A 60,948-nucleotide genomic window follows, 5' to 3' on the forward strand; every position below is an offset into this window, starting at 1 on the left:
TTTAAATTTTACATTTTCAAAGTTGAAAAGGCACCGGTTTCATGGAATGACTCTACCGTCTTCAAGACATGTTTTGGACAAAATAGTTTACTGACTTGTTTCGTCTGGTTGTCCAAGGTTGGATTATGGCCGTTTTTTGCGGAATATTTTCATCTGTGCGTAATAATGAACCCGGAAATGTGAGTCGCGCTGTGTACGTTGAAGCCGTGTGTAGAGAACGGATGGATGGATATTCGTTGTTTGTCGGACAAACGTGTTTTTCTCACCCGTTGTGGTAATCACATCTGAAAGTGGTTTATACCGGCGGATTCCTGAGAATCTAAGCTTTCCTTCGGCGTATATGTCACCCGCCGAGTGGGTTACTTTTTTGGATTTGGAAGGGAAAATGACCAGATTATTAATATTGTTAAGGTTTTGCACTAGGTTCTTAACGATCGGGTGGAGCACCTTGTCAGCAACCGTAATATACAGAGGGCGAGAAAACCAGATGCCGGTGGCAAACAATCATTTAATTACAAGATAAATTTCTTCACATACAGTACAGGTTAAGCTCCTACGTTACACTCCTCGGGCCTGCAGCCAGCAGGGACAACAGTCTAACACGACCTCAGGGTCTCGTTAAAAACCGCTAAAAGCTAAAAGCTAAAATCCTGGTTAAAATCCACCCTTTACGGTCGTTCCAGGGGTGGTAGGGTACGGAGCACACGGTTCAGCAGTCCCGGGGTTCAGCCCTCTTCTTCCTCTGCCTGGCCCGTGTCTGGGGGAAACCACCTACAAGACACAGATCCACTGCCAGTACGGAAGTCTTTCTCTCAAAGCCACAATCACGATAACGTGCACACACCAAAACGCTACTACAGAGTCCCCAAGGGATACTCACCCGCCAGGCAGAGCTCTTAATTGCCCTGCCGCTGCGAGTATGTCACGTTGTAGCGCTATGGTTTCCTCTCCGGCTTTCTCTCTGGCGTCACCCACTGCCTCCGTCTTCAAACTCGTGCTCCGGCCACTTGTCCACCCCTTCCAGCTGTCCTTCCAAACTCACATTAACTCACTCGTTCCGGGTCTCCATCAGGACACCTCTCATTCCAGTCGCCCTCTCGTTCCAGGCGCCCTCTCGTTCCAGGCGCCCTCTCGTTCCAGGCGCCCTCTCCTCCCAGACGCTCTCCGCCGGACGCTCCTGTTGTCCTCCGCAGGCTCCTATATAGTTCTCTCCATCAGCCTTGAAGCCGCTATCCTTGCCGCCCATTGGCTCCTGTAGGGAGGAAGGGAGAACCTGGCAGGTGCAGTCTATTGCCTTGTCAGAGGCGTTCACGGGCAGTGGGACACTCAAAAATCATAGAAAAACTCAAAACACAAATAATCAAAACATGCAATACAACCAAAACACCAACAATTCAAACTACAAAAACATGCAACACATGCAAAAATAAATATCTAAACAACCAATGAAACCCGTCCCCACTGCCGTGTAACATATAGTGTTTGTATAATCGCGTTTGCAGTTTCAGACATTTAGCAAATTGCTTATGCAGATCTCAAAGTGTACCGCGGGCGGGACACTGAAGCGCAACGGGTTAAACTGAGTGTCGGGCCGAGTCTGACTAACGTTTTGAAAGGCTAACGTTATTCTAACGTAAGTCTGAAGCTAGCTAGATTGGGATAATGTGGGAAAACCTCTAGGCTGGTAGTTGATTTTAAAGTAAGTAAAAACACAAGAATGGGGACAGGTAGTTTAAGATTCGACCTAAAACAATATTGAGGTTTTATTCATGATGAAATATGAACAAGGATGCACTGTCAACTTCATATTTGAAGTATTTTATTTAAATAAATGTTCAAAAGTAACTGAAACACCATGTTTGCCTCATGATAAATACATGTTACATTAATCCAGTTTGCCTGTGTGACCAGTAATAACTACAAACTGCTCCTAATCAAGTCATGATAATTTTGTAATAGTGGGCAAGTAGAAATGACTGAATAAATTAAAGAGAGTAGTCTTCTATGTCACTGTTTCTAAAACAGGGCGTTTTTCTGGACTAATTTTAAAAAAAAAAAAGGTGAAAATTAAGAGTATACCCACTTCTCCAGGGACCACTACACCACTGCTCCATACAGTCTGTCTCAACAGAACAGCTAGTATGCTCAGCAACCTCAGAGCAACCCCTATGACCAGAATCAATCTCAGTTCAACCCGTATGCTCAGAGCCAAGGCCACAGCAACCCTTACTACATGTGAGACGGTGGAAGATAGCTGCATTAATGCAGAATCACAAAGATTGACCCTGCAGTGACACCGAGATCAAAATTTTTTTGTAGTTTAGAGTTTTTATTCTAAATACTGCACAGCATTCATATCCCTTTTGAGTAAACATTGTATAAATAGAAGCACAACAGTTGCCTAGTTTCTGTGCAAAAACCTGAAGAAATATCTAATAAGCAGCAATGAATATTATTGTGCCATATGTACTTTCATCTCTTTGACTTCTATAGTATTTCCTCTTGTTTACTAAATTATATGAAATTTGGGAAATGATTTTTAAGTTTTGTTGCACTTCATTCACTCAGTTACTCGTGACAAGCTGAATCCACAAAATAAGGAGCTGCTCAAGATCATCCTCCTGCTCATTTACTGTCCCGCTCGTTATTTAATTACTTAATTAAAAGTTGTTATTTTACATGTGAAATGTTTCCAGTTTGTAACAAGTCAACTCAGTTTCTGTGAATGAGTGTCGTCTAATAAAGTTTTAAATGTCTCAGTCCTCCAAATGGTAATTTGTGTAAAATATTTACTGCCTTAAAATAGCTTTATGTTCAGTTTTGTAAAACAGAGAGTATATTTTGTTTATTTCTCACCTCTTCCATGATCGATTGATTCTTAGCTGTTATTCAATGAGTTAAACAACAATATTTTAACAGTTATGTATTATATTACTTTTCCTTTCTCACACAAATCATATGGTATTAAAGTCATTTTAATGTTATACAAAACTGTAAATAAATCTATGAAATAAAAGACTCTCTGTGATTTAAGGGATGATTTTCTTCCACACAAGGAAATTAATAATTGAGAGGGCATTTCCAGTGGCAGATCCTTGTGCTTTAAATGTTTTGAAGGTTTCACTGATTGGTATGTTACAGTGATGATCAAGTTTATATTTTGTTGCATTTTCCTTTTTGCACGGGATGCATAAAAGCAAACACAATGATTCTATTGATAAACAACTCATCTATGTTAACATATTGCTAAAATGATATGTGCTGTTGTCTTTGTGAACCGCTTCTTTTCAGTCTTTCTCCTATACAATCTGTGCAGATGTTGTTTTTGAGGCTACCACTAGAGGGCACTAAACCTTTGCTGATCACAAAAGCAGTTGTGCAAGTGATCAAGACATAGAAGACAAATGTTTTGTGTGTCAGAATCTACAATATTTATGTGACAAAGCTTTCCCTTTCCAGATCTGCACCGATCAGCTAAAACATTATAACCTGCTTAATATTGTGTTGGTCCCCCTTTTGCTGCCAAAATAGGCCGGACCCATCAAGGCATGGAATCTACTAGACCCCTGAAGGTGTGCTGTGGTATCTGCTGCACCAATAAGTTTGCAGCAAATCCTTTAAGTCCTGGAAGTTGTGAGGTGGGGCCAGCATATCCCACAGATGCTGGATTGAATTGAGATGTGAGGATTTTGGAGGCCAAGTCAACACCTCAAACTCGTTGTCGTGCTCCTCAAACTATTCCTGAACCATTTTTGATTTGTGGCACGGCGCATTATCCTGCTGAAAAAAATCCACAGCCATCAGGGAATACCGTTTCCATGAAAGGGTGTGCATGGTCTGCAGCAATGCTGAGGTAGGTGGTACATGTCAAAATAACATCCACATGCATTGCAGGACCCAAGGTTTCCCAGAAGAGCATTGCCCAAAGCATCACACTGCCTCTGCCGGCTTGCCTTCTTCCCATAATGCATCCTGGTGTCATGTGTTCCCCAGCTAAGCGACACACACAGTGCATCCATGTGATGTAAAAGAAAATGTGATTCATCAAAATTCACCACCTTCGTCCATTGCTTTCAATGGTGCACAAAGGTCAGCATGGGTACCCTGTTTGGTCTATGCAGCCCCATATACAACAAACTGTGATGCACTGTGTATTCTGACACCTTTCTATCAGAACCAGCATTAATGTCTTCAGCAGTTTTGATCGATACTGACCACTGCAGACCAGGAAAACCCCACAAGAGCTAGCCTAGCCACGCTACACCCATGCTTTTGACGGCACGAGGGTCTAGGGAAGCTCGACAGGGAGGGAGGCGGGCTAAAAGGTTGTCTATCAAATCCCTCTGCAGCAATTGGGTAGGTGTACAACCAATCAGCGCAACGAATAGGCTGACGTAGTTCCGAGAGCACCGGCGGATTGTGACTAAGTCCCGTTAGCTTCCCAAACAGCGGAGCTGCGGAGCCAACTGGTATATTAAGGATTTGCTATATCCCGTCGGCATAAGTCCCAATACGTCTTTCTTCTAAATGAAACACTTCAGTGCTGTTCTTTGTTTATCTTTCAAGTTGAATTGGCCACAGCCCTTAAAGATTAGCTTCAAATCTTTAAGGGCTGTGGCCTTTTTTTTTTTTTTTTTTTATTGTAAATGTCATATATGAACATACAAACTCTCGTAGAGGACAGTGCAAACACGCTAGGGGGCGTCAAAGTCATTATGTCCAGGCAAATGACAACAACATAAAGTGGAGCATGTTTTAAAGTCACAACATTAGAAAAGCAACAGCTTAGAAATACTTTGGCTGGTGATTCTAGCAGTTTTCCAATTTTTTAAAGTTATTAAAGAGCAATAATACATTTTAAATTCATTCAAAAAACAGGGAAATGAGGGAGTATTACCCCTCCACTTACAACAGTGAATATGATATTTAGCTAACAATAATACAATATTTAGGACCATAGAAGATGAAGATGCCAAATTGTCCATGTACAAAAGTATATGTGATACTTCCAAAGGGGGAATACTCAATTTAAGGTTAATCCAGTTTCTGACATCTTTCCAAAAGTCTTGAGAATAACGACATTCATAAAACAAGTGACAAACAGTTTCTTCCTCTTGTTTACAGAAAGTACATGGGTCTACCTCAAATTTAAACCTTCTTTTAAGCAAATGGCCCACAGGATATATATTGTTAATAATTTTGAAGTGAGTCTCTTTCACTTTTGGAGATACTGGCCACTTCAGAAATGAAGAATGAGCCTTAATTTGGATAGATTGATTATCGGAAATATCCAACGACTTAAAAGAAGGTCTATCATAGTCGTGGTAAATCAAATGTCTTAAAGCTTCGTTGAAGTGCCTATTATTGGATTTGTAATCAATTAAATTACAGTTATTTATTTTTAAATTGGGTAGTGAAATAGTAACTTGGGAATACAATATGGTATTTTTAATAAGTTGAATTAAGGGCTGTGGGATTGCTTTACACACCTTCTGAAAAACTCTGTGGTCACAACTGAAGTTGTATTTTGTCAGAAAGGCTGGGAAATTTAATAAATCACCATTGACATCTAGTAAATCATTCACAAAAATAATGTTTTTGTTATACCAATCTTGCAAAAATAAAGATTTTCTACATGTTACAATGGTTCGGTTATTCCATAAAGTTGAATTATGAGGAGAAAAATTGTGGTTAAAGATCAGTTTCCAAAATTGAATTATTTGTTTATGGAACTTTGATAGACTGATTGGAATTTTGGTTATTTCAAAGTCGCATTTCAAGAAAAATTCAATTCCACCTATTTTTTTGAACAATGAATTTGGGATGTGGAACCACATAGAGTCTTTATGCATCATGAAGGATTTTAACCATTTCATTTTTATAGTGCCAACCATGGCTTCGAAGTCTAACGCTTTAATTCCTCCTTCATCAAAGCTCTTTACGAGTTGTGACTTTTTCAAATAATGTGTTTTGTTTTTCCACAGAAACTGAAAGATTATAGAGTTAGCTTTCTTAATACTTTGTGGTGAAATAAACATTGAGTGACAAGGATAAATAACCTTCGAAACACCTTCGGCTTTAGTTAATAGGTTTCTGCCGAATATAGTCAAATCTCTTGTTAACCAATGACTAAGCCCTTTCCTCATGTCCGCTAACCGATCAGTAACATTAATATCTTCTCTTCTTATAGCATTTTTGGAAATCACAATACCCAAATATTTGACTTCATCAACGACCTTTATTGATGAAATATTGTTATGTTGACAAGTATGTATAGGAAGAATTTCACATTTTTTTATATTAAGCATTAAGCCTGAAGCTTTAGAGAATGAAGAAATCAAGTGGAGAGCATTTCCAATCATAACGCTGTCTTTAAGAAATAATACTGTATCGTCAGCGAATTGACTTATTTTATATTCCCTATCAAAAACATGAATTCCTTTTATTGTTGGGTTGTTCATAATTGAGATAGATAGAAAATGTGTTGCTAAAATGAAGAGTTTAGGGGATATTGGGCAGCCTTGGCGGATACCACGTTGCACTTTAAACCTATTGGTGAGTCCTCCGGGGTTAAGAGAAACTGCGCTATATATGTCATTGTAGAACATTTTAATAATGCCGCAGAAATGATCACCGAATCCCATAATTTGCAAAACTTTATTCAAAAAGGGATGCTCCAGCGTATCAAACGCCTTGTAGAAATCTAAAAATAGTATTAAAGTGTCATGGTCCACAAATTCACTATAATCTAATAAGTCGAAAATAAGTCTAATGTGATTGTGGATGCTTCTCCCTTTAATGAATGCAGACTGACATTCGTTCATAATTTTATCAAGACCTTTGTTTAAACGCTCAGCAAATACAAGAGCTAAGATTTTATAGTCATTGCATAATAGAGTTATAGGACGCCAATTATCTAAATGTTGAATCTCCTTGTTTGGTTTTGGAATTAGTGTAATTATTCCTTGTTTCATACTGTTGGAGAGGCTACCGTTAGAAATACATTCTATAAAGACTTTGTGTAACAATATTTTTAGATCTTGCCAGAAAAACCTATAAAATTCTGTAGTAAGGCCATCAATGCCCGGTGATTTACCCAAAGACATTTTTGAAATGGCTTTGTCCATCTCCTCAATACTCAAAGGCTCATCTAAGGATTGTTTGAAAGTTGTATCAATTTTCTGAATATAATTTTGTAAACCATCTATATATGTTTGGCTTTCAGGATCCGAATAATTAGATTTATATAAATTAGAGTAAAAACTATAAATTTCATTATTTATTAGATCAAGATCTTCAGTAACAAGTCCATTAATATTAAGTTTGCTAATTTTCTTTTTTAATTGTCTATGTTTTTCCAAATTAAAGAAATAAGATGTATTTTTTTCCCCCTCCTCTAACCAGTGAGCACGTGATCGAACAAATGCACCTTTAGCTTTTTCTATGTATAAAGTGTCTAGTTCAGATTGCAATTTGTTCAGTTCATTTCTCTCATCATTCGAAAGCTGAGGATTCCCTAAAGTATTGTTTATTTTGTTTATAATGTCAAGCTGCCTTTGTTTTTTAAGTTTTGTTAAGTATTTGCCAGTTTGAATGGCAAGTTCTTTTACCTTGAATTTTAACCATTCCCATTTACTTACTGTCAACATATCTAAAGCATGGATTTCCCCTATCAATTGTTTGACTTTTATACAAAAATAGGAGTTATTTAAAAGGGTATTGTTAAATTTCCAAACTCGAGTTAATCCATATTTATGGTTAGAGAAAAGCAATGATAGTGAAATAGTACAATGGTCGGTCAACGGCGATGCTGAAATAGTGCATTCATTAATGAGATTGATTAGAGGCATTGATGTTAGCCAGAAGTCAATCCTTGAGCCTTGACCATTTCCAGATGCATTAAACCAAGAAAATTGTGAAGTTCCAGGATTTTTTACCCTCCAGTAGTCAACCAAATTTCCCTCATTCATTAGAGTAGAAAATAAATCGTCAAATTTGTGGCACTGAGCTCTAGGTGGGTTCCTGTCCAACCACAAATCAGGTGCTAGATTAAAGTCGCCCCCAACAATAATTCTATCAGTAGAGTAAGATTTTCTGAGATCGTTGATTTGTTTGCATAAATCTGTGATTAACTCTTTGTTTCTGGTTCTTTCGTTGTACCCATAAACACACATCAAGACGTATATGTTATTGTCAATTTCAACTATTACCGTCACCCAATGACCATTTATATCACTAACATGTTTGATAACTTTTCCAGGGAATCTATTGAACAGTATCATTACACCAGCAGAATGTGAAGTACCATGACTAACATAAATAGAGTCACCCCATTGTAACTTCCAAAAATTCACATCTTCCTCATTGGAGTGGGTCTCCTGCAGAAATATACAGTTTGCTTTTTGCTCCTTACTAAATAAAAAGATAGCCTTGCGTTTGACAATATTTTTAAGCCCCCTAGCGTTTAATGAAAGAAAAGATAACATACCTGATAACAAAGATAAAGCGCAAGAACCATCAGATGCGCAGGAATGAAACAGTCAGTGTCCCTTCTGTCCATATTTAGGTGCATTTCACTTTCCGGGATTTAAATGTCAATTAGAGATGAATATCGTCAACTCACTCTGGCGGCGGGTCCACACGTCTACCGTCAATCATTGCATATCCTTCCAGTAGATAAGCTTTTAGATTCCTCTTCTTGGCCTCTTGAACCAGCGGGTACAGTTTGGCGCGAGCTTCTCTATCTTCCTTGATGTAATCCTTCTTGAAGTAAATGTGCAGGTCCTGGCAGACACGAGCTTCACGGGACTTGCTCCAAACTTCTTCTTTAACCGTTCTGAGCCCAAACTGGATGATAATAGATCGTGGACGTCCATTGAAGGTTGCAGGTGTGCTCTTCTTGCCCAGACGGTGTACCGTGTCCACAGAATCTCGAAGTTTCTCCGCCGACATGGGCACCACTCTGGTCAGAATCCCAATAACAAGCTCTCTGGTATCTTCGCCGTCTTTCTCGGCCAAACCATTCAACCTCAAGTTCCAACGTCGTTTGTATCTGGCTTGTTCAAGGACAGCTTCTGTCAGGGATTTATTTTCAGCTTGAAGTGACTCCATTTTCTTTTGTAACTCGCCGATACCTCGCTCGTTTACCTTGATGGCTTCGGTGTTAGCTTCAATCTTTGTTTCAAACTTTCTCAGGAGTTCAGTTTGAGCATCTAGCTTGTCGATTTGTCTGTCCATTTTTCCAGTGAGCTCAAAAACCGCTTTTAAAATGGAATCCATTGTCTCATCCGGGGACTTTTTCTTCATTTTTTTAGGGTTTGGTGCTTTGATAGGCGTGTGATTCAGGTTGATTGTCTTTTCTTTCTGTTCTTCAACTTCAATCTCCTCCAAAAAGACATCATCCCCAGCTACCGCGCCAGAGGAAGAGTCGTAAGTGTGGTCTTCCATAGCTAACTGCTAGTTAGCTTCCAATTCACCTCTGTAACACGACAGTCAGAGTATTCTTTTGTATAAAATGCAAAATGTGGTCAATAACAAGGACGATGATCTTGCTAATGGTTATGAAATGCACAAAAAGTCAGTTCAAAGGACAGAATAAAAGTTTGTGCGCCGCTGCCTGCAAAAGCGTAGTGTTCACTCCGCCATCTTGGATCCTCCAGTCAGGGCTGTGGCCAAAGCCGAGTTGAAAGATAACTGTTTATTGTGCGCCGGTTGTTTCTGTCAGAATCGTCGCGCCTCTGTCGTCACTTCGTTATGCCCGCCTTCTGACTCTCCACTTCATGGTGATTGGTCCAGCCAGTTTTAGGAGAATCCAGCCTCGAGCCTTATGGAGGGTAACTAGACCCACCCTGGCAGAGAATTAAATTCGTTGCCGTGGGTTGTCTAGCGCGGCTAGGCTACACAAGAGCTGCAGTTCTGGAGATACTCTGTCCCAGTCATCTAGCCATCAACACATCACATTTGAGGCCAAAATGTTCACTTGCTGCCTAATACATCCAACCCATTAACGAGTGATGAAGAGATAATCAGTGTTTTTCACTTCACCTGTCAGTGGTCATAATGTTATGTCTGGAAGGTGTATGTTCTCATAGAATATAGAAATAGACCAATGTGCCCTTTTGAATGAAGACTTCAAATTAGGAATGTTCAATTTTTTTTGTTGATATCCGATATGCGAATGTTTCCACACTTATTTTTGGCCCATTGCAGATGCTGACATATGCACATATTATTTCCGACTAATTGCAGAAAACAAAGAGTCTCTCCTGTCCAAAAGTGAGGTTGTCATATTTCTCTTATCATGACAACTCTCTGGCAGATGCAGATATATAATACAGTGCAACGCTTTTCAAATGTGCACATACACTGGTCATATTCAGAAAACTAAGTCAGCTTCCATATAAAGCAACCCATATTTATTTTTTATGAAACATTTCAAATAAAACAGTGAACAGGCAGATAATGCAAAAAAATATTCGTATCAGCCTAAAACAAACATTGACAGACAGAATCTGTTATGATCCCTGCTCTAGGCCCTGTTCTTCTCCCTCCTTTTTCCTGTTTCTGTCTCTCCCTCTTCCTCCTATATCTCTCCCTCACTCGTCTCATCTCTCTGGCTTCCTCTGTCTGCATCTGTCGGTCTCTGTGTCTTTCTGCCTGTCTCATTTGTCTTCCTGGTTCACCTGCCTGCACTCTGCTGATTGCTGCAATGAGTGTCAGCTCGCTCAGGACACCTGCCCACTACCTAACCTCCAGCTATTTAAGCTCAGTTCTTTCAATCACTCTTTGCCAGACCATGGACTTTGTTCCCTCATGGATTCTGGTTTCCCCCATCAAGCCCTGCTTACCTCTGACTGCTACTCAGTTTTCCCCCCTTCTGGATTTCCATCAGTTCTTGTATAATCCCTCCAGACCACAATACCCACTCGTGGACTCAGCTTCATCATGCCTGCTTCCCTGTCCCTTTAGCTTAGCTTCCCTGGTTTTTGTAAGTACATCTGTTTTGTTGCTTGGTTCAGTTTATCCCTATTTGGTTTTTGTAATTTAGCTGTAGGTTTAGTAGTGTAGCTTATTTTAGTATTAGATTTTGTTTAGTTTCCCCCCCGGTTGGCTTTCTCTTCTCTGTAAATAAAAACCTGGCTAGAGGTAGAGAGAAGTTAAAAATGCTGAAAAGTCATTGAAATTTTCATATGTGAGTGTTAGTTACAGCTGAGCCACTATAGTTGCATTGAGTGCAGAATTTTTTTTACAGAATCCAGTTAATGCAAATGGTTTATTACGAATAAAGTAATTTTGAGAAAGTATCACAACTTTTAGCTTATATTTGTTTATTTTTCCTGACAGATCAGCACATCAGTAGCAAGAAAAGCACTCAGAGCACAGTACTTCGCCAAGTCTCAGTCACTATCATTTGACAGCTTAAATCTTGCAAAAATTCATATCGGTAGTCATGGCAACATAGAATGTGGCCATTTTATATAGATATACCCACAAACAAAATGACTTTACGCTGAGCACAGGCTTGTGTCATACATGTGCACGTTACAGATACCGAATCGCTTGACCTAAATATGTATAACTCGGTAACACCCCCACCATTTAATCAATTGTTTCTTGTATCATTTCCGACGGATAAGTCCTGGTAAGTCCACAGTGGTCAATTTGTAGTAGGATCACAATCATGTGATCGTCAGCAGGCAGCTGATGTAGTGTTCACTTGTAGTCATGGTTATAAAGACGCCGTATCTGTATTTTGCAATGGTACAGGAATCTTTAACAAATCCGTGGATCCAGACCATAAGCTGCATCCTTATCAAAATCTAATCAGTTGGTCCTTGTGTCATTTCTGATCTCACCTGAAAATTTCATTCAAATTTGGTAGTCCGTTTTTGAGTAATGGTGCTAACAGACAGACAAACCAACATTCACATAAGTGTCACATAGCTCCGCCTCCTTGTTGACTCTCATAAATTGTAATTTAAAAAAAAACAAAAAACAAAACATGTCTTTCAATCAAAAAAATAAAGCCTTTGTGGATGATACTGATGACAATTTCAACATCATTGTGCACCCTCAGACAAAAATGTTATGATTTACAAAATAGTGAGGTTTTTAAGTCACAGAAGTTTCCTCAAAGTCTTTTTATAATCTTTTTTGAGTCTTTTTTGTTTGTGGATTATCGTTAATCTCAAGGATAATTACACTTCTACGTCACACAGTTGAAATCAGGTCCATTTGTCAAAAAGGAGCTAATATTTATTTGCAGCATGTGATGTCAGATGAACAGTGACCACACATACAGCAGATGCATCAATTAGAATAGCACAATTTCAAGCCTGAGAGATTTGACTTTAAGGAACAGATAATGTGAATTGTGGAAAATTAACATCTGGATTGCTGGTATACCCTCTGTGTAAATATTACTTAGCTGTAACTGTGGCATCACTACAATTTTCCTTCACTCCATTGAGGATAAATGTGACAATAAAGACTTGAGCCTGTCACTCATGCAGTCACTAGACGTTCATAGAGCTTTAGCTTTATATGTGCTGGAAGAACACCGATCGTCTCTTGTTCCTGTCACAAAGCAATCTTGCTTTGGACCATAAACCATGTGACCTGAACTTCTGTAACAAGGTTATGCATTATAAAATCCAATAAAGACGATAATGTGGCAATAATTTGACATAAAGTGCTACACGCTGCATCTTTACTTTTTATTGCTCACTTAAAATGCGTGCATAGACCAGATTAGAAAAATATCAGTAAATACGCATGTATGGCTGTTGTACATGTTAAAATGTACTCTAAAAAATACCATCAGGAATGGTTATTTCAAGAATATTATCTCAGATTTACCAGGTGTCATGCAAACACATTTCCGAAACATAATCTATTAAAGTAGATATCACATTTTATATCAAATATAAGACAAACTGATAAAAATGAATTATATTTCAATAAAACTCAGCTGCAGTTTTTGTTAGTTTGTGAAGTAAATTGGTGCAAATTTATTTTATTTTTTTGAAATTATCTTTTTATTTAGAAAGGCACGTTTCCATCAAATACATCTTACAGACTTAGATGTTCAAGAACAGATAGAAGAAAAAAATTTGGAAATATACCGTTCACAGGAATATTCCATATAGCCTTTCTAGTTTTTTGTTTTTCCTCGGACTAACACTTATTTTGTTGAGAATCAATTAGAAAACAGAACCAAATTTGTGCAAATTTAACTCATTTTGAATGCAGACATTTTCAGATGCTTCAGAGTTTCTATTCACTCTGCCTTCAGACGGTGTTAATGTCCTGTCAGTGTTCCACAAATATGCGTAATTACTTTTTCTTGCTGATGTAGACGACACGGCAACAGGTAAAAGTTAATCTTAGATGAAGTTTATGTAGAGGAGCCAGCCATAAAAAGCCGTATCACTCCATGTCACATTACTGGTCTGCTGGTTGCTCTGGGTTTCACATCTCAGTCTCAGAAGCACGACCTTCCTAAGGCACAGCTTTAGCATGAGCGTGCACACTTAGTCGAACCGACGCCTGAGCAGTGAAAAACACAACAGCACTGGAGAGGAAAACCGAGCTTTAAATTATGGGCCTTACAGGTCTTCACCTTCTGCCTCTTCTTCTGCTGTCCCATGGATTTCAACTTGTCCAAGGTAAGTGTTTTACTCTTGATTTCACAATGAAACATTTTCTACTAACTAGCTCGTTAAAGCAAATGCAACTCGTTTAAAAGGAATAACAGTTAAGTACAACTGGATATGAGGATTTTTGCTACTTGCACTAAAAATTCGAGGCTTCAGTTTGAGCAAAAATACTCAGATGTCATCAATGCGCTTTGACGCTACCTTTAAGCAAGCTTTTAAATAAATAAAACATGTACAATATTGTCATTTTTAGCTGTTTGGCTTTTAAAAACATGTCAAATTGATGTGTGATGTGAGCTATTTGTCTACAAGATATAGCAGCATTTTGAAGCCAATCCTGAGTTCATAATTTTGTTGTTCTATGTTTCTTCCTTAATTTTCAAATCTTATGTAGTTGTAAGTTTCCATTAAAAAGAATTTTTGAAAATGTGGAGATGACTGTATTTCGGCCCTTGCTTCAAGTTTTCAACTAAATAGTGAAAAGAATGAAAGCTATGAGTGCAAACAATTCAAAGTAATCTAAGGGTTAATGTTGTTTAAATGCATTAACTGATGCCCATGTCGCTTAAATGAAAAGAATTTGCATTTTATGGTTTCCTTCACAAATGAGTTACTATGTTTATGACTGGTATAAATGCTCTTATTTCCTCAGTGTGCAGCATTTGCACCTGAAAGCATGTGATTTGGCCTTTAAAGCAAAGTTAATTCTTCACCGGGAATGAACCAACAACTTCCCGACCTTGGATTATATGAGACTGTCGTGTCAAAATTGATTACTGATGTCTGAATTAGCAGAGTGATTGCGCCTTCTGTGGACTTAGCTTACTTTGTATTGTGTCGCCTAAAGGGTTAAATCATATAAATTGTGTAAATGGCATCTCAAAACCAAATGTCTGCAGGTCAAGCCCATCATGCCTGTGAAAATGAGCAATTTTTAAACCAGTTTTTCTGTTTTTGTGTGTGTTCTTTGCAGGCAGCTGTGACAGCAATGAGTTTCAGTGCACTAATGGACAATGTATTGACAAAGACTGGAGGTGTGATGGAACAAAAGAATGCACGGATGACTCAGATGAGCTCAACTGTCGTAAGTACAACAACCAAGGAAAACATAAGAATTCAGTATTTCCATTGTTTTTAATATTATATTCGCCACACAGACATATGGACATGTAATAACCTCTCAGCTGGGAAAGTAAAATTAGGTATGTGTTAACTGTTCAGTTGTTTTGTTCCCTTGTGGCAGCACTCCCATCGTGCACCGCGCAGGAGTTTAAATGTGTGACAAGCGGTGAATGCATCTCACAGGGATTCGTCTGCGATGGGGAGGAGGACTGTATCGACGGCTCAGATGAACAAAGAGCCTGTGGTATACCGAGTGAATGTTTATGTGCTGCTAGGAAAGAGAGATTACAACAATGTCACTATTTTTTTGTATGCCAAGAAAAGCTATATCAGTCATATGCTTCCAAAACATCACAAAAGGACAGAGAGATCATGCTCATGTGCAGAAATGAGGATTAATAAAACCTTATGGTGGCTACATTATCTAAGTGTAAAGTTCAGATCTTCCAGTATTCAGGATGTTCAGGAGGTTAAATGTGTTTAAATAAACTTTACACCACAACACAAAAGCCTCTTTTGCTCACAAAAACATACTGGAGACATGAAAATAACTGTCAGAAACGTTGCGAGATATTTCCTTACTAGTATTTCACTAGAAAAGATGTTTTTTCTGCTCTTATTTTTTATGTTTTTTCCATGTGACAAAGAATTCTGGATTGACCTATCATAGTAATAATGAACTCGCAATGAAACATTAACAAGAGTTGACAAATCATTTTACACCCCCAATTACAAGTCCAGTTCTCTTGCAACCACATATCTTGGGGGGGGAAAAAACACCTCTGTGCTCTTGGTTCAGGTGACCAGACCTGCAGCCCAGGACAGTTCACCTGCTGGGAGGGCCAATGCATCCCCGGCAAATACAAATGTGACCGAGTGGTGGACTGCTTGGACGGCTCTGATGAGAGCAACTGCAGTAAGGCTTTAATGTCCTGGCGGAACTGAGGATTCATTCTCATCACTTTTGTCTCATAATCTCCTTAGGTTTTGTTAAATAGGAATCATTGTGTTGCTTTTCTTGCAGACTATCCACACTGCACTGAGAAGACCTGTGCTAACGGAGCCTGTTACAACCACTCTCAGCACTGCAACGGCCTCCAGAACTGCAGGGATGGTTCTGATGAATTCGACTGCAGTGAGTAGACAACAGCAACCCTTAGCATTTTGGACTGTCTTATGCACTGAAGAGAAATGATTTGGGTGAAATTAGGATTTTGCACTAAATTATAAGCTCCACAAACTCATAACTCAAGGTTGTGATACAGAAAAATATTTTAAACCACTTCCTCTACCAAACAAGGTGGTAGACAAAGTTTGCATTCGGGTTTATTCAAAATTCAGTGTTTTACTGTATGCTACAGAAACTGTGCATATATTTATGCCTTCCTGCACTGAAACTTTTTTAATTTTTAAAAGAAACGTATAAAAATGTTTTCTGCTCTTGTTTTATGATTATCTTCTACTAGAATAGAATGTCACTTCTGGACACCATCTTTGTTTTGCTTTTGCTAACGCTAGGCTACGACGTTGAAAAAAGTATCTCTTTGAAAGGCAATTGTTATGCAACTGGAAAAAATAATGTTAAAAGAACCCAAAATGTCCATAAATATTGAGGGTGAAAATGGTGGGTTATCAAAAATTTGTATTGTAAATTTATAGTGACGGCAACAACAAAAAAAAGACGCATAGCTAGATAGCATTTTTAGCATGTTACCATGTGCACAATGACTAGTGTGAGTACACTGTCTAAAACTGTATCACTCCACAGTGACTGTAGTACTTCTAAATATAACAGGAAGGCATTTGGTTTTTTTGAAAATTGTTTGTTTGCTCCTATTGGACGCCTTCCATAGAGGCTGATGATATGCAGTGTCCTTTGTTCTTTCTAAGCTATCACTAACTCTAATTTCCGTTGACAACAACTGTGAGAAGCCCCAAAACACTTCTCCTACGCATGTCATTTTAGGTGGATGAGCGAATAATAGTAACAGAGCTCATTCTATACTCCCTGGTTACTGCTGCAATCGTGTTTTGACTGATTTTTAGATGATCACTGATTGTCCTGTACGCCTTCCCATCATGATGAGACCTCATAAAATGATATAAAAACTCCTCTGGAAATTGTTTTACATGTCGAGCCATGATGTTGACATTCAGATAGTCAGCTCACGTGTCCAAAACGGATAAAATTTGGGGGACACAGGTCACTTTTATAACCATGTTTATGCAGTTAGACTAACTGGAAATCGCAGATATACTTGTTTAACTTTGTTAAAGTAATCACAGATGGTCCAACTTGTACATTAGTTATCACAATGGAGCCTGTATCAATATAGTCTGTAGTTCTCACATTATTGTTTGTAAATTCTAATGCAGTTGTCGAGAGGTGATTCCATTTTGAATCATTTGACATTTACGTGACACATCTGTTTTATGATGTATGCAACAACTTGAATGCCTTTTTTTACCTTTTTCTTGGATAAAATTTAACTTGAAGTCTTGTTCTGTTAATTTTTTTAAATTTTTTTTGCTGACAACGCGATATAGTAAAGCCCGACTGAGCATCAATATGTGCTAGCAGGCATATTGTAGAAAAAGGCACTAACAGCCTCAGCCTTTGCCCTTCTGGTTCTTTATAAGTTCTGCCACCTCGTGATTGAAACCTGTTCAAATGTTGCTTTAGTTTAGTCTGAGGTTGTTTTAATAATTAACAGATTGTTGGAACGTCTTGCAAATTCAATCACTGTGCTTCATTTTTAGCAACTCAGCACTGTCCAAACCACCAGTTTCAGTGCACAAATGGCTACTGTATTCCACTTGTCTCTGTGTGTGACCACTTGGAGGACTGTGAGGATGGCAGTGATGAGAAGGACTGTGGTAAGAATTAACTGTCTGAACTGTCCCCCGAATACACTCCAGCAACAATAAGGCTCTTCTGTTTTGTAATTTGTAATCAGCACACACTGCTGTATGGCTTTCTTATTGTGCAGTCTACCGGAGCTGCAGTGGCACTGAGTTCACATGTTCCAGCGGCCGTTGTATCTCTCAGAAATGGGTGTGTGACGCTTTCAATGACTGCGGAGACTACAGCGATGAGCAAGGATGTGGTGAGGAAATCTTACAAACTTTAAAGAACAAACATATGGGACATTTTCTATTGAGTTTAAACATTTAGAGGTACTTTAAATGTGATGTTTTGGTCAAAAATGATAAACCATTCTGAAAAATAAATGACTGAGACTGTTAAATGTAAAGATTAGGCTAAAAAATGTCTATACTTTAGGGATTGAAATGTTGAAATAACTAGTAACTGATAGATTTCAAGGAGCCTGTTTTTGTCATTGTGAATATTTTACAGTTTTGGAATCCTCTTTTGATAGGTTTAATTCCTCTCAAAGTAGATTTGGGGAAAAAAAGAAATCTTCCTGTGTAAATTCATGAAGTTTTTCTATTGTTTTTAGATAGTAACTCTCGAGACTGTTACCCTGGGGAGTGGGGATGCCCAGGCTCGACGGTATGCATTCCTGTCGGCAAAGTGTGTGATGGCACTCCTGACTGTCCTGGAGGTACAGACGAAACCAACTCCACAGCGGGGCAAACCTGCGGTAGGTCTCACATGTCAACTTTTCACATGGTGTTGAGAAAACCACACACATTATTCCCACCCTGATGAATTTACGCCTCTTCATTACTGCCTTTATACCTCATAAAGTGACAGAAGAAAAGAAGCAAACTGAACTCAAATAAACTTAAACTTGCCTGAGTAAGAGTTTTCTGGTCGAATGTTGCACTTTAATAAGATTGTAAATTTAGGTGTGGGAGTTTTACACATACTCATAAAAGTTCCACAGAAGACAGCTACTGAAATAATCTTTGCTTCTTCCTTCCTTATCAGAACTGTCACACACACCTGGTTTAAGATTAACTTTTTCCGTGATATTCTGACGCTCAGGCTCATGAGATGAAGATGAATTTAAAGCCTTTGACTGTAACCTAGGTTTGCTCAGTCATGCTGATTTGTGTGATTTTGGCTCACAGGCTTGCACCGGTGCTCCACCTTGAGCTGTGAGTACGTCTGCCACCCATCTCCTCAGGGCGGTACATGCTACTGCCCTGATGGCTTTATTGTGGCCAATGACAGCCGCTCCTGTGTAGGTAAGTGCCAGATATCGGTCTATGAAGGTCATTTATATTCATTACAACACTGTAAATAACACAGGATTGTCAGGTGAACAGTTTGGGGAAGCTTCTGAAGTTTGTGTCCTGATTGGAAGTGATGACAAACAGAGCAAAATTCCAATCTGGTTGTAAATTAAACGTATAGATCCTGGGGCTACCACCTATGACATGAAACGTGGCTGTTTGTTCTGCTCTTCAGACTATAATGACTGTGAGATCTGGGGGATCTGTGACCAGCTGTGTGAGGATCGTCCTGGGACACACCACTGTAGCTGTGCTGATGGCTACATTCTGGAGCACGGTCATGTCTGCAAAGCCAATGTGACCGGTACGGAGCGACACACATTTACATTATAGTGATCTGCTGCAGTAGAAATATTACTTTTTATGCAATCTGGGATCTCATAATTCAAGAGTTTTCTGTTTTAAAAAAATCATGTTTTTTGTAGAAAACTCTCTTTACAGATATATTTTTTCAACAGAATTTACTAAAAGTTAGATTTTTTTTATATTTAGCGGCACTGATTTACATTACTACATTTGAACAAAAACATTTTGTTCAATAATTTGCATTTATTTTTACAGGGGCCTTCTAGTAGTTGTCATTCTTGTTTTTGGGTCCAAAAAAACACCTGATTTTATAAAACCTACCGCTGCACTTCTGTTAGAATCTGGCTGTATTTTTTTAACAGTCATTTATTAAAATGCATTTGTGTTTCTCAGGTGGGCTGCCACAGCTTATTTTCACCAATGGGGGTGACGTGATGATGGCCGACATACACGGACGTATTGTCAGAACTCTGGTGCCATCCCAGGGCAAAGGAAGCGCTGTAGGAGTGGCCTACCACATTCAGAAGAATAAAGTCTTCTGGAGCGATACAAACACCCAAAAGGTAAATGTGGTTCATCGTCTGATCACATTCTAAATGAAAACAATAGACCTGTGCACCTCCGTACTTCAGCACCAGTCACCCTTTCATTCTTTTGCCAGGTTTATTCTTCCAACTTTAACGGAGGTGACATTAAGGAGGTTCTGACCTACTCGGCTCACCGTGTCCAGAACATCGCTGTGGACTGGGTCAACTTCAAACTCTACGTCTTGGAGACTAGGGTGGAGCGCATCGATGCGTGCGACTTTGATGGAGGGAATCGGGTGACGCTGGTGGCTGAGAACCTGCACACCCCTCATGGCCTCGCCGTGGACTCAACAGTGGGGTGAGCTGGTTCATAGCAACTGCTTTTAACACTCGTGTCGTCCTGTGGGTCAAAAATGACCCGTTTTAAGGTTTAAAAATGTGGAAAAAAATCTATATTTTCACAGTGAAAGTTCTGATGTAAAATTTTTCAACATTTTTGGGAAATTTCTGAACATTTTTTGATGGGAAAAAAAAGAAATGTCGAAAATGTTTCTTTAAGAACATTCACAAAAAAATCAACCAAAATCCAGCGAAATTCGCTGGATTTTGGTTGATTTTTTTTGTGAATGTTCTTAAAGAAAATATTAGAAGTTTTGTTGATATATATGTAATCACTTTAGATATTTTTAGGATTTTTTTTGGAAGATTTTTGCTCATCTTTTGAAAATATTTACAAGAATTTTCTTGCCAAGCTTGTGGGATTTTTTAAAATAGAACTTTTAAGCGAAACTTTTAAGGAATTATTGGAATTTTCTTCCTGAAGGTTTTGCAAATTTTCCTTTTTAATTTTTGCTGAATTTTTGGATTTTTTTTCAGACAAGGAAACAATATTTTTTTTGGTGCCCGTAAATGAAGACAACAGGAGAGTTAATGAGACAGTACCTTTTTATGAGACAGTGTGATGTATTGTATGTAGTGCATGTCAATAGCGGAATTAAATTCATAGAAGTGCAAAGATTAATTTTTGGAGTCTTTGTGGGTAAATGACAGGACTGATCCATTGTCAACTTTGCAAGAATGCACACGAATTCTGTTCAAGAACTCCATCATTCCAAGAGTTTTTCTCTAGATCGTATAGCAACCACCTCAAGTCTTTCTTCTTGTGTGTTTGCAGCTACATGTTCTTCACAGACATGGGTGTTTCCAATGAGAAGACAAAGCTGGAGCGTGCCTTCATGGATGGCAGCAATCGTCTGGAGCTGGTTAAAACCAGGCTCGGCATACCAACAGGAATTACCCTGGATATTGTCACGCAAAGGGTCTACTGGTCTGACAGCCACTATGACACAGTGGAGACCGTCACATACAACGGTTTGGACAGGTAAGGGTCACACTAAAGATATTGTCGGGCAAGAGCTCTCCTAAAAGTTGAACTTAGAAGGGAAAAATGATGCAGCCATATCGGTAATTCTAAATCATTACTGGTTCTCAGGAAAATAGTCCTCAATAATGCAGCTCAGGCTCCACATCCGTTTGGAATGGCTGTGTTTGAAAACCACATTTTCTTCACTGACTGGACGAAGATGGGTGTGATCAGAGCCAACCGGTTCAACGGCAGCAACCCAACGCTCCTCTATCGTACAACGAAGCAACCAGGCCATGTTGTGGTCTCACACTCCGTCCTGCAACCTTTTGGTAAAGAGACACGCTTTCAACCTGTAACAACTCAGACTGAGTTCAGATTGTTCGCTCTACTTTAAATCAAAGTTTGTATTTTTATTATTTTTTTAAATCTAATGTTTGACCCAGAAATAGACGCATTCCTTTGTTTAGCACCAAAAACACTCTCAGTCTTGGTCTTATTGGTTGCATTAAATATCAACGTGCTGTCATGAACTGACCACATCTGTCTTGTCTTGTAGTGATGAACCCGTGTGACCTACACAACTGTCAGCACATTTGTATATTAAGTCATCGCACAGACAACAATGGTTTGGGCTTCCGCTGCAAATGTCGCTATGGTTACGACCTCCACTCTGACCTTCGGACCTGCTTCAGTGAGTTTACTCAGAATAAGGGCCAAATGACCTGAAGTTATTTGGTTCTCAACATTTTCTGTGTGTTCTGCTTTTGCATGTTTGTCTTTTTAATTAGCCATGAAAACATTTGTGCAATTTACAACACGTTGTACGCACAGTTTCAATATTGAAATTATGATTTGTCATTAAAAGTAGGAATTTTAGACAGGTTGATAATCAAACTAATGTTATGATGTAGCGTTTTTTGATACTTCGGTCTATAAATGCATTTATCCTTAGAAAATTATTAAAAACTATGTTGTGTAAAAGCATATTATGGCACAGTTGAACACAAATAATATGCTTTATCATAAAAATAAAAAAATGAAAATTGTAACAATCAGAGTCCCCATGATACCAGAAAAAAATCTACAAAAAATGGTACGTTAAAAAACAGTTAGCCTACTGTATGTATACAGTATATATAAAGTGTTTTATTAATTTCTAACTTGCTTTTAATCATTTCAGGAAAAATAAGGTAAAAGAAAACATAAAAATATCACTTGTGCAATAGTAACCACCTTTAAATCATAGGAATAATGAAAGTTAACAGATTATCACCTGAAGAATAACAGAAAATGCTGTAAATATATTAGAATTTCTAATAAAAAATAAAAGAACAATAATTTAACATGACAAACGCCTTTTAGTACAGAAATGGTAGTAAATTTACCTTTAAAGATGCATCTTCTTATGGTTAATATGTAAATGAATTCTTTTTTGAGTGATTTATGTAGTTATTATTTTTAATTCAGCAAGACAGGAAAATCTGCTATGTCACAAGAAATCATAGAAAATTTGTGAAATGACGAAACAAGTTTTACAGTGTAATCTTGCTTTTTAAAAATAACATTAAACAGGCAGAGGTTTATAATTGAGTTGTCTGAACAGCATGATTAGCTGTTTGTAACCGCCGCCACTCGCTCTTCAAACAGAGGTGAAGGACTATTTGTTGGTGGGCACCTCTCTGGCAGTGAGGGGAATCCCACTGAAACTGTCCCTCCAGGAGGACGTCACCCTGCCGCTCTCAGGCCTCAGGCCTGCTTTCGCTGGCTCTGCAATGGAGTTCGATGGCAACGAGGAATCAATTTTTTACAACGACAGGGCCGCCAGCCTCATCTATAAGTCCAACATCAATGGCACCGGTAAGCTCATGTTACATTTGTCTAATAAAGCACCATTCAAAGGTGAGACCACCTGTAAAAAACAGCTCTCTTGAAACTCTGTCCTTACTCCTGTGGGTCACTCCTCCTTGTGTTTTCTTGATTCCCTCAGTCCAGCAGGTTTTGACAGGTTCCAGAGTGGGAATAGTTGATGCCATGGCTTACGACTGGACCTCCAAAGTTTTGTTTTGGATCACAACCACCTACAAGTCGGTGGTGGCCTTCAGAATCATAGACAAGTCCAGACGAGACATTGTGACTGGACTGAGGAACCCAAAAGGAATTGCAGTGCATCCAAGTGCTGGGTGAGATTTATCAGAAATGTTTACAAAAGAATGCTGAACACTTTCCACCCCATATTAGGAATAAATATCCCACGATGTTGAACTATAATACAGAAAATGACATCAAGGTTATTCAGCTTCATACTGATACTGTTTGTCCAATCAAATGTTGATCCACAGCTTCTTGTTCTGGTCTGACTGGTATCGTCCAGCGGTCATAATGAGAGGCTTCACTGATGGCAGCAATGCTATTCCTCTGGTCAACACATCGCTGGGATGGCCGTATGGACTCGCTCTGGACTATGTGTGAGTACAGTGATGAGCTGCGCGACTTTAAAAGAACGTATAGTGTGACTCCAGTCTTCCTTTGTATTGCTCTTTGACAGGAATGAAAGGCTGTACTGGGTGGATGCCCTCCTGGGCCAGATCGGTCACACTGACATGGAAGGAACTGACAGAAAGACTTTCACCAACATCGGCCAGATCACTCGGCCCTACTCTTTGACAGTTTATTCAGGTGAATTTCATGGTCTCACCTGAGATACACACATTCATGATATTTAACCTTTGTGTCGTCCTGCAGGTCAAAATTGACCCGTTTTGAAGTTTGAAAATGTGGGAAGAAAAAAAATATTTTCACAGTGAAACCTCTGATGTCCACATTTTCAACATTTTTGGGAAATCTTTGAACATTTTTTGGTGGAAAAAAGAAATGTTAAAAATGTTTCTTAAGAACATTCACAAAAAAATCAACCAAATCCAGTGAATTTCGCTGGATTTTGGTTGATTTTTATGTGAGTGTTCTTAAGGAAAATATTAGAAGTTTTACTGATATATATTGTAATCACTTTGGATGTTTTTAGGATGTTTTTGGAAGATTTTTACTCATTTTTGAAAATATTTACAAGAATTTTCTTGCCAAATTTTGGGGATTAAAAAAAAAAAATAGAACTTTCAAAGAATTATTGGAATTTTCTTCCTGAAGGTTTTGCAAATTTTCAGAAATTTGGGGAACCTTTTTCTGAATTTTTTTTTTTTTTCAGACAAGGAAACAATATTTTTTGGTGGCTGTAAATGAGGATGACAGGAGGGTTAAAGTATGTGTAGTTTCAGCCATGTTTTCTGCTGCCTGAAAAACATCAAACTCTGTTATGATTATCAAGCCTCAGATATCCCCAAATCCTTAATATTAATGCTCAATACAAGAAGCAAGAATCCTTATTTCTCCACTGACTCGAAGTCCAGAAGCTACTTCAGTAAACATAAAATTGTCATGCTACCAGTTACTGTAGCACACTAAGAAAAAATATCCAAATTATCCATACAGCTGTTCCTGAATAATATTCCATGAATGTGGATTTGTTTTTAGGACCTAAACCAGTGTTTTTCAAAATGCCAAACCACCTACTTCTGTCTTACAGACTTCCTGTATGTGTCTGATACGAGGACCAGAGGAATATTCGAGATGAGGAAGAGGGATGGAGGAGGAATTATTATGATCAGACGAGGAATCATTGACATCCTGAATGTCAAGGCCTACACACCTGAACTCCACAGTAGTAAGTGTACACACAGTAAGACACTGGAGTCTGCAAAGGGTTTAACAGCTAACCAGTTCAGAAAAATGTGTGTATGAACAGGACTAAAGGGATTTCACTGCTAGTGGGGAGGGAGTAATCTCCATAGAACATTCTTCTGAACTGGTGTGTTTTAAAGGCAAGTTATCTTTTTTTAAAAATCCTGAAGATGACACTGTATGTCATAATCAGAAAGTGTAGCAAGACAAATGATCATTAGATTTTCAAATTAGATGAACTTCTCATCTGTGACATGTTGATCTGTTGGAAAATGTTAACAAATTTAGGCTTAAGCTATGATATTTCATCAAAATCCCTTCATTCTTCATTTAATTATTTTTGGGATTATTTTTTTTAAAAAAGCCAGATAACCAGATTCTCTAAAAAACAAAACATTCATTGTGAAGTCACTAGTGCTAACGATTGTGAAACAAAAATTCAGGGATTTTAAAACTGCACTGTAGGCTGTGCTTACACAGAGCAGATTGCATGCATGTATGGAAGCAAAATAAGCAATCTATGTAGTAAAATGTTTGTAGTATGTAGAGTTACCATTTTATTCCAGTACTGGTAACAAGTGTTGATACTTGAAAAATGTTGTACATTTTGATTCTAGGTTATATACATTTTTTGAAAAATAAATACTCAAAGAAATTCAACTTTTATTTTCTTTACGACTCAAGAACTATAGAAATATTTGAGTTCTCTCGACCTCTAGTCATGGTTGTACTGTTTCCATAAAGGAGCAGGACTTTATATTGCAAGGAAAAATGAACCTGCAATGACTAAAAATGTGACAGAAGCAATTCAAAAATACCTGAAACTGCGTGGGATTCAGCGGATCAAACCAAAATAGTCACACCTGCTTCATCAAGACAGTTGTTGCTCATCGAGCCAGCCACGTTAGTCTAAACACCTGTTGACTGTTTCTTTGTCGTCCTTCTGTCAGCCTTCACCAGCCGTTGTAATACGGTGCTCAACGGACACTGCAGCCACTTCTGCTTCCCAACTCCCTCCTTCACTCGCGTGTGCGGCTGTCCGTACGGTATGAAACTTCAGAGCAACCAGAGGGACTGCGTCAAAGACGATTCTGTGCCTCCGCTTGACAACTGCGACGCCTTATCGTTTGAGTGTGATGAAGGACACTGTAGGCCCAACTCCAACCGCTGTGATGGGATTGTTGATTGCATAGATAAGACTGACGAGGCCAACTGCACTGATACAGGTGAATGTATAAGAAAATCTGTGTGTTTGTGAAGTACACTGGAAAAAATGCCCCTCTCTAAACAAAACAAAAAAAAACTTATTTCAAGGAACTTTTATATTGAAATAAGTGAAAAAAACTCTGCCAAATAGAACAAGGGAAAATGGCTTGGTAAGATTTCTTGAAATAGGATATTTAGAATATTGAGATTTTAAAATTAGCTGGGAAAACTTATTTTAAGCTTTGTTTTACCAGGATTGTCAAGCTTAAGTGACTTAAAATAAGCCAGACATGTTAAAAAATAGTACTTTTTCGCTCAAAAATAGGTTATTGCTTTCATGTAACTTCCTAATTTGAGATGTATTAACCCTCGTGTTGTCCTCATTTACGGGCACCAAAAAATATTGTTTCCTTGTCTGAAAAAAATCCGAAAAATCAGCAAAGAAATTCCCCAAATTTCTGAGAATTGGCAAAAACTTCAAGAAGAAAATTCCAATAATTCCCCCAAATTTGGCAAGAATATTCTTGTAAATGTCTTCAAAAAATGAGTAAAAATCTTCAAAAAAAATCTAAAAATGCCAAAAATGATTACATATTTATCAGTAAAACTTCTAATTTTCTCTTAAGAACATTCACATAAGTAATCCAAAATCCAGCTGGACTTTGGTTGAATTTTGTGAAATTTCTTTTTTCCACTAAAATGTTCAAAAACTTCTCAAAAATGTTGAAAATGTGGAGAACAGAAGTTTCACTGTGAAAATATATATTTTTCCACATTTTCAAACTTTATAATGGGTTACGTTGACCCACAGGACGACGCGAGGGTTAAATTTAATTCGCATTTTCTTGTAAAATTCAGCTCAAGACAAGATCATTTCAAGATTGTATTACTTAACAGATGTTTAAGATGCATTGTCTTTAAACAAGTCCCTCCGTCTTCCTGAAATGTCACTTGTTAAGTGAATTTGTCTTAAATCAAGTGGGATGAGACATTTGGACTAAAAATAAGACAAACACACTTGGTAAGGTTTTGAGTTTTTGCAATGTAGTGCATGGAAACAGTGGATCATGCTCTCTTTTCTTACATTATCTTTACCAGGAGCAACCTGTTCTCCGTATGCTTTCACCTGCAACAACAAGCGCTGCATCTATTTCAATTGGCGCTGCGATGGCATGGATGACTGTGGAGATGGTTCTGATGAGGTCAACTGTCCCACTGATCTCCCTACCACCTGTGCGGCTGATACCTTTACCTGTGACAACAACAGATGCATCTCTAAAAGCTGGTTGTGTGACGGTGACAATGACTGCGGCGACGGCTCTGATGAACACAACTGCAGTAAGTAGAGAATCCACTCCAGTTTCACTCCATTCTTGTGTTTCATGAAATGCAACACATATAGCTTTTGTCTTTTAAATCCACTGGAAAATGAACTGTGATTGTCAGATTCAACCATCCCTGCATGCCTTCCTGGCTACTTCTTGTGTCCGGACCACCGCTGTATCCAAAACTCCTATGTGTGTGATGGAGACCAGGACTGCTTGGATGGCTCTGATGAGAAAGGCTGTGGTAGGAATCTAAATATTGAAAGGCATGTTTGCTGCAGGATAGAAAGATTTTTTCGCTCATCTTTTCCTTATATTGTTTTTTTCTCCTTCCCACTTTTAGTGTTCTCCTGTAACTACGATGAGTTTGCCTGTGCCAGTGGGGACCAGTGTGTCAATGCGATTTATAAGTGCGATGGAGTCTATGACTGCAGGGACCATACTGATGAACAAGGCTGTCGTATGTTAACTTCACATTCTTGTGCTAAAAATGTAAAAAAAAAAAAATGTGATGTTGAGTGTTTCACATCCTCACAGAAGTGTTTTCCTTCTTAAAAAAAAAATCCTTAAATCTCTCTGGCACCTCCAGCCACTCGAGGTCCAGGCCTCTGCCACGACGACGAGTTCCAGTGCCAGGTGGATGGTTTCTGCATACCGGACGACTGGGAGTGCGACGGCCATCCAGACTGTGAAGATGGATCCGATGAACACAACTCCTGCCCCCCTGTCACCTGCGGAACCAACGATTTCCAGTGTGCCAACAAGCTTTGCATCCCGATGAGCTGGTTGTGTGACGGCGACAATGACTGCCGGGACATGAGTGATGAGAACAACTGCCCCACCCCTCCATATAGCTGCCCCTCGGGACAGTGGCAGTGTCCCTCTGACGAGGTGTGCATCGACCTGGACAAGGTGTGCAACGGCGAGAAGGACTGTCCCGATGGAGGAGATGAGTCACCGATCTGCAGTGAGATTTCATGCATTTTGATGTTAGATTTTAGCCTCAGTAAAGAGTAAATAGACTAAACAAACTGTCATATGTCCTCATGAAGACCTAGATGACTGCGCACTGAACAACGGGGGCTGCAGCGACGGATGTATCCAAGGACCATTTGGGGCTGAGTGCACTTGTCCGTCAGGGTTTCAGCTCCTCAATAACTCCAAGACCTGCGACGACATCAACGAGTGTCTGATCCCTGGTTTCTGCAGCCAACAGTGCTACAATGAGAGAGGAACCTTCCGGTGCCACTGTTCACATGGTTACCTCCTGGAGCCTGATGGGCGCACCTGCAAAGCCATAGGTAAGCAACAAGTAATGCAATGCAAAAAACATCCACATGTTATATTCTGGGTGTAAATGATTCGATTATTGTCTGTTTGTTGCTTTGTGATAAAAAAAACCCAAAGTAAACTAACAAATTGCTTGACTCAAAAAGTAGAAACAGAGCTGAAGACTATTGATTTGTGTAGGTTGTGCCAAGTATTTATATGTGGCATTCTTGGACTTTTACACACAAAGACAATTTATAGGAAATATCAGTAACAAACAAGATACTTTTCTGTCCTCAGACTCCAACGCTGCTGTACTTTTGGTCGCCAAGCGTAGTGAGATCGTTGCCAACCGGATCAAGGTGAGACCACCCCAGATGGTTCCAGTGATCAGCGGTTCAGACATTGTGACCGTAGACATTGACAGCACGACGTCCAGAATGTACTGGGCTGATGCCTCACAGAAGAAAATATGGAGTGCCTACCAGAACGGCACCGACAGACAGGAAGTAAGACAAACAATAGCGCATACACATTAAAGCAAGAGCCATAGTATTTCTCTGATAGAATTTGAACTTTCCTGCAGCATAGTAATTCCAAAAGCAGCATAAATGAAATTAAACTGCAATATTCTCGGTGTTCATTGTGTCCCTTTTGTTCTAGATGTTCTCCACTGGTCTGCTGACTCCTGAGAGCATTGCTGTGGACTGGGTGGGTCGGAACCTGTACTGGACCGACTCTGTCATGGAGAACATCGAGGTGTCCACTCTGGACGGTCGCTTCCGAAAGGTTCTCTTAACCAAAAACGTTACCAGCCCCCGTGGACTGGTTTTAGACCCTCGAAACCAGTAAGATTGTTGTCATTTTTATTTAATTCCATGTAAAATGGTTTAAACATCTAACAATCTACCCTTCAGCATCCACACTCAACCACCTCTATGATTTTGTCTTTGCTCCCAGTACCAATCTGATGTTCTGGTCGGACTGGGGTCAGAATCCTAGGATTGAGCGGGCCGACATGGACGGAAACATGAGGCGGGTTATTGTCAGCACCAAACTCTACTGGCCCAACGGCCTGGCTCTAGACTATACAACGCGCAGGATTTACTTCGCAGATGCCTACCTCAGATATATCGACTACTGTGATTACGACGGCAACAACCGCCAACAGGTCATGGCAAGCGACCTGGTAGGTGTAGCATGATAATCTGAAAAAAATACATTTGTGATCAATCCTAACAAATCATTACAGTAACTGAGTCAAATCACGTCATAAATCAGGGAGTACTACAGAGTTAAATAATGAAAATGTACATTTGAGTGTAAATGTGTAACATTTTCCTTTTCTTTTAACCTCCTCACCTGTTGGTAAAAAGAGAAAATATTTGTACTTTTGTTCATTACTTCTACTCATTTGATTTAAGTGACAGAGATGTTTATTATATTATTCCAAAATTTATCTTTCACTTGCTCCTTTTATTTATTTATTTTTGAACTCCTTAGTTTCCCGATTCTCTCTTTTGGTGCATAAGTAGTCATTTATCTGTTCACGTCTGATGAGAAAAAAAATGCGACTTGTTCAAAAACAGGAAGTGTTAACATCATTGCATCAACATATTGATGACCAGTGTCTACCAGTCCTTTCTTCATGCAGCATGATGTTAGCTGAATGCCTGGGCAAGGCCACAGCACACATGTCATTGACACACAGTCAGACAGGGTTTGCTAAAAGGGAGCAAAGGCATTGAGAATGAATTATATATCACAGCTTGAAAACCATATGTGGCCTTTCCCACCAGGTTCTCCAGCACCCGCATGGTATGACCATCTTCGAGGACACTGTCTACTGGTCAGACCAATACACCAGCAAAGTGATGACAGCCAACAAGTTCCATGGTGGCAACGGCACCACTCTGATGACCGACGTCCATCAGCCCATGGGCATAGTTATGTCCCATCCCATCAAACAGCCCGCAGGTAGCCTCCAACTAAACAGCAAATAGCAAAATTACTTTTTAGTCTTAAAATCATGCTCCTAACTTTACCCAGACCATGTTTTTAAGGATCACAATATTAGGGAAAAAAACTCTCAGGAAATGTCATGAATATAAAAATCACATTCCAGTTTTAGCATGACAAAGTTACTGAGGAGTTTCTTGATATAGTGAAATGCCATTTTGAGCCCGAAGGTGACACTGTTGTTCTGTGTTTAGCCATTAATCCATGCAGCGAACATCTGTGCACTCAGCTGTGCCTGTTGTCAAACCTGAGGCCGAGGTACTACACCTGCCACTGTCAGTCTGGATGGAAGCTGGATACTGACAAACGCACCTGTATTAAAGGTAGGGTTTTTTTAAAGATCAGCTAATATTTTTAACAGCATTCTCTGCACCACTGTTCATAGAGTTTAACTCTGCATCTCACAAGTGGACACTGAGAAGTCCTTTTTCTCCATAAACAAAACATCACAGACTATTATATTTAAATATTTCCAAGAAAGAAAAGGTCTAAATTTATCTGATTCCAGCTTTTTAAAATGGAATATTTTCTGCTTTCTTCACTCCTTTATGACAATAAACTGAATATTTCAAAACTAAACATTTGAAGCAAACGCTTATCAACATTTTTCCCAATTGTGTAATTTTATAGACTAAACAACAAATCTATTAGTCAGGAAACCAGTCAACATATTAACTGACAAATGAAAATAATCATCAAGTGCAGCCAAAGTTCTGGTTGATTTAAATTTTGTGATGTTTTTGCTAAAAATGACATTCCAACCTACAGTGTGTCACTACTTTGTATGTCTTGCATTCTTTCCTTCATGTGTATTTCTGTATTGTTGTAGATGAAACTCCCTTCTTGATGGTGGTCAGAGATTCGGTGATTTTCGGCATTCCTCTGGACCCTGCTGACTCTTCCAATAATGCGATGGCCCCAGTGTCCGGCGTCAGCCAGGGACGAGACATCGCCTTTGATGAACAAGAGGATTTTGTCTACTGGGTGCAGGACACTGTGAGTGGAGATCTTAAATGAAAGAACTGGAGAGATGTTTTATGACATGCAATAAATTTGCTGTTACACAAGGAAAGCTATAAATTAAACGTGCTATTGCAGGTGATTAATCATGTTAAACATAAATAATACTCCAACTTAACTTTGAATAGCCTCCCTTGAATTTCCCTCGGGATTAATAAAATATCCATCTATCCATCCATCCATCCATCCATCCATCCATCTATCCATCCATCTATCCATCTATCCATCTATCCATCTATCCATCTATCCATCCATCCATCTATCGATCTATCCATCTATCTATCCATCCATCTATTCATCTATCCATCTATCTATCCATCCATCCATCCATCTATCCATCTATCTATCCATCCATCTATCCATCATCCATCCATCTATCCATCTATCCATCTATCTATCCATCCATCTATCCATCTATCCATCCATCTATCCATCTATCCATCTATCTATCCATCATCCATCCATCTATCCATCTATCTATCCATCTATCTATCCATCCATCTATCCATCTATCCATCTATCTATCCATCCATCCATCTATCTATCCATCTATCTATCCATCCATCTATCCATCTATCCATCTATCCATCTATCTATCCATCATCCATCCATCTATCCATCTATCTATCCATCCATCTATCCATCTATCCATCTATCCATCTATCCATCCATCCATCCATCCATCCATCCATCCATCCATCCATCCATCCATCCATCCATCCATCCATCTATCCATCCATCTATCCATCCATCCATCCATCCATCCATCTATCCATCCATCCATCTATCATCTATCCATCTATCTATCCATCCATCTATCCATCTATCCATCTATCTATCCATCCATCCATCCATCTATCCATCTATCTATCCATCCATCCGGCTTTGCGAAGTGTTTTGGTTGAGTTGATTTTTTCCACATTAAATACTTTCTCACTTTTTATGTAATTTCTTATGCAGTACTTGAGACCACAGTTTCTAAAGGTTGTGTTTTGATGCACAGCCTCTTATTTTGCTTTATTATCAGGGCTCCATTTGGCGAGTGAAAACCAATGGAACCAACAGATCTGAGTTTGCTCCAGCTGCTTTGATGGGCTCACCGTCTGGTCTGGCTTTTGACTGGATAAGTCGAATAATGTTTTACACCAATCCCACTGCTAAATCTATAGAAGTAAGCACTTGGTTATACAATATGATGAGTTTCTTTCTGTTTATCTCGAAACTAAGCCTCTGCACGGAACTCTATTTTACCATCAGTGTTTTTATCTTAACAGACAGATTTAGTTTCTTTGCAATGTGCTTGTCACATAATTGTTGTTTTGCGTGAACAACTAAATGTGCACAATGTTTTGTGTAGGTTATTCGTGTAGATGGAATAGAGAATTATAGGAAGACGCTGATCACGTCAAATGGAAAACCCGAGGGAGCAGGAGAGCCTGTTGGAATTGCTGTGGATCCAGTCCATGGGTAAAGCATCTGTTCTATGAGTAAAATGAGAATTTACTGTTTTATTTTGCCTCAATGGAACAAACCAGGGTGAAATGACTAAACATATTTGCACAATCATCCTAAATTCTGTGTTATTGATGTACTCTCAAAATTGACCAAGACCTCATTACCAATTATTCAGCAGGCAGTAGCTGACTGACAAGGACAGAGTGAGTTTATTGTCTGAAAGGCCATCATGCAGTTGGACCTGAAAAGGTCATATTTCTTCAACAGCAAAATATACTAGTCTTGTTTCCTGCTATAAACATAACCCAACCAAAACAGCAATGGACAACATGGCCAAAAGTATCAAATAGGTAAAGAGGTAATATATTTTTTTGTAGTGTTTTGATCCCTAAAATGTGAAGTACTCAGGTAAAATCACACAATAAATAACACTTTAGGGTTTTATCCCAAACACTTACATTTTTAAAGTTTCCTCTATAAAGCCAGTCATATTTTTTAATATTGGAAGACACTTTACACAGTAGTTATTGTCCTAAATATTTTACTGTAAAGAACTTTGTTACTTTGTTTCTGCAAAGACAATATTTACACTTTTCTCCCGATAGGAAATTATTTTGGACAGACAGGGGGTCAGATAGCGGAGTTCCCCCAAAGGTTGGCAGCGCTGACATGGATGGAAGCAACCTCAAGAGCCTCTACACAGGCAACCTGGCTAACATTGGGTTCATCGCTGCTGACATCCCATCCAGGAAGCTGTATTGGGGGGTGTCAGGCTCAGGGCATGTATGTACAGAAAATCTGCTCCACATGTAGACCATTGCCAAAAATGTAGGCAGTTTCTTTACTTTTTAAGTATCTTAACAGCTTCTCTAATGAGTTTACCAATATTTATCATGTGGAAAACACTTTTTTTCCGTCCATAGTTGACCGAGCTTTCATGTAAATACCATAATGGCACTCTAACAAACAAAATATGCTCATTTTCTTTCACCTTCAGCAGTCTGATGTAGTCCAAACTGAAGTTTTTTTAGTCTTTGTGGTCCTTTTTTTCTGTTACCAGTAAACTGTCCTGTTTTGTTCTTCTTCCTTCTTCTCCCAGATCCAGAGTGGCACCATGGATGGAGTAACACGTTTGACGGTGGTCAACGGCCTTTCCAACCCGTGGGGTCTGACGATTCACCTGAACTACCTCTACTACACTGACGTGGACTACGAGGTCATTGAGCGGGTGGACAAGGACACCGGTGCCAATATGGTGGTGATGAGGAGCGGCATGTCCGGCCTTCGTGCTCTCAAAGTGCACGCCAGAGACTGTACGTGGATCCACTGGTTATTAATTTAATGTTAATTTAATGTTTGTTGTTAGTGTTACTCCAGTTTTTTTTTGTCCAGACTGTTACATTATGCAACAGCTAATTACTGCCAGTGAGTAAGAGGCAGTTCAGTGTCCTCCTCAAGGACAGCAAACAGCAGGATGAAGGGCTACTTGTTTTCATGTTACTCATATTCTTGGTTTTATAATAGGAAGCAAATTATTATCAGTTTTTCATACTAAGAGAACATTTTTTCACTTCTGTGTGTGTACTCAATACTTAACTAGTTAAGAGATACACAAAAAATATTCATGATAATAACAATAAACTTCTTGTATATAGCTTTACTAATAATTAAGAATCTTGGAGCTCTGAACTTTGTGCTCAAGTCTAGTTTTTGAAAGGACCCCTAAAATTATTTGTTTGGCATAAAATTTCAATCAACGAAAATATTTGATTTGCTAGACAAAGCAAGTTTGAATTTCTCTTTTACATATATTTCTGTAAATTTTCTGCACAGCAAAAATATCTTGTAAGAAAAATTTAAATTTTTTTTGCTCTGTGTTAAGTGTAGCTGTTTTAATATTGTTCATTTTGGTTGAGACATAGCAACTAATGACAAGCTTTTGCTCATAGAGTAAAATTTTACCACAGTGAGTTTGGAATTTGGCCAAACTCTGCCATGTTGGGTTAGCCGCAATGAGTGAACTATAGAACTAACTAAGGAGCTTAGCATACTATGCTCAGTGATGCATTAGTGACCTGCCAATCTCCAGGTAGCTCTGCCTTAAACATACCCTCATTTATTGTCTATTTTATTCTAAATGGAACCATAATTTATGAACTGAACATCATGCTGAATTCAAAAATTCTTGAAACTAGCAATTGAGTCCATAAATTCATAAGCAATTTTTTTTATTAAGCTAGTAAATCACGCAAGAAGTAGAGTCATTGTCTTATTGATTTCTCTACTATTAGGCTTGTTTTTGCAAACACAACAATCGCCCCCGGCTGACTGTTAGAAAGAATGCAGGTTTCAGGCACTTCTGCATTGGCTTCACTTGTCAGATTCTGGGACTACGTCCGTCTAATATATATACTGTCTATGGTTACATTACAATAATATGGGCGTATTAGGCTCATATGATTTTGTAGTGCTCAGCTTCACCATTCTGTTTCTTACACATCAGACTCAGCGGGGACCACCAATGCCTGCAGCTCCAACAATGGAGGCTGTCCACACCTCTGTCTACCCAAACCAAACAACCAGAAGACCTGTGCGTGCACCACAGGATTTTTCCTCTCTCAGGATGGTTCCCAGTGTGAACAGTATGACTCTTATGCCATCATCTCCAATCTCAAGAATATCCGTGGCTTCCATATAAACAGCTCTGACCACTCTGAAGCTATGGTTCCTGTTGGTGGATGTATGTTTGCTATATATTGCTTTGCATTATGATGCTTAACTTGTTTTGCATATTTTTTTTTTTTATTGACAATAAACATCAGTTCAAGCAAAGATTAATTTTGTTACAGCATCCTACTCCGTTAAGGACAGGTTGGACCTCCATATTGATTCTGGGTTTATATACTGGACTGACAGCAGCACCTCCACCACATACAGGGGCATCTACAAGGCCAAAACAGATGGAGGGCATTATAGCAATGTCATCACTACAGGCATTGGAACAGGAGGCATCCAGGGCCTTGCTGTAGACTGGATTGCAGGTATGAAGTCGCTCCACCATTCAACCATTCCATCATTAACCCATTGTCTCATCTATGGAGCATTTAAAAAAAATTATGAGGATTCTACATTACTGATCCAAAAATCTCCTTTATAGGTAACTTGTATTTCACCAATGCCTTTGAGAGCGAGACCTTCTTGGAGGTGTTATCCATCAACACTACCCATCGAATGATTCTCCTCAAGTCCTCAGAGGACAAGCCCCGTGACCTAGCAGTGAGCCCCAAGCTTCGCTACCTCTTTTGGGCCGACGGTGGCCAAACACCCAAGATTGAGAGGGCCTTCCTGGATGGAACAAACCGTACAGTGTTGGCATCAGAGAGCCTGGCGTCACCTCGTGGGCTAACAGTTGATTACACTAATGACTTCCTCTACTGGACAGATGATGTCCTCGATATGATCTCCCGCATGGCCGCAGATGGCACACAGAGGCAGCTTATCCGATATGGGAGCCGATACCCATCTCCAACAGGAATGGCTATATTGGGAAACTACATGTTGTGGGTGGATGCAAAGCTGGGAAAGCTCTTCCAGGCCAGTAAGGACCCAGCCAATACCGACCAGCCAGAGGTGAAAGTTAAATTATTCTGATTTAACTCACAGTTTTATATTTTAGGATGGTGCTGTTTTGTGGTTTTCCATGCAAAAGTGAATACTGGATGTGTAATGTGTCTAAAACATGACATTTGTGCAGAAATGTTGTGGAAAGTCTAGTTCATTTATCTCTTGTTAAGTTGGTCAGAAGAAGTCTTATGTCATCTAGAGTGGGGGTGCAAATATTCTCAATAGTGATACATTTGCAGTTTGTCTTCTAAGATAATGCAAGAAATTAGTTCACTTGCAGTTATATAAAGCAGAGAAAGTAGAAAATGCTCACATTGTAGAATCGAATCAAATGAATGTGTGACATTTTTGCTAGAAAAAAATGTCTTAAAGGATAAACCAAGTATTAAAATAATTATTATTTGACTAATTGTTTTAGGCCTAATCTATTCTCACCTTTGTAAAATGGCTACACTTTGTCCTGTCTAAATGAGAAAATAATAGGGTATTTTTTGGGCTAGACAAAACTGAAAAGCTCTCATTGTAACTGAGCAACCATTAGCAATTGGCAGCAGTACCAATATTGTAGCTGAACAGACAGTCAACACTGGGAAATATCAGCTTGTAAGTGGGTAAAGAGTAACGAGGGTGAATGGAATCTGGTTGGTTTTGCATTTGGTTGAGTTACATAAACCACCAATAAGTAGGAGCAAGCATAATGTTTCAGTAATATTGGAACAGTTTTGTCCAGAATTACTTCTTTTCATGTGCATTTTTCATATGCCTTCTTTGAATGTGCTCTGCTCATGACACTAACATCACAAAATTGTAATTTTTCTGTTGCACCAGGTAATCCGAGACGGTCTCGATGGACTGAAGGATGTCACCATTTTCGACTCTCATGTACAGCCTACATCTGCCCACCAAGTAGGGTTTAACCCCTGCCATGAAAACAATGGACGCTGCCAGCAGTTCTGCTTTGCCTTCCCAGACCAGGAGAAACCTAAATGTGGCTGTGCCCATGGGTCACTCCTTAGCAATGGAGTATCATGTGGCTACGGTCTCGAGGAGTTTCTAGTTTTCACTACAGACTACACGCTGAACAGCTTGAGGTTAGACCCAGCCGATCACAGCATTCCTTATCCAACAGTGAACATTGGCTACAACTTGATGGCACTGGATTTTGCCTTCAAGGAGAAGCGAATTTTCTTCACCCAGAATGTAGGTTTAGGTCGCAGCAGGATTGGCTACATCTCCACAACATCCATCACCAGCCCTCCTGTCATACTTGCTTCGAGTGCGTTTATCACTGTCACTGTTCACGTTCACCCCATTTCATTTTCTCATTTCCTTCATAATCGTTTCATTGTTTTTGTCACTTTGTTTAATTTCATCTCTTCTGGATACCGCTCAGACTTGGATGACCCAGAGGGACTGGCATACGATTGGATCCACAACCGTGTCTACTTCACTGACTACTACGCCGGTAATGTTCAGTCGATGGGCGTGGATGGGAAGAACCGCTCAATCATTGTCACTGCAAACAGCCCCAGAGGCATCATTGTTGATCCATGCTATGGGTAAAAGCAACAGACTGTTATTTTATAAATCCATAGACTGGAGATGGTTTTCAGGTGTTGTGGGTGAACATTGAGTATACCTCTTCTGCTTTGTCTCATCCCAGGTACCTGTACTGGACTGACTGGGGCAGTCCAGCTAAGATTGAAAGGGCCACACTGAGTGGAAACTTCCAGACCACCATCATCAGTGGCAATCTAGTATCACCAAACGGCTTGACTCTGGACTATGAGGAGAGGATGCTCTACTGGGCTGATTCCTCACTGTGTGTCCAGTTTTTCCTATATTATATATTCAAAAAGTTACAATTTTTGCAGCAAATTTTCATTGTTTCCCTCTTGCTTTCTGCAGAGACAAGATTGAGCGGTCTACTCTGACTGGTGAGAACCGACAAGTGATCGTGCATGGGGTCACGTACCCGTTCGCAATGACTGTCTTCCAGCAGGACATCTTCTGGACTGACTGGACTGAGAGATGCGTCTATAGGGCTGGGAAGGACGATGGTTCTGACATAACAGCAATAGTCCAGGATATGCAGTACCGACCAAATGACATCCATGTTTATGCCGGATCGAAGCAGGAGAGCTGTTCCAGCTTCTGTCAGCAATTCAATGGAGGATGCAGTCATATCTGTGTTTCAGGTAAGACCATGTCTATGCATTGCTACTAAATAAGACACTCCTGATGCCAACAGAAAAAGATGATTACAGATATAATGCTGTCATAATTTTTTGTTGCAACTTTGATTTAAGGCTTAATGTATCTTAAATCAATTAAATCTTCTATAAAAGCATGTTCTTTTACTATAGTAGGCACAATAAGGTAAGTGTTTGGCTTCAAGTGAGTGGTTAACTTGAGGTTGGAAATCATTAAGAACATCCTAAACAACATAAAGAGACATACATGCTACTCATTAAGAAGAGGCATTATCTCTATATTCCCTCTGGTTTCCAGCACATAGTTAAAGTCTCTCACCTCCGATAATCCTTCCTATAGGTCCAGTGGGCCCAGAGTGCCAGTGTCCTGAGGGGAAGTGGTACCTAGCCAACAATGGCAAAGACTGTATCAAAGACACAGGAAAACGCTGTCAACCGGAGCAGTTCACCTGCCTCAATGGTAACTGTATCTCAGCACAGTGGAAGTGTGATGGCTCCAAAGACTGCCAAGACAACACGGATGAGCTCGAGAGAGTGTGTGGTGAGAATTCGTGACTTTTAATGCATGCATTTTAAGCCACTCCATTTTACTAGTCATACATTAGACTTCAGCCTTTGCTTCCTCTTGCCCTACTCAGCCTTCCACACCTGCTTACCCACGGAGTTCACCTGTGACAATGGACGCTGCATCCCTCTGAACTACGCCTGTGACTACGCAAACGATTGTGGGGACAACAGTGATGAGCGAGGCTGCCCTTTCCCCACATGTAACCCCGACACCGAGTTCACTTGTGTTAGTGGACGCTGCATCAGTGCAGCCTTCGTCTGTGACGGTCACAACGACTGCCGAGACGACTCCACGTCCGACGAAATCAACTGCCGTAAGTGATGATAAGCCTAACCAAATGTTTGATTAATTAATTAATGGACTGATTATAATGGATAATGAGTAGCAAAATATGAAAGAAAGTTTAAAAAAATGATTCTATCTCACTTTTTCAACTCTTCAGACTGTTTCCTCTGCATGAGTAACCATCTTCATTTGAAGCGTGGCATTTCTTGTTGGTTTTACTAGACACCTGAAGTGATTCTGTGTTGATAAGAAAGACGCATATCCTGTATGTGGCATCAAAGATGGCTACTGACCTTGTGTGAACTCTCTCTAGCTGACCGCGTATGTCCTGATGGCCAGATCAAGTGTGACAACACCAACATCTGCATCTTCTCTGCGAACCTGTGTGACGGCAACAACAACTGTGGGGACAACAGTGATGAAAATCCTCTTTTCTGTGGTAAGTGGAACATTGAGCGAGACAATGTTAGAAAAAGAAAGACGTGCTCATGCTTTGTAGAATCTTTCACCTGTAAAGTTTGCAGTGGCACATGAACACACAGTAGATCTAAATCTGTGCAATCATCTTTCTGTGTTGCTGTACTGCAGTGGGTCGAACTTGCGCTCCAGATCAGTTCCTCTGTGATGGAGGAAAGTGTATTCCTCAGCATATGGTGTGTGATTACTTCCAAGACTGCAAAGATGGCACGGATGAACCTCCCACTTGTGGTGAGTTCGCATTTTAGTACAACAGCCAGGCACAACTTAAATTCAATGACAAAACTTGTTTGCTGTTGTAAGGATCATAAACTTTTGACTGAAAGTTACCAGCATTTTTTTTTGTAAACATCATTTTTAGCTTGTTTTGTGACTCAAGCTATTGCATTTCAAAGACGTGGAACTCAAAGCGTGTTTTTTATTTTATTTTACCAATTACCCTTTTGGTGTTCTCGAGCAGAAGATATCATCCGAACATGCAGTCCAGGCCAGTTTACATGTACCAGTGGAAACTGCGTCCCTCAATCAGTGGTCTGTGATGGCAACAATGACTGCGGGGACTACAGTGACGAAGCTCCAGAACTGCAGTGTGGTGAGAAAGCAGTTAGACGTTTAGTTACTGCAAACTGTGTGTGTGTTAAAGGCTGGAAAAATGCACTACATTTAAGCTTTAATTTTTTCAGCTCTATCCCTTGTCTCATTTCAATGTTGACCTAAATGTGTGATCTTGCATATCTCTATAACATCCAACCATTCTGACCCTTCTCCCCCTTTTTTTGTCTCCTGTAGGTGAGCGTACTTGCAGCTCCGACCAGTTCACGTGTCCAACCTGGTACCCCGGACATCCAAAATGTGTGCCCTTTTCCTTAGTGTGTGATGGGGAGAAAGACTGTGCCGATGCAGCTGATGAGTTTCAGAACTGTCCCAACCGAACCTGCCACATGAACGAGTTCGCCTGCGCCAACGGGCTCTGCATCTTCCTCCCCTACCAGTAAGGAGGAAATATGTGAGAGAGCAAAAGCAGACATTTGTTTACCAGTTGGGAAACTAATTCTAAATACCGAATTGCTTCTCCTCTCCAGCTGCGACCGTGTGAACGACTGCGGAGACGGCAGCGATGAGTTGCACTGTACTTATGACACATGCAGCAGCAGCCAGTTCACCTGCGGTAACGGTGCCTGCATCTCCAACTACTACATCTGCGATGGGGTGAACGACTGCATGGATGGTTCGGATGAGGCGGACAGCTTGTGCGTCACACCTCAGCCCACGTGTGCTCCCGGTCAGTACTTGTGCAAGTCAGGCGAGTGCATCGAAGACAGCAAGGTGTGCAACTCACTGAAGGACTGCCAGGACAACAGCGATGAGAAAGGCTGCGGTGAGGAGCGCACAGAAATGTGAAATTGTGTTGATCTGATTACTGATTTATGAAAAGCGTCTCCCCATTGCACACTATCAGGGAAGTTGTTTGGTCTCAAAAGCCTTCACAAACATGCAGTTTTATAATTTCATTTTTTCATTTATGTTCAGGTGGTGAAATTTTTGTGAGCTATTAGTCAGTGCTTGAAATTGTGTCCTTCCACTCATTTCTTGGTGTTATTATGTATATGTCTTTACAAATATAATAACATATAAGAACATAAAATATTACATTTCTGCTGCAGCTAATACATGGTGTCCATAAAGTCTCTTTGCAATTTTAAGAATTTATTACAAAGGCAGTTAATAAGATATCTTAACTAGATTGGTTTTATTGTAATCAGTGGTTGTCAAAGTTTTTTTCTACCTTATTTAATGCGCCTCGATATGGGCACCATTAGTTGCACGAAGCACATCAAGACGGTGCTCGATTTCTTGCCATGTTCACTGTAGCATAGCCTCATCAATAGTGGCAATGGCATCAGAAATCTTTTGCTTTAAGTCAGTAATGTCCCGTATCTTTATTCGATACACGATATCTTTAACATAACCCCATAGAAAGAAGTCCAAGGGAGTGATATCGGGTGAACGTGGTGGCAAGGAATTGGCCAAAGGATCTGGCCTATCCCTTCCAATTCACGGGTCTGAGGAGTAGCCATTTTTTAGGGTTTCATTTAACAGCACCTCTTTCACCAACAGGATACCTGAAACACACAATTTCAATGTGATTACAAACTTTAATAAACTCTGATTACAATACAACAGATCTGGTTAAGATATCTTATCAACTGCTTTTGTAATAAATTCTTAACACTGTAAAGAGACTGTATTGACATCCTGTAAATCTCATGCCAAATCCTGTCTTTTTCGACTTCCCCTTCTTTCCTCATTCTGTGCAGGAGTCAATGAGTGTCTCAGTCCGCCGATTCACCAGTGTGCCCAAATCTGCACCGACACCCTCACCGGTTATTACTGCTCCTGCCACCCGGGCTACAAACTCATGCCAGATGGCAAAGCCTGCGAGGACATCGACGAGTGCCTCAGCACACCTGCCGTCTGCAGCCAGATCTGCGAGAACGCCTTTGGCTCGTACCACTGCAAATGTGCTCCTGGGTACCTCCGTGAACCGGACGGACGCACCTGTCGTCAGAACAGCGGCATTGCCCCGTACCTGTTGTACAGCAACCGCTACTACATCCGCAATTTGACCACAGACGGGTCACATCTGAGCATAGTCCAGCAGGGACTGTCCAACGTAGTGGCGTTAGATTTCGATCACTACGAGAAGAGGCTGTACTGGCTGGATGTAGAAGTAGGAAAGATTGAGAGAATGCGTTTCGACGGGACTGACAGGGAGACGTTGGTGGATGAAAACATAGGAGGCGCTGAAGGCATTGCAGTGGACTGGGTGGGAAGGTGTGTGAAATGGGAGAAACTTCATTAAATTCACAGATAAATCATGCTTCTAATTCTGCAGGAGTAGTTTTGGCATTTAAGAATTGTAACTTTTTGTGTCGCTTTGCCCGAAATAAAGATATGTGAGAATTTTTTTCTGTCTCTTGCAGGAAGCTGTACTGGGTGGACAGTTACTACAGCTCAGTTCATGTGATGGAGCTGGATGGGCGCTACCAGAAGAAGCTGATGACAGGGGTGATCAAAAATGGAAATGACACTTATACCATCAGTCAACCTCGTGCTGTGGCTGTCAATCCTAAATATGGGTATTCACATACGCACACAAGCCTTTAAATAAGTAGCTGACACTGAAACCAGATGTATACAGCTGTTGTTGTCAGGCAGTACAGTGATGAAGTGTAAACTAAATTACAAATCAAGGCCAGAGTCTGACTTGACAGTGTTTAGATCTTCAAAAATCACCAAGAGAAGTCAGCATTTGGAGGGCAGCAGGATTTATTTATCGACAAAAATCCAGGAGTAATTCTTGGCAGTGATAACACCCCAAGAAGAACTGAAGATACTAGTCTTTTATGCTGTGAGAGTTGGTCATTTTTCCACACCTATAGGAAATATGATAGGAGTGACAGTTCTGACACCATTATACCTTACTAAATCTATTGGTCAGAACATGATGTCAGATTGTCATAATTCGCCCCTCGATCATTTAACAGAAGACAGTAAGTTATCATTAGGTCATCTTTTACAGAGAGCATGCCCAGACGTGTTCAAACTTTTGCTCCACATCTTACCCTCATTAATTCATGACAGATTTCATGCATATTATTCTGACATGTTAAAAGTTATAATACCTTAAGTTTACACCATTATGTTTTGAGTACATAAGTTTTACTTCTAGTCTTCAGTCTAATAGCATTTGCCATAATTATATCATCTCTTACTTTTAGCACATCATACCTAAAAAATATTACATTACAATATAAGCTCTAAGTGTTCAAATACTTCATATGAGCCTGTGTTTTCTATACAGATGTAGGTAGGAAGTTTAATAAAAATACAATACTATTAATTCCTAGTGGTGTGCTCTTTGCTGAAGATAAATATAATCTGCTCCTAATCCTTTGTTTTTTCCTCATCCCACCTGTTCCCTCCCTTCCGGCTTTTATTTCCTCCCCAGATGGCTGTACTGGACCGACTTGGGTGACACAGCGTATATCGGCAGAGCTGGCATGGACGGAACAAACGCCACTGCTATTATCACCACCAAGCTGGGGTGGCCCAACGCTCTGACCATCGACTACACCACCAACAAGATCTTCTTCGCTGATGCCCATCTTAGCTTCTTGGAGTGAGTTTAGAGACTGAGTCACAACCCTTTCACCTCACTCTGAAGTCTCTGTTTCTTTACATGGCAATACCAGTCAAATACCTACATTATGCATTAACCTGCCTGAATATCTTAGCTTTGCAGACATGGACGGGCAGAACCGACACCGGGCCATTGCTGGTGCACTTCCCCATGTATTTGCTGTTTCCCTGTTTGAAGACTGGGTCTACTGGACGGACTGGAACACACACTCTGTGGAGAAAGCTCATAAGTACACTGGAGAGCATCGAGCAGTCATGGGCAACAACACACATCGGCCCCACGACATTCATGTCGTCCATCCCTACAGGCAGCCTCGAAGTACGTAAATGACAACCGTCTACATTCCTAATGTCTCAGGGGACTGTAAAAATATCTTATTTTTCAATTAACTTACTTCCCAGGTGATAACCCCTGCTCATCTCATGGCCTGACCTGCACTCATTTGTGTCTGATCGCACCTGGTGGGCAGAAAGCGACCTGCGAGTGTCCGGATCACTTCATCGGACTGATGGTGGGCTTTCAGGTCCAATGTGTCGCCGACTGCTCCAGCACTCAGTTCCGCTGTGGGGACAATGAGAAGTTAGTCTGATAATTACACTTAATCTGTATTGCGTTTGCATAGTCATCTGTATCTGTATCTATCGCTAATTGTATACGATAATACTAAATATGAGGAATGGGTCTCCTGGAATTTCAGGATGTTGCAAGAAAAGAGAAAATAGTTACTTGTGTTGAGTTATTTATAATTTTACTGCATTTTTAGATGGATTTTTATATATGCTTGTGGAGAAATTTCTGTTCTGTATCACAAAATGTTAATGTATTTGTAAAAGTGCAGCATATTACCCATCATCAGGGGTAAAAAGATTAATTCCCAAACATTTGTATTATTTCCTTACTTCATTTTAATTTCTTATCAGTTTCCAAATTTTGATCAAGACCAAGAAAAGCACTATGTGTCTGTCACTAAATGTGCTGTATCACATATAAACTAATAGGCGGTACCTAGAAAACTGAATTGTATCATAAAAGCAGACAAATAGAAAGTAAAAGATATCAAAGACACAAAAAAACCCCAAACGTATTAACATTGAAGATGAGAAACTAGTTTGAGATGCACAGATCATCTAAGCAAAATGTGCTTTATATGTGTATGCCGTATGCAATAAACATTTTGATTTATAAGTTGCCAATTCATAACATATTTTATCTCAAGACACTTCAAAAAGCACAGTGACCCCCTTACAGAAATTCACATCCTCTTCAACTCTCTCTTCAAAGTTCTTTTCAACTTTCTCTTTAGGTATTTGTGGGCAGTCTATCAGTCTTGTGCCAGCATTTAGCCTCAGATAAAGTTTACCGCCTGCTTTGGTCTGCATTCTCCAACAACGCTAAGAATAACGTATAATCCAACTTTCCTCCTGTCCTTAGGTGTGTTCCTATATGGTGGAAGTGTGACGGCCAGTCAGACTGTGGCGATGGCTCAGATGAACCTCAGACCTGCCCACCCCGTCTGTGCCCCATCGGCCAGTTCCAGTGCCAGGATGGCAACTGTATATTCCCCGGCTTCATCTGCGACAACGAACCACACTGCCCTGACAAATCAGACGAGGACGCAGCTCTCTGCAGTATGACAATAAACACAGTTACAATACTGAAATGCTTCAGCATGGGAAATCTAATAGGAAATCAAAATCAAACCTTGAAATTTATTGAAAAGCTAAAGAATGAGTTGTTCTCCACTTGCCACATTAAACTGATCTTATTAGGCTGGGTCAGGTGGTTTTATAAATTTGATTTTGCTCGCTTGTTTCCTTGTGAAAAATCAGAAATTCAGGTAACTTCAACTCGTTTTCTGTTCTCGTAGGTGATCACAGATGCCAGGACAACCAGTTCCAGTGTAAAAACAAGCAGTGCATCCCCGTGGCCTCACACTGCGACGGAGTAAATGACTGTTCAGACGGCAGCGACGAGGACGCCGAGACTTGTTCCCAGAAGACCTGCTCTCCAGGACAGTTCCAGTGCGCCAATGGCCGCTGTCTGCCATTCAGCTATGTGTGTGACGCCCAGGACGACTGTGGAGATGGATCTGATGAGCCGTATGAAATCTGCAGTAAGTCAGACATCAGGAAAAGGCAGTTCAACAGGAATAAAGCTATAGAGAAACAAGAACATTATACAGTGCAGTAGAGGTAGTGACTCCCCTGATTTTCCTCTAAGCCACTGCTGTAATTCATGATAGCGGAGCACTGTGGCAGAACAACCTGACAGTTTAATCAAGCATAGATTTATCTGATTTTCAGTGATGTACAATCAATGTAGACTCAGCCGCATCCCGGGAGTAATCTGGGTAAATCAATGATGCTTTATTGCCTGTTTTGTGGATTTTTCTCACTATAAGTGACACAGACTATTTGACACTGTTTGTTCTTATTGCTCTCATCCTCCTTCTTCTTCTTTTGCTCATTGGTTTATTTGTCATCTCCTATGAAAAGTTCTGTGTTCCTGTCTAACCACCATTCTCCCGTCTTGGGTCGCCCTCTTGCTTTCCCTCTCCAGTGGGTCCAGAGTACAAATGCGATGAGGACACAGAGTTCTCCTGCAAGTCAAACTACCGCTGTATTCCTCTGTGGGAACGCTGTGACGGCACGAATGACTGCATCGACAACAGTGATGAGCAAGGCTGTGGTCAGTGCTTATGTGTCTGCAGATGTGTTGCTGTGCGAAGAAAGGGCTGCAATAAAAAAAACTGTACTAGGCGAGTCCACATCAAATTTAGTCCAGGTCATGTAAAATTCAAGAAAAATCAGTGCAAGACAACATTAGTCTTTGAAAAATCTTTAGTTTCTCAAGAAAAGTCTTATTTTCTGCCATTTCCTAACTTATACTCATATACAATTGAAAGATTTAACTATAATCTGTAAATTTTCTTTATCTGAATTCATTTTTACACCGTTTACATGACCTAGTAATCCAATGGATAATTGATTTTTTTGGTCAGCAACTGACTTTTAGCACTTTGTTTTCAGTTTATTCTTAAACTGCCTTGTCAAAATGCCTAAATGAAGAAAAAAGTTCCAAGTTCTGTTGTCCTTTGTAGGCAAATACCATCACACAAGAGACACAAAACATATGACGTTGAGCAACCACAACTTTTAGCTTGCATTTCAGATTTTATTAATGAGAATAAGCAGGACTGAATGTCTTTGCTAAGAATTTAAGAGTACAAAAAAAAGGTGATTAAGCGAATGGATAATTCAGTTTAATGCCCAATTTCAGTGTGTTTTACACCTTAAACAGCAGAATGCAGGCATAGTACATTGTTTTTTTCTGACCACATGTAGAAACACAATCTCTGCTGCTTTTTGACTTTATCTTTCCCACAGAGGCGGTGACATGTGACCCTGTGGGAGATTTCCGCTGTGACAACCACCTCTGCATCCCAATCCGCTGGCAGTGTGATGGCGCCGACGACTGTGGCGACAGCTCAGATGAGAGAGACTGCCGTGAGTGTCACACTCAGTAGCTGTTCAACTTAATTCATTTAAAAAGCTATTAGAAACCATTAGCTATGCCCACTTTGTACTGCAGAGGGTCCCGGATGGCGGAAGCTCATTCCAGCTGACATTTTTGGAAACCACCACACTTTAAAATCTTGTTATGAAATGTTTCTGTTTATTCAAATTTGCCTTTTCATTTGGATGAAGAATTTAGGAAGTGTTTCATTTGTTCATGCTAACCTATCCTAAATCTTTATGCTGTTTTAATCAAGCCTCACACTTTAGGTTTAAATTATTTTAAATCTTTGTCCCTTTGTATAGTCTGATCCTGTGCTGTATATGTAAACACTAACACATCATTCTGATCTAATGCTGAAGATCTGCAGGGTGTCTATAAAGTCTCTTTACAATTTTAAGAATTTATTACAAAGGCAGTTCATATGATATCTTAACCAGATTGGTTTTATTGTAATCGGTGGTTGTCGAAGTTTTTTCTACCTCTTTTAATGCACCTCTATATGGGCACCATTAGTTGCACAAAGCACATCAAGGCAGTACTCAATTTCTTGCCATGTTCACTGTAGCAAAGCCTCATCAATGGTGGCAATGGCATCAGAAATCCCAAATTGAAGGATGTGATGCTGGATCTCTTTCATACTTAGTTCTGTAGTTTCACTGAGTCCGCACATCCGATTTTGTCTCAATAAACCAAGCTACACATTGTGCCTTCTCTTGAGGAGCAGCCATTTTTTATGGTTTTAACAGTATCTCTTTCACCAACAGGATACCTGAAACAAACAATTTCAATGTGATTACAAACTTTAATAAACACCGATTACAATAAAACTAATCTGGTTAAGATGTCTTATCAATTGCCTTTGTAATAAATTCTTAAAATTGTGAAGACACCTTGTATATCGTTTATCTCTGTGATCTCACTCTGTAGAGCCAAGGGCTTGCTCTGAAAGTGAGTACCAATGTGACAACGAGCAGTGCATCCCTGGAAACTGGGTGTGTGACCATAAAAACGACTGCGGGGACAACTCAGACGAGCGAGACTGCGGTGAGCTGTGCACAAACTCACCTCCTCAAAAAAAAACATCCTCAGTTATAAACAACACTATGCTAACGTCTTGGCTCTCTTCCAGAGTTTCATACGTGTCGTCCAGGTTCATTCCAGTGCGACTCAGGTCACTGTATCCCCGCTGCTCTGCAGTGTGACGGCCGGCCTGATTGTCAGGACGTGTCAGATGAGACCAGCTGTCGTAAGTAAACAACACTAAAACTAATGGCAAACTGCCTGGCTCCTGCAGTCTGTTAGCACACTTGTATTTTGGATGTGTATAAGGTGATTATTCCAATTTAATGCCATCAAACGGATGTAGATACACTCTAGTTGTGCAAACATCAGAGTAGTCAGAAACACAGAGGTGATTTAAAAAGTTTTAGAGATTAAATTAAAGGTAAACTTCAACCACAACGGTTGTGCAGACATACACACCAGCAGTAATTATATTACAGAATAGTTATACAAGATGAGCTGACGGTGTGGACATTTGAAAAGGCAGTTGAGGGGGAAAATCTTAGTCATTTCCTTTAATTTCACATCCATTGAGGTATGGCAAAACTTTGGACATGTGAGGTATTGATGGTTTAGAGGTTAAGAAGCTGCAGCATTCTCCATTCAAGACACTTTGTTGCACATCATTCCCAGTTCATCATCTCTTTGCTGAGGATTAATTTATCAAGGCACAAAACATCACCTAAACGAGTTTTGGAACTGGTCTACTCCCTTCTTGTATTGCTGTGTGCACCCTGAGAGTTCAACACTCCCGATATCTGGACATGCCAATAAAACATCACCTTATGCAAGACCAGTGGTCACTGAATCTGACCAAAACATTCCTATTAGTGCCACAGTGGAGCTTAACCGTTGTGTCGTCCTGCAGGTCAAAATTGACCCATTTTAAAGTTTGAAAATGTGGAGAAAAAAAAAATTTCACAATGAAACTTCTGATGTCCGCATTTTCAACATTTTTGGGAAATCTTTGAACATTTTTTGGTGGAAAAAAAGAGATGTTAAGAATGTTTCTTAAGAACATTCACACAAAATATCAACCAAAATCCAGCGAAATTCGCTGGATTTTGGTTGATTTTTATGTGAATGTTCTTAAAGAAAATATTAGAAGTTTTGCTGATATACATGTACTCACTTTAGACATTTTTAAGATTTTTTTTGGAAGATTTTTACTGATTTTTTGAAAGTATTTACAAGAATTTTCTTGCCAAATTTGGGGGATTTTTTTTCTAAAAAATAAAACTTTTAAGGGAAACTTAAGGAATTATTGGAATTTTCTTCCTGAAGGTTTTGCAAATTTTCAGAAATTTGGGGAATTTTTTTGCTGAATTTTTGATTTTTTTTCAGACAAGGAAACAATATTTTTTGGTGCCTGTAAACGAGGACAACACCGATACGACTGAGTAGACTGTTTTTTAAAAAAACATAATTCTCCCAACCTTTCCAGCCACTCGCTACCCAGGAGGCCGTTGGTGCCCTGACAGTCAGTTCCAGTGTGCCAACCGTCTGTGCGTGAATAAGGACTGGGTGTGCGACGGCATCGACGACTGCGGGGACAGCTCTGACGAACAGCTCAATTTGTGCTGTGAGAAAACATGTTGTTTGTCATATCGGAAAAGTTTGTGTTCTGTTTGCATTCATTCATGTCTGTGCAATTAGAATAGTCATTAACCTCTTTAACCGCATTGCAATCTCCATCCTAAGCCTTAATTTGGCTGAAGATTGAGATAATATTTAGAGGATTTTCATGTTGGTAATGTGTGTCCTACTTAAATTGGTAAATACTGACTTTTGTCTTCGTTAAATGCTGTAAAGTGATGTAGAAACCCGACAAAAAAAACTGTTTCCCTCATTAATCCGCTTAATAATTAAGTATCCGAGATGTGAAGGACAAGATGGTTGGTCAACTATGACAGTTAGTAGGAAGAAATTTACAACAGCAGTGTGTTTTTAGCCATACTGTATATACTTAGAGGTTGGCCTCTGCTTACATTTGTGTGCGTTTGAATAGGGGACATCACCTGTGAGATGCCGTCCAAGTTCCGCTGTGACAACGGCTACTGTGTCTTCGCCGGCCTGCTGTGCAATAAGGAGGATGACTGTGGAGACGGCAGCGATGAGAAGGAAGAACTCTGTACGACTCCCACACATGCATGCCACAATCTGATAAACTACAACAAAATGCACAAATCAAAACAGTTACTGGGGAAGAAATCTGAGCGAGGTTTGGATGCGTAAACACAGAGACAAGCAGAACTACATAGATAATGTATGCCCTGGAGATGCTTCTACTGTGTAAAGATATTGCCTATTTTTTCTTTTTAACTGTGTCCATAACCAGATTTGTAATAAGGTTCAGCAAATGCACCGTTTGTCATCAATTTCTGGGATTGTTAAGCATTCGTCCAAACAACAGTAAGGCTCCTCAACCCTCTTCTCTGAGGCCGGTGAAATGGGAAATCCCATAATGACATCAACGTCTGCACAGGACAAAGCATGAAACATACAAGAGATAAAGAAATGGTCTGTTTTATGGAATTGTTACACAATCGGCTTACACGTCAATCAGAGCAAATTATTTTGAGAGGGGATTAAATAGTTAGAGTCAGAGTGGAGGTGGACATTGGCTAGCTCATGTAAATCCATTTGTTTTCAGGCACTGGAGAGTAAAGCCAGAGAGAATGATGTCAATTTATAATACACAAGGACATGACTGTGAGGGAATTCTTGTGGGTTCAAGTAAATCTACATATACGTGCTTCTATGTTAAGGCTTGTAGGTGTTTAAACTAGTGGGCAGTGCACTCAGTGTCTTCTTTTTTTAACAGTTGAAGAGCAACACTCTGAATTCAATCCCAGACCAATAGTGGAAGTGATGTTTTCACTGCGTACCCACTCAACCTTCTCTGCATACTTGTGCCGATGATTCACTCTGACTGTGTCCTTCACAGGCCGTGAGCCCACGCTGGCCCCCTGCACGCTGGAAGAGTTTAAATGCACCAACGGGCACTGTGTGGCCCTGCCGTATGTGTGCGACCACAATGACAACTGTGGAGACCGCACTGACGAAATGGGCTGCAGTGAGTACCAAAACAAAACAGCCATTCAGCTAGCTGGCAGTGTCCTCGCTTAATCTGAGTTTAATGCCTATTATTAAATCTACCTGGGAAGCAGAAATGTGCTGTTGGCTGATATATTCATGGTCACGTGAAGTTCAATGCAGTCAGTCATTGTGACCAGTTAACTGGATTATGATCAATATCTAACTTAATTTGCCCACGTAAACAAAGCACTTACTTTGGCCGCAGCTGTTTTGAATGTGTCAGCGAATGTGCTCTTTGCTGTCTGGCTCCAGATTTTGGCCACGATCGCAACTGTGAGGAGAAGCTTTGCCAGCACGACTGCACCAACCTGAACGGCACCGGCTTCATCTGCTCCTGCCGGCCCGGATACACAGTGAACCCAGACAGCACCTACACCTGCCTGGGTACTCACACACACATACACAAACACATTAATTAAACGTCTGGTTAAATATTTGGTGGGAAGCACCACATCCATCAGATCTGCAGAGAAGAGCAAACATGACCAGACGTCTACTGCTACACCTGTTTGAATATTATTTCTTGTCTCTCTTTACTCTTTCAGACATCAATGAGTGTGAGGTGTACGGTACCTGTCCCCAGTTCTGTAAAAACACTAAAGGTGGCTACGAATGTGACTGTGCCCCTGGATACAGGAAAGTGGGCGACGGCAACATGTGCGAGGCTGATGGTAAGGACAGTCTTCTTGCAGACAGCTTGACTGAAAATACAAACCAAGTTTACGTGAAGGCTTACTGAAGTAGATTTTGGAATAGATGTAATAAAGTAACTCACCTCTCTGAGTGAGTAACCAATGATTTGATGGTTACTCCAGTTAGTAATAATTGTGCCTTTAGTTCTTCAGCTATAGATTTGAACTGATAAGAATATCTTTCCAAGATGAATAATTTGTTTTTACTGCTGTTAAAAATATGTAATCTCATCACTATATACTGTTTATTAACTTCACAATATAGAGCTATAATATAGAAGATATAGATGGTATTGCATGAAAAGACACATAACAAGATGCAGATCACTGTGATGATCTTATTGATAGAGAAAGTGTAACTTTTAATAAGATCTCACAGAAGAGCCTGAGTCCTTCAGTGAATGTCTGTGAGTCTTTATATTTGCCTTGCTAAATTTCAAAAACACTTAAAGTGTAAACATCTGCTTCTCCAACAGGTCCGACTCCCCTCCTACTTCTATCAGAGAACATTCGTATCAGGAAGTTCAACCTGCAGACAGAGGGCTACCATGACTTCATCCAAGAAGAGGAGCACATCATGGCCATGGACTACGACTGGGACCACGACAACAAAGGATACAGTAAGACTTTAACACTGGATGCTACAAAAAAAGATGGAAGACACAAAATACTGCAGTACCAAATCTTAAATCTGGTTTGACCGTGTCCTTGTGCTTTGTCAGGCATGGTGTACTTCACTGTTGCTGGTAAAGACTCTGCACCAGGTGCCATTAAGAGAGCGTACATCCCTTCAGTGGATGATGGCAGTAATAACATGGGTGTTGCTGTTGACCTCGACATCAAATACATCACCACACCAGACGGCATCGCTGTGGACTGGGTCGGCAGGTGAGTCTGCACTGACATTTCTCAGCTCAACCCAGTTACATTCCCTCAGTAGTCTCATGCGTTGAACCCAATTGTACTTTATCATTCAAATCTACTTTATCGATTCGCATGGATGTGATTGAAGCCTTGAATTAAATGCATAAATGAGCTCCTTTGTGAATAAAGGGGTCAACCAAATCTTTTAAATAAACAGCTTCTTTAGAGAGAGTCTGCCTGTGTCAAAGCATATTTTGTGAATAGTTGTGTATTTTTATCTTATTTTAGAAACCTGTACTGGGCAGACTCCAGGCTAAAGAGGTTAGAGGTGGCCATGTTGGATGGACGATACAGAAAGCATCTGGTGAAGACTGAGCTGGGTCACCCATCTGCTGTGGCCGTCAACCCGCGGCTGGGGTAAGACGAGCCTGATTCATCGGATGTCAACTAGAGATATAAGCCCGACATCAGCCATGTATTTCATGCAGCACTTTCCTCCCAAAAAGGAGGGAAACAGCAGCAACTTCTGAACAGCAACCTGTACGCTGTTTTTGTTAGTAAAACCATGATATCACATTGTCAACATAAGTGTCGTACCGCTTCTTTTGCAAGAAATGATTTCTTTCATTGACAGTTCTCATATCCCGTCATGCAAATGTTCTACAAAAACAAGGCCCTCTCAACTTCATCTAGCAGGTGCACCGTCACTGTATCCTGCACTTAACGTCACCCAAGATGATTGTGATTTTGAAGAAAAACTAACAAGCCAGAGTGTTAATTTTTGTCATGTAGCAGAAGATAAGTGGGAGCCAGACAATGATAGGATGGGAACAGAGCTACCTCATCTGACAAAACTATAGTACAGATTGCAGTAATTACCTCCACCAGGAGGTTATGTAATCATCGGAGTTTGTCTGTCTGTTTGTCTGTTAACAGCATAACTCAAAAAGTCATGGACGGATTTACACCAAATTTTTACAGAATGTCCGGAAGAGCAAAAGTAACAATCGATTAGATTTTGGAGGTGATCCGGATCACCGTCTGGATCCAGGATTTTTTTGAAGGACTCTGTACAATTGAGAGATGGCCGCCAGGTTACTTTTGCTCTTCCGGACATTCTGTAAAAATTTGGTGAAAATCTGTCCATGACTTTTTGAGTTATGCTGTTAACAGACAAACAGACAGACAGACAAACAGATGGCCTGGCAGAGGTCTGCGCTCTCCGAGTGCTTTTCTAGTTTAGATATGTGATTGACATTGATACTTTTAGTTTATATTTTTGTGGCATTGTGTTGCTTAGTTTAGCATCTGCTTACAAAATTGTGTTTCAATTGAAATATTTCTGAATATATGTCTAGCATTAATTAAAAATAGTAATGCATGATAAGATTAGTTTTGTCTTCTTATGTTGAATCTCTGTTAGAGAAATGCTCGGTCAAAGTAGAGCAGAAATGTTATAGCTTCAACCGGCTGTGTGATTGTGTTGTGTTTTTCTGTCAACTCCCCATTTCAAAGTCTAGTGCTCTAATATCTGCTGTTTATTTGCAGGATGCTGTACTGGGCAGACCGTGGGGAGGCAGCCAAGATCGAGTGTTCTTGGCTGGATGGTCAGGAGAGAAAAGTTTTAGTGGCTGATGGACTCGGCTGGCCCACTGGTCTCTCCATCGACTTCACCAATGATGACAGGATCTACTGGTCCGACTCCAAGGAAAGCCACATCGAGTCCGTTCTGCCATCAGGAGAGCAACGTAAAACAGCTGTCTTTATAGGTGAGCTACAGATAAGATAAGAATGCTTTATTGCCTTTATACACAGTTTACAATGAAATTCTGGATGACTTTTCCTTTTTAAACAAGCAAGTTACTTTTAAACATACTTTTAATCATATAAGAATAATAGTAAAAAAAAAAAAGTAAATGGAAATCTTATATAAAAAAGATATGTGCAAGTGGCAGCACATTACAAAAGAACAGAACAGAGAATTGCAAAAGTGATACAGTGAGAAATAGTGCAAATAGACCGTACAAGAGATGTGCGAGAGAATGAGGATTAGGTAGTTACGGTTTGGTATGGAAAGGAGATGTGATGATTAATATGAGACTGTAATTTTGTCTGAAGGAATATATGTTCAAATGCGATCATAGTTTTAGTATCTACTTCCTTTACTAGGACTCAGTTTAATCAATCACATATTGTTGCATCCTGCTCAGACGTGAGAAACCCCTTCAGCGTGAGCGTATTCGAGGACCATGTTTACTGGAGCACTCAGGAGAAAGGCGAAGTGTTTCGACAGGACAAGTTTGGCCGCGGAGACAAGGTCAAGCTGCTGACCGCTGGGCCCTGGCTGACCCAGGTCTCTGTGTACCAGCAGCAGAGATACAACTCCATAGCTAGTAAGCTGCACTCACAGATTCAAATGCATTAACAAGTGCTGTCTTGTTTTCATCACATAGTATCATGTGTGTGAGGAGGAGGGTTTGCTGTTTGCAGTACATGTAATCTTAACAGGGAGTGAATGAATAAGTGTCTGTATTATGTGTATTTTATGACTGTGATATTTCACCAGCATTTTCATTCAACATTCTAAATATCAAGGGCACAAAAAACATGTAATTCTTTTTTATGTTTCTGGCATTTAATGTGCAGAAAAGAAAAAAAAATTAAGTGCCTTAAGCCAGCTGTGGAAGTCCTGTTGGCAGCTATGGTTCCAAACTCAACAAACTAGCATATGTAAGTCATGTATTTCAACTTGCCGAAATAAAACACACCTTTCTTTTGTTGTGCAGTGAAGAATCCATGTAAGGGAACCTGCAGCCACCTGTGTTTGCTCCGACCGGGGGGATACAGCTGCGCTTGCCCTGAAGGCACCAGTTTTGTTTCAGGCAGTAGCACTCAATGTGATGCAGGTAAGAAAAAAAGTTGGTTATTTTTCCTAAGAATGCATTATAGAAACAGTGGGCATCATGTCATAAAGTTTCAATAACTAATCCATGAGCAGTACTGACACAACTTCACATCCCTGCGTCGTCTTTGTGTGCAGTAATGTAACATCAGTAACGCTGATGAGAGATTTAATAGATGAGACTGTATTGATGCCCCTATAATGATTACTCTCGTTGTTGTGATTGTTCAGGTTCTGAACCACCACCCACCATGCCGCCGCCATGCCAGTGTCGAAACGGAGGCACCTGCTATTTCGATGACAACAAGCCTCTCTGCAAGTAAGACATTTGCTTCAGCTGTCAGAATGAAACGGCACATATGCGGTTCTGTAAATAAATTCTGCTATTAATCCTGTGCCATTCAAGAGGGATCTTGAACTGTAATGTTTGCTTTTTGTTTCGCAGATGTCCTCCAAACTGGGAGGGAGAATTCTGCCTGACCAGCTCCAGTCATGTGGTCGCAACTTCAGGTATATTTGGTTTTATTTACAGAAAGTTAACACAATAAAGATAATTTTGTGGAGTATTAGTGGGCCTCTTTGTGCATCTCCTCTCAACTGTTTTTGCCCTTTGCTCCACGGCAGTTGGAATAGCCATCGGGGTGACGGTGTTGGTCGTGGCTCTGCTGGTCGCTCTGGTTTGCGTTATCAGAAAGAAACCTGACGTGTTGAAGAGGCTGCGGAGCAACTTGCCCAGTATGCCATCAATGCCCAATATTCCAAGTTTCAGGTGAGACTGAGCCAGAAGAGAAAAGAAACGCATATATAAATATTTATGTCTGAATGACACACCCATATTCTTTTTTATACTACTGAAAAGTTATTTTATTGTACCTTAAAGGATGGATGCTGAAATTTAGATTAGTTGTACGCTTCCGATATACATGCAAGTATTACATTTAGTGTCTTGTTTTCTATTCGTATGTTGGTAGAATGACTTTCTGTTTGGTGTGTTGCCTACTTTCAGGAACGGTGTGGCCCAGAATGAAATGACAGCTGACGTCAGTGAAACAAGGCCGGACGCAGAACCGGTCAGTAACAAAACAAGACAGATCCTTTATTAATCCTGAGGGAAATTCAAATGTTCAGCAACTTACATACAACAACATAAAATAACAAAGAGGCAGGTTATTACCATTAAAGGTTAGCACATACTCTGAAAATCTTGCTGTTCAATGCTATGCTATAAAAAAACACTTCTGCAGCCATTAATAAAAACAAACAAGCAAATACATTCATCAGCTGCCCAACAAATGTCATTTACATGGCTTATGCGTCTCTTCTGCTAGTCCTGATTAGATAAGCAGTGTATATTTTGCTGTCTTTTGTCTAATGTGCTGCCTGATGTCAGGTCCCCTGTACGTCTGTGTCCATGGAGGACACAGCGGGGAAGAATTTTGAGAACCCAGCGTATGAAGCGGGAGAACAGCTTGAACCCAACAGCTTGCTGACAACCACCTCTGCTCCTGCTGGAACAAACAAGGTCAATAAACAAAAATCGCTGCTCACCTGCACACTGCATCCATTCTGCTGCACACCTCCTTTTCCTTAGTGTCTGCATGTGACATGCTACATTTCCTTTATTGATTTTCTCACCATACAAGTCAATTATGATATATTCGAATATAACATAGTGGAATTCTTGTACCTGCTGTTTTTGTTTCACTTTATCCTATATTTTAAATGCAGGAAGTGCAAAAACATGTAAATCCTGACAAAAATATGTTGGTGAATTGTGTCTTATGACCATATTTTTCCTTCCTCAGGAGAACATTAATAACCCCCTGTACATGGAGGAGGGTGGTGCTCCGGAAACGCCTGCAAGAAGTCCATCGAAGCCTGACGTTTCCGATGAGGTCGGTTTTTCACTTACAAAAGTCATGAAGGAAATTTTCTAAACAACAGATATCAAATTAAGAGTTTGGAAGCAGAGTGGTCAAATGTACTTTCTGTAGTTTTTGAGAAAAATGGATTCAAAGTTTTGTGTTTTCAACAATGGTCTAACATTTGAAGTGTCACAGTAACGATACATTTGGGTTTTGGGTTAGACCACTTTACAACTAAAATCTAGACCATAAAATATTACAGAAATTATATTCTGTGTTATCTCCTGTTTATTTTAGATGTTCTTTCTTGTTTTATTTTACTTTTAGCTGCCTGGTTCTTTGGTGTGACGTCATCTCTAGTTCTTTCATTCTCTATTTTTTTGACTTTTCATTTTAACCCTCAGTTTTGTCCTTTAATTTTCAAACTGCCTAGTTCCCTTGTTTCAGTAGCATGCTAATCCAGCTAATTATTCATTGCATTTATTGTTTGTATTTATACTATTTATTTTTAAATGACTGCGCTGACTTGTCTCCTATACCTGGTTTGATTGTCTGTTTTTGCTGGTCTTAAGGGTACTATATACATAAAGATATTATTATTATTATTATATAAAACTCAGTTTGGATTTTTTGTGTGTTAGACCACTCTGCTTCTAACCCCCTCAAATGCAGCTTTCCTGACCAGGCCCTTTTGAGTCTTCTTATTTTTATTATGTGATGATCTTCACCTGGTTTAATCCTCCTTTACACTGCTGTGAATGTTCCTCCCTTGTGTCTGCTTTCAGGCTTTTGTGAACCCAACATACGGCTCAGAAGACGTTGACATCGCTCCTGCACGACCAGCTGCTTCCAGCATACAGGTAGCCATGGCGACACGTCAAAATCTAACACATGAGTTACTGCTCAAAAGCTGGAAACGTGCATAATTACATGCTTTGAATGTAAAGTAAAGAAAACTAAATATTAAAGTGGATAGTTTTGTCAGAGTGGATGTGAAGGTAGTGAAATATTTGCACGTGTTGCAGTTATATTTTTTTAATCTTCTTTTCCAACAGTCTGAGCCCATTGGAGATGATGATTTTATGTCCATAGAAAATTCTACATATACGGTGAGTCTTGAATGACAGAAAGCAAAGAGGGAATGTATCAGAGATAAAATAAACCAGATGACTTCTGTGGAGATCTCATTTTGACATGCAGAGCTGTGAAAGTTCTTCACATGGTGGCTACAAAGGCTTCAAATCTGCGTATATTTGTACTTTCATTTTAAAAATTTGAGTGGCAGGCTATGGGTTTTTTTTTTCATTTAACATTATGTGTGACATTTTGATAAGCCAGCTGCTTTTTCATTAATCGTTCTGATCTTCCCGTAGGAACCCAAACATGCGCCTCCTGATTCCCACATTTGACGTGACTGCTGCATCAGGAATTAGTCTGGACCTCGTTTCAGGAGCGAAACCTCTTATCACTGGAGGATGTATAATTGCTGAAAAACTGTTCGACAACTGAAACATTCACAAACTGGGAACGAATCAACCAAAACAGCTTGTAAAAGAATGTATTTTGTGTCTAATTTCAGTTATCTGTTTGTGTAAAGAAACAATCCTGTAACTGTGATTCATATAAATGAGAAGTGATTTGTTGAATCAATGAAAAAATGTGTTTTTGATTGATAGTTTGTATGTTTTTGTAAATTTTGATTGTGAGAATGTTATACAGTAAAACTGTTGGTACCGTCAGCTTGTGTTTTTCCATCACGGCAGGTCTCACCGTTTCTTACGCTCAACCTTCGCTTATTCTTGACACTCTTTCTTAAAGCTCATATCACAGGAGGATCTGTAATTACTAGACGGAGGCTCCCTCTCTTATCCTCTCGCTCATCGCAGATAGGACTCTGATCCACAGCTACTGCGTCTGACCCACTGAACTAAGACGAAATGCTTTGTCATATTCGTTTAATCACACCGACAATTTGAGAGCGATCACAGAGCAACAGCGACGACTCTTCTCCTCTTCTCTCCCACCGTCGTAAGTGTCTGAACGCATCAAGGTCTTTCTCTGAGCTCACAACAACAACAACTAGGCCAACCACACGAGCAAAGGCACAAAAGAAAAAGTGGAAAAGAAAGATAAGAGAGAGGAACAAATGGATGGAAAGAAAAAGGAGACACTAAGGGGAGAGAGGGATGGATAGGGAGCTGTGTGTCTGTTTCTGTGTGGTGCGTGGTGATGATTCACAGGCCTTGTTTTCAAACTGTTGGTTCCCCACAAGGCCTCTGTGAGCGTCAGCCAAAGTGTGCACTGTACTGCTGAGAGACGGAGGGAGGGGATGAATAGGAATGGATGGATTTGAGAGAGGAGAA

General features: G+C 39.9%; 1 protein-coding gene across 1 annotated transcript; it reads left to right on the top strand.

Moving 5' to 3' along the window:
- The first annotated feature begins 13,600 nt into the window (after positions 1-13,600).
- Positions 13,601-60,324, top strand: lrp2b (low density lipoprotein receptor-related protein 2b). The gene is made up of 81 exons (XM_051939868.1): positions 13,601-13,667; positions 14,632-14,742; positions 14,902-15,024; positions 15,580-15,696; positions 15,805-15,915; positions 17,541-17,657; positions 17,771-17,887; positions 18,242-18,385; positions 18,819-18,935; positions 19,159-19,287; positions 19,683-19,852; positions 19,951-20,174; positions 20,991-21,197; positions 21,309-21,511; positions 21,739-21,873; positions 22,830-23,039; positions 23,170-23,362; positions 23,522-23,647; positions 23,728-23,858; positions 24,763-24,900; positions 25,868-26,143; positions 27,222-27,461; positions 27,570-27,692; positions 27,792-27,908; positions 28,038-28,415; positions 28,501-28,749; positions 29,018-29,226; positions 29,381-29,565; positions 29,678-29,906; positions 30,517-30,694; positions 30,931-31,059; positions 31,566-31,732; positions 32,784-32,927; positions 33,114-33,223; positions 33,817-33,994; positions 34,311-34,524; positions 35,715-35,951; positions 36,061-36,252; positions 36,369-36,841; positions 37,664-38,111; positions 38,229-38,394; positions 38,499-38,657; positions 38,744-39,033; positions 39,389-39,589; positions 39,687-39,929; positions 40,215-40,340; positions 40,490-40,609; positions 40,839-40,970; positions 41,168-41,369; positions 41,461-41,756; positions 42,697-43,213; positions 43,363-43,518; positions 44,391-44,561; positions 44,677-44,900; positions 44,984-45,161; positions 46,014-46,210; positions 46,450-46,695; positions 47,142-47,270; positions 47,969-48,088; positions 49,029-49,145; positions 49,231-49,347; positions 50,608-50,745; positions 51,172-51,294; positions 52,111-52,239; positions 52,515-52,646; positions 52,808-52,933; positions 53,431-53,574; positions 53,677-53,842; positions 54,107-54,235; positions 55,367-55,587; positions 56,029-56,211; positions 56,605-56,724; positions 56,952-57,039; positions 57,166-57,230; positions 57,345-57,489; positions 57,727-57,790; positions 58,111-58,242; positions 58,526-58,615; positions 59,371-59,445; positions 59,641-59,694; positions 59,959-60,324. Exons 1-81 carry the CDS (start codon positions 13,601-13,603, stop codon positions 59,992-59,994), a joined length of 13,833 nt encoding a protein of 4,610 aa, XP_051795828.1. The 3' UTR covers positions 59,995-60,324.
- The last annotated feature ends 624 nt before the right edge of the window (positions 60,325-60,948 follow it).

This window comes from Acanthochromis polyacanthus, chromosome 19 (assembly GCF_021347895.1).
Source record: "Acanthochromis polyacanthus isolate Apoly-LR-REF ecotype Palm Island chromosome 19, KAUST_Apoly_ChrSc, whole genome shotgun sequence".
Taxonomy (NCBI): Eukaryota; Metazoa; Chordata; class Actinopteri; family Pomacentridae; genus Acanthochromis; species Acanthochromis polyacanthus.

Coding starts and splice junctions, on each gene's coding strand:
- lrp2b (XM_051939868.1), top strand. CDS start 13,601: ATGGGCCTTACAGGTCTTCACCTTCTGCCTCTTCTTCTGCTGTCCCAT. Junction 17,658..17,770: donor CAGTGATGAGAAGGACTGTG/GTAAGAATTAAC, acceptor CTTATTGTGCAG/TCTACCGGAGCTGCAGTGGC. Junction 33,995..34,310: donor GGGTGTCAGGCTCAGGGCAT/GTATGTACAGAA, acceptor TTCTTCTCCCAG/ATCCAGAGTGGCACCATGGA.